General features: G+C 40.6%; 2 protein-coding genes and 1 pseudogene across 4 annotated transcripts in view; all 3 read right to left on the bottom strand.

The window, feature by feature from the left end:
- Positions 1–8,111, bottom strand: part of napbb (N-ethylmaleimide-sensitive factor attachment protein, beta b) — a 12,579-nt gene extending 4,468 nt beyond the window's left edge. Inside the window, exons 1-6 of the mRNA XM_033649395.2 lie at positions 7,880–8,111; positions 4,449–4,528; positions 4,094–4,210; positions 1,489–1,535; positions 1,022–1,099; positions 866–921 (exon numbers count right to left, since the gene is read on the bottom strand). Coding sequence (XP_033505286.1) covers positions 866–921; positions 1,022–1,099; positions 1,489–1,535; positions 4,094–4,210; positions 4,449–4,528; positions 7,880–7,980 — 479 coding nt within the window. The 5' untranslated portion in view covers positions 7,981–8,111. The remainder of the gene's footprint in view (positions 1–865; positions 922–1,021; positions 1,100–1,488; positions 1,536–4,093; positions 4,211–4,448; positions 4,529–7,879) is intronic.
- Positions 8,112–15,379: 7,268 nt separating this feature from the next.
- Positions 15,380–42,722, bottom strand: gpcpd1 (glycerophosphocholine phosphodiesterase 1). Of its 2 annotated transcripts, none has more exons than XM_033648363.2 (20): positions 42,653–42,722; positions 38,849–38,934; positions 38,337–38,427; positions 38,129–38,213; positions 35,797–35,872; positions 34,810–34,851; positions 32,451–32,574; positions 31,949–32,189; positions 31,676–31,838; positions 31,402–31,531; positions 30,167–30,221; positions 29,968–30,060; positions 29,693–29,770; positions 29,158–29,197; positions 28,404–28,462; positions 28,110–28,175; positions 27,810–27,946; positions 27,427–27,562; positions 25,094–25,254; positions 15,380–17,630 (listed from the first exon to the last, which is right to left on the bottom strand). In XM_033648363.2, exons 2-20 carry the CDS (start codon positions 38,925–38,927, stop codon positions 17,432–17,434), a joined length of 2,055 nt encoding a protein of 684 aa, XP_033504254.1. In that variant the 5' UTR covers positions 38,928–38,934; positions 42,653–42,722; the 3' UTR covers positions 15,380–17,431. The 2 variants fall into 2 exon arrangements, with proteins under 2 accessions (XP_033504254.1, XP_033504255.1); XM_033648364.2 differs by lacking the exon at positions 42,653–42,722 and adding an exon at positions 39,296–39,644.
- Positions 42,723–51,522: 8,800 nt separating this feature from the next.
- LOC117270577 (solute carrier family 23 member 1-like) lies at positions 51,523–64,310 on the bottom strand (annotated as a pseudogene). The gene is made up of 12 exons (XR_013493119.1): positions 64,145–64,310; positions 63,430–63,570; positions 61,555–61,712; positions 59,509–59,668; positions 59,118–59,299; positions 58,771–58,891; positions 58,507–58,663; positions 58,019–58,272; positions 55,956–56,120; positions 55,773–55,867; positions 55,520–55,615; positions 51,523–54,402 (listed from the first exon to the last, which is right to left on the bottom strand). The product of XR_013493119.1 is annotated as a solute carrier family 23 member 1-like (transcript).
- Positions 64,311–72,089: the final 7,779 nt, after the last annotated feature.

Genomic DNA, 72,089 nt, shown 5'->3' with positions numbered 1-72,089 from the left:
TCCGACATCAGTGTGAACGGATCGCTGCCCTGAAATGCCTCACATGCAACCAATAATGTCACACACACGCACGTTGGAACAACGACAAAAAACATCACATTTGTGAGACAATTAATTATATAGCGGTGCAAGCTTCTTTTCCCAAATTATTTGCAACAGAAGTAGGATGAAAATTCATCATATTTTGAGGAGGTGACAGCTCATTGTTCTAATAGGCATTCATCTTTGTGCATAATAATTAGCCATGTGCTTCTGCTGTTTTTTAAGCACTGGGCATTAGTTTTCAGGGCTGTTGTACAAATGGGTTTTTGGTCCAATGGGGGATTTTTCACACCATTAAGGCTTTGGGATTATGGGCTGTCTGAGCAACGACATGAGGGCAAGAAGATGTAGGAACGCAAAAGCCATAGCCAAAACTTTATTGGTAACTATTGCTGGTAGTTCTGTGGAGAGAGAGGTGTGAGTGTGAGGGGACTCAGGAGTGGTGGGGCCGCAATGTAAAGGTTTTATGGAGGAACAGTTCCTCCAAAACTTAAGGGCGACCGGGGCAACATACTGCAGCAATGTACGGCTATACAGGCCACTGTATTTTCAACAGACCACTCTGACACTACATGGTGAGTGATCTGCGCCTGCACTGAAGTATGATGTGGGAAAACTATCAATGTCACAGCAGTCGTACAGCCAGATATCGGATAAAGATCAGATTAAGGACCATGTATGAAAACAGCCCAGATCTCGAAATGATCTGATCTGTGTCACATGGGAGCAAATAAATCTTATTTGGGCCCCATTTCTTTGTAATGTGAATGTAACACAGATTTTAGAGCTGGAAAAAGACCCAACATGCAGTATTATACGTTACCTGTTGGACTCCTCCCCTTTGTAGTAGTCTGCTGCTTGTTCATAATGTGCAATAGCCTTTGTAAAAGAAAAACAACAAACACTGTTGTGTGTTCCTCAAAACAAAAATACCCTACAGTAATATCATTAACAGTTACATCTGATTATGTGATATTACCTTTTCGATATCCACCAGTTCAGACTCGTAGATCTCTGCGATACTGATGTGGTGTTTGGCTGCGATGGTGAATCTTCCCTGGAGGAGGAGGAGGAGGAGAGGAGGAATCATTACTAACTGGATCTATCCACAGACACCTCTTGAGTCAATGCAAGTGCTGCGTTACATTTTCAGTGCAGAGAGGCGAGGTCAGGCAGTAGCCTGTGGCTTCACGTCTACAAGGTTTTAGCTTTTGAAATTAATCCTCGCTGAAGGGAATTACAAGATGCAATTTGATCAAGGTATTAGTGTTAAATAAACAAACTTGTGTGTTATGGATATGCTGATACGGGCCCAAAAATTAAATCTGGGGATGGGAGGAAATGAAGGGAGATAGATGATGAGATATCAAAATAACCTCTCAGCTATGAAAAATAAAAAATGTTGTGGGTCAGAACACAGATGGACACTTTCTATGAGCATCTTACCATGTCTGTGTATATATCGATGGCAGCATTTAAACACTTGATTGCCTCTTTTGGCAGCATAAAGGCAAGAGGAGGAAACAGTTAGACATCATCACACACACCCTCACGCAGACAGCACCTCATTCTGCATCAGTCTACATGCTGCCTTATTTCAACAGGCTGAAATGAGGTGAATGAAACAATCAAAGTTTCTTACGAGTTGCATGCAGTCAGTTACGATAAAAACAAAATCACAAGCAGGACCCTCCTCTTTTTTTCTACAAAACAAATACATCAGCCAGCTACCATCTCAACTAACATATGGCTACATCTATATTTAGAATATTAAATGAGTACAAAGAGCATTTTAAATCATCTAATGGTAAGTGCCATTCCAAGGGCAATAACTCTAGCACATTATAACTGATCAATTGTTTAAAAGGATAGTTCCGATCTTTTGAAATGGGGTTTTGTGAGGTACTTATACACAGTCAGTGTTTTACCCGCAGTAGATGTTTGTCAGCATGCCCCCAGTTTGGAGAAGCAGGCTGGAGTGATGACATGGAAGCTAAGCAATGTAGTGCTGTGGACGGGGGCAGCAGCGAAACATACTTAAGCCACCTAAAACAAAAAAATCAGTATCTGAAAATATTCTGAGAATATTTTCGCTGCTTTATCGTACTGCAGACTGCCCTTTCATAGAGCTTCAGTTCCCTGTCTATGCTCTCATCAAAGTTGCCAGACTCCATTGAAAAAAAACAGTAGTTTTGGCCTCCTAAACACAGGAGCTGCTGGTCTACCACTGCCTCGATCAGTTAGTTTGTTTGTGTTATGGTGTGACTTCAGTGAATCCAACCAACTCGTTTCAATGCCAAAGTCACAAAATAACAGATAATAAATAGCTGATCAAGGCAGCGGTAGACCAGCAGCTCCTGTTGTTCAGTGATGATAAATTACTGTTTTTTCTCAATGGAGTCTGGCATTGAAGAGAGCAGCTTCAGTTCCCTGTTGAAAATGGCCGTCCGGTAAAGTGGTGAAAATATTCTAAATACAGCGTAGCCTTAAACTGATATTGATTGATTTTTTTTTTCTAGGTGCCTCCGTCCACAGCAGCAGCAGCAGCAGCAGCAGCTATACCTAGCAAATTGACATATGACAATGTCTGCAGCAAAAGATCGTGATGGATGACGTTATGGTTTTTGTTTGTCTTGTGTCCTGTCATATGTTCCGGTCTCTAGTTGAGCCTTTGTCTATTTAAAGAGGCTGTAACACACAGCATGTGTGTGTGCTCAAAAAGAAGGAAAAAGTGGATTATTGCACATAATGTTTTTGTAAGTTATTAATTACTAATGCTACTCTAGATGCAGTGGGGCAGTTTGCAGCCGAGTGTGAAGCGGTTGTGATGAGAGTCAGCACCTCCAAATCTGAGGCCATGGTTCAAGTATCTCGGGGTCTTGTTCATGAGTGAGGGTAGAATGGAGCGTGAGATGGATCAGCAGTTTAATGCAGCTTCTGCAGTGACGCGGGCACTATGCCGGACCGTCGTGGTGAAGAGGGAGCTGAGCCAGAAGGTGAAGCTTTTGATTTACTGGTCCATTTACGTGTCAACCCTCACCTATGGTCATGAGCTCTGGGTAGTGACCGAAAGAATGTGATCGCGGATACAAGCAGCTGAAATGATTTTCCTCCGTGGGGTGTCTGGGCTCAGCCTTAGAGATAGGGTGAGGAGCTCAGACATGTGGAGGGGGTAGAGCCGCAGCAGATATCTTTCAGCGACACTGACAAATATTCACAATGGCAGTGTCAAACTTAAGTGTGGATAGACAAATGAATGGGGCCGAGGGGGCTTTTTAATCACAATGTCGGGCTCGGTGGTGGATGACTGACTGGCCAACTGACTACAGATAAGTACCTCATACTACCCCACTTCAAAAGATCCAAACTATCCCATTAAAGTATTAAACGCAAAGCAGCTATTGTAGATTGTTAAAGTGAGATCTGCCTCATTATAAATTACAGGCTTTTAGCTAGACACTCAGTAGTAAACTGTCAGAAAGTTTAGCCTGGGGACACCAAATGTTTTGGCTTTCTAGATTAATACTTAACCTACTATGACTCATCTCTGGAGACATGACTGATTTTCTATGAGACAATTTTCTGTAAGCCATGTCCCACCTTGAGATGTGGGAATTCTCTAGGTCTGTGGTTCCCAATTAGTGGGTTGCGGTCCATTCTGAATGGACAGCAAGTGACTCACAAATGTGTCAAGTTTGTAAAAACAAAAAAACACACTTTATTTTGAAGTACAGTGAATTTCTAGCAAAGAGCATTCATCCTTAAGTGTTGTGTCCTGCTGTAGAGTGACTGACAAACGGACAGCTACTTCACAGAGACAGCAAACTAGCTTGACACTGAATAGATTAAACTTGAACTAATGACTAAGGAGAAATCTGGACCCCGTAGCACGACCAGTTGGGAACCACATGGACGTGACAAATCACAGCAACAACTGTCTACAGTAGACTCAACATTTCATTACTTGAAAGGAAATTAAAATTCGGGCACTAAAATGTAAGACATGGTTTAAAATGAGGTTTGAAGCTAATGAGTTACCACATAGTCTCACCATTAGGGTCGGACTTCTTGTAAGCATTTCCTGCATCGATGAAACTGGTGGCACAGTCGTGTTTGTTCTGCAGCTGCATGTGGAGACGTGCGGCCTTGCAAAATGCACCTCCAGCAGCTGAAGACGGAGACAGGAAGAGAGAAGGACACAAACTTTTCAGCACACATACTTTGCATTTAGCTTACACTCTAATTTATGCACATAATTCAACCTTGTTTTACTTGTGGCACCTTCACAAGTGCTGCGCTTTGCAGTTATGGTGCCAAAAAATCAGCACATAATCCTACAGCTTCTCGAGTGTGTGTTGAAATTGATAAGGTGGATATCTTTAGTGATGAAAAACAGCTTATCGCACCGCTCCAGTTCTTGGCCATCTTGAACATGTTGGCTGCTCTGCAGTACATCTCACATGCTTCTTCCACTTTGTGAGGTCCTCTAGACAAAGAAAGGAAACAGAAAAACACAAGTGAATATCATACAAACATTCATGCAGGATGCACATCATACTGCGAGTAAACTTAGTCTGACCTTTGTATAAAGTTATACCTAATAAACTCTGCCTAAATGGCACCACAAGGGGATGAAGTGTATAACGTGCAGAAAGATGCAATGTTCAAATTGGTGGCCAGGCTTACATAAATCCCTCGACACGAGCACTATAGATCTCCCTCCCTCCACGACAAGTAGTGGACCCCTGGGAGCTCCTGGGAGTTGTAATAATACTCTGACCATTCAATCATGCCGGGGGATTACATCACTGCTTGGTCAGCCACAGAATTACCACTATAAAGCCTGCCAAGAGTTATCGCACACGAGAACTGCCGACTAGTAACATCTGGGGGTCAGTTAGGACAGTGTTGGGAAAAAAGACAGAGTCACGCAGGGCAATAACTGCTGGCTCTTTGTATTTTGGGCCTATGGAAACAAATCTTTCCTCTCGTCTTTGTGTCTCTGTAAAATATTAATATATAAGATGACATGTATTTATTTAAATAACACCATATTAATGATCTCCACAAGGTCACTGGTAGATTATAAGTCACGGACAGGAGTCAGACAGAGTGTCTGTAACCTTTGTAATGGCAGCTGTTAGGGAAGCTAGAATAACATTGTTTTAAATGTGTAGGCAAAATGAACTCTAAGCAAAAAGTTCTTTCCAGCGTTTATCTATGTTTAAGTTAATTTTGTCATAACCAGTCAGATAAGTAAAATCTTGTAAAAGAGGTGTCTTCTTAAAGAATGATTAATCTCTGTTTTAAGTCTTTTTTGTTGCACTTTATTCCTGCCTGGTGCTAGAGCTGCACAGGAGCTGCAATTTTTGTGATAAATGTAAAACGTGTCACAACATACTGTTATAAATGAAGCACTGTGGCTCTTCAGGGATGCCTCGGTCTACAAATCATATTCCAGATGTCAGGGAACATGGTAGCTTGGCACAGATGCCAGCAAAAATCCCATCATCATTATTTTTATATTTTTCTTGGTGAAAATAAAAAGCAAAAATTACCATTAACACTAAAATCACAACTCGTATATCTGTCAAAATAATCTCAATATGACGTTTTATTTTTCGTAGTTTTTGCATATCATGCAGCCCTACCTGGTTGTCCTCTTGATATATATTTATTCAACATACAACGTACATGACTGTACACGTTTTTTTTGTTCTATTGATGTTTATATTGTAGTAACCATTATAGCTTAATATATATTTTATATATCTGAGTGTAACACTAGTCTATACAGTGTAATGTAGCACAATGCACATATTTGGATATTTTTTACACACTTACAGACTCAGCAAAGTGAAGATATATTTTTTATGTTAATATTTTAAGTACTGGTGTTAAATATTGTATATCTCATACTCTTATTCATACTTATTATAATTCTCTATTCTTAACCTAGGAGCGACTGTAACGAATCACAGTTTCCCCTCTGGGATCAATAAAGTATTTCTGATTAAAATCTGAAGGTTCAGTCTGAAACAAAATGAGTGGGACTGCTGAAACTTTCAGCATGAATCTAACACGCCATCTTCCTTCTGAACGATCGCAAATACACATGAATGCTTGTGTATTTCAACACCTAGCATTCCCATATTTAGCCTGACAAATGTCTTATTTTATAGGGAAAATCTTAACAATCACAAATCGTCTGTGATTCTTACTGTAGTTTTAATCAGAAAGTGTGTAGTGTAAGTGGAAAAACAGAAAGCCTAAGTAAACTGTTTTTATTAATGACATAATTGTCAAATGTTTGAAGCAACACAGAAGATCACCTTAAGTCAAACATGTAAGATGTCATTTCTAAGGATGTCCCTTGCTAAATGAAAAATGAATTAGTGTATGTATTTTCCATAATTTGCCTCATCCAAAAATCCCTTGTAATTTTGTTCTTTTAATTTTAACTTTACATAGTTCACTTACTGTTACGTTTCTCTATTAGATATGCTATATGCTGTGGTTACATGGTCAGCACTGTTAGTGTCCCATTCTTGATACGCAATACTAATGCTCTTGAAATGGGTTGCAACAGTATGAGATTGTTACAGTACAATAACTGTCTCAATGGATTAAAATGGAGGGGTTATTTTGGGTTTAATTAATTACTATAATTAAAACTTAAAATCATTTTGTTAATGCAAGTATGTTAAAAAAGAAGTCTCCCCTTTGAAAGTAACTAAAACAGGAGATGTAACAGTGTGGGTAAATACATTTTGAACTGTGATCCTGTAGGATGCAGACAAGGTTAAGCTGACATGTTGACCATGAGTACTACCAGCTGACTTTTATTTCATTTATATAGGTTTTTTTCATTTATTTCTTTACCTATTTATTTCAAATTAGTTGCACACCTACTTTAAGCCTATGCATGAAGGGACTGTTAGAAGGTAAAAGGATTAATTTTTCTGTTTAAAAAGAAAAACATGAAACTGTGTTATATGTCATCATATATGCAAATTGCTGTAGAAATTGTGGTTACCAAAAGAAAAAGAAAAAACTAAAATAAAGGGGAGAATTTCAGCATCATAGACAAGCACATGCACACAGTATGATAACCACCAAATTTTCAGTATGTTGCTGCAACCCTACTCTAGAATTTTAAATAATCAATAATAATCATAAACCTTTTATTTATGTGTTTTGGGGATTAACTCAGGTGTTAATGAGTGCACTGATAAAAGTAGTAATTAATATTGAACCATGTTGTTGCAGAGTCACTGCCTTGGAGCTTGTGACGTTAGTTCAGACAAAATATGTTTAGGTTTTCACTCTGAGGAGAATATGTTCCACAAAAAAATGCAGTTTTTGACTTAAATATGGGAATAAATCCCTGGGATCTGAATTAAATGTACAGACATAAACTGTCAGATAATATCACAATACATCTTTAACAGTCACCTTCCATAATGCAAATACTGAGTGAAACCACAGTAAGGGTTGTAAATAAAGTCAGAGTAGATGTCTTAGTCACTGAATTAGCTGTAAACAGTTTAATGCGTAGCTTCCCAAAGCTAGCTCCAGCAGAGAGTCGTGATCTGCTGGCTTGTTTACAGTGAATAATAAGCTAACTTAGCTAACTAACACACAGGGACGGTTACAGTGAACGTCACGTGCCGCCCTAACAGTTTAATATCTCACTAAACCTATTAAATATGTCGTAAATTATCGATAACTGTCTAAATGTATGTGTACGTATAGCTGGGCTGCGTGCCAACTTGTCTGCTGACAGTTAACACTTGCTAACGTTAGCTGTTTGTTCTTTGGTGCAGTGCTGTCTTACCCTCCGAACATCCCTCCCAAAAAGGAGCCAGAAGACTTGACTTTCTTGTCAGCGTCCGCCATTAGCTGAATGGCTTCCTTCTCTTTCCCGGAGTTGTCCATGTCTTTGCTTTTTGGGGAACAAACTTACAGTGAGGCAGAAAATACCCGCAGAGGATTCCGCTGTGTACAGTGAGGATTACAGTCGATGGGTTTATTTAGCGTAGGCGTGCACCAGCTAGTGGCTTAGCCGAGCGCCGAGGTATCGCGGGAGCTGTAGTGCGTTACGTAACTCAGACAGTTGGCCTCAAGGCGAAAGGAACTACAACTCCCAGCGACACATGAGGCTACTTATATACACCGTGTTACGTAATATCTGATGGTACTTTGCGATAATATTTTTAACGTTAATTTATCATTCTTTATTTATTACATTTTACAAATTATTAAATTACATTTTATTTTTGCTTCTCCGTAAAATACAAAATTTTAAAATTAAAAATATCATGAAGAAGCAACATAAGCGGTGTACGTTGTGTTTCTGTACAGCAGAGGGCGCTAAAATATTACAACTAACTGCACTTCAGGTTTAATCCAAGGGAAATGTAAAGGATAAAAAAAGTATCTAAAATAAATTAAAAATAATAACAATTAAAAATAAATAATTAATTCATTAAATAAAATTACAACTAATTAAAAAAATATTTTATTCAACACTTTGTCTGCCATTTTTAGTCACTTTATTCATCTTGATGTAGCAATTTTATTTTATCTTATCTTTTTATTTATCTATTATTATTATTATTTTTTTCTCTTTTATCTTATTCTATTTTATGTCTTTTTGTTTTTGTCTTGTGCTGCTGTGATATTTGAATTTCCTCTCTGGGGGATCAATAAAGTATATCTTATCTTATCTTAAATTCTTTTATAATTTCCTTGATTTAATATTTCAACCAGATCCATTTTCATGAAAGAAATGAAATTTGTAAAAACCCAAACAAGCCTGGCATATTTATAAAAATACCATATGCAAATACCAAATATCACTTTTTTCAGACTTCTGACCCTTTTATTCATTTTCTTCTTTAATTTTATTTTATTATTTTTTTGTTTCCATTTCCATTGGAGTTTTATGCTCACTTTGTACTTTGTACTGTTTGTACTGTATTGTCAGCTTGATATTGTAATGGCCAGAATTTGTTACTGAGCCTGTCTGTTTGTTTGATGTATTTTATTTTTATATTTTTATTCTGTTCTATTTTTATCATTTTGTGATTGATTTTTATCTTTGTTTGCTCGACCTGAGACAGAAGCTAATTGACGAATAAGACTTGAAAATGTGCCTTGTTTTTTTGTACGAATAAAGTTCTCAATAAAGAGGAAGAAGAAAAAATTGAGTCCAGACTTTCCCTTGTTTTTAAGTGTAGGTTGACAGAAAATTTAAGTAAATTGCACCTTGCTTGTCACGTCCTACTGTAGCTCATGAAGCTGACAAAGCTACATGGATTTAACTTCATCTTATATGCGACTGTTGTTTTGTTTTCTTAGCAAACATTTATTCTTGTCAGTGCAGGAAAAACACATGTCACCTGTAAGATTAAAGACAGCCAGTTTACACACGCTACATTATTATCAGGGCTAAATCACCTATTTAACATCGGCAGGATCATTTCAAATCAACACCATCTGTGACCTGGTCCTTCTGGAAGGTTTAAGGGGAGTAAAATAGAAACTTAACAGCTAAACAGACAATTTTGGAGCATTTTGAGACAAAAATCTTAGATCAGGTGTTCAAGTTTTGATGACTGAGTCCCATTTTAAGGAGCCAGAGTACGACTGAGAGCTACACAGGAGGGTGCACACACTATGACTTTTTTTAAATGAATTATTACACTATGACTTTTTTGTGATAAACTTTTTTTTAGAACATTTTTATGACATAATAACATTTAGAAAGAACGATAACAATCAACACTGACAAAGTCTACACAACACTCATATTACATTTTAATTTTTCACTTTTGACAGGGTTCCCACCGCTTCTTAAAAATCTTATAAGCCATTGAATTTATCATCTAAAAAATAAGGCCTTAATTTATGTTTCATGAATCGTAAAAATGCTAGGACATGGGAAGTAAGGTTTTACCAAGCTTTTTTCTTATATTGCGTTGAAAAAAAAAACAACTTTCAGAATCTACCACACACACAATAATGGTTTATCAAACAAGTTCACTTTGCATTTTGTTCTGTTCACCTCACAATGATAGCACCATCATACAGTTTGTAGAAGTGCATCAGGTCATGTGTTTCCATAAACAGACAGTAAACAAGAAAACAGATGGTTACCTAGCAACAAACATTTCCTGCTAAGCAGACATGCCCACAGCCAAAAAGTGTAAAGCTGCCAGCGAGGGCCAGGCTGCTTTCAGGAGCAATAGAAAGCTGAATACTTTTGCATTGGAAAACAAAACAGCTGTGTTTGTCACATTTGTATGCATCTGTATTTTTTTTTTTAAATAATCCAAAGGATGTGAGAAGTAGCCGGCCCCCATCTGGGCCCCATTCAACAAGTTTGGGCACCCCTGGCCCAGTAAAATAAGCTCCACCTGGACCTGCAACAGCATTAAAATACTCTTAAATGTTAATACATCAGCAATGATTATACAATAATGTGAAAATCAGCTCATTCTGAAAAGAGTGTTTTTTGCTTTAGGTGCTTTGAAGTGCAGTTTGTTGGCATTAAAAAGAAATTAACAAATGTACTGTGAGCCACACCTGTGAGTCAGTGTGCACCATACGGCCCACACCCTGTTACTGGCACTGGCACTGGCACTGGCACACCTGATTGTCCAGCAGCCAAAATCAATCTTGATAAAAATACCTTGGCTTTTCCTGCTCTAAGATGTAATGAAAAAAGGTTTATACTTGTTATCTTGAACCGGATATGGTCTATAAATGGGCGTAGCAACCTGAAACCTGTCAACTTAATCAACCTTTAATTTAAAATTCTCCACAGTGGTTCAGCATGAGGTACAAGATCTGTACTTCTGCAGGGTCAGTTATAGCCTACATACCTCACTGCACCATCTGCTCTAATGTATACTCACTAGTGTAAAGCACCTGTGTATCTGTTATCCTTCCCATCCTCTTCAACTCTGCACCTGCCAAGCGATGTGAACTTATTCACCCTGAGCACACAATAGTCCAGGCTGGTGCCAATGAAAAGGTCGATCAGTGATAAATCAGTTTCAAGGTTTTGCTGATAAAAACCGGCCAACACAATCGTCATAAGATAAGAAAGAACCCATGTCATCACTGATGCCTACTACTACTGAGTGTGCACGTGTTATCTTATTAACCATTAACTAACGGCTAAACTGCAGCGCCAGCAGCGTCACATGGCTGTAGGATATGTGGAGTGAGTCTATACCTGCAGGGAAAATGATTTTACTGCCTCTTACCTAACTTTACCGCCTGGTGTATGTAAGATGGACTCACGTGTGAGTGTAAACAAACATAATGTACACTCTAGACAAGAATCAACTGGTCCAGCTTAACGAAATTAGGGTAATAATTTGCAAACATCTTATAAATTGTTTAAACTCTGGAATTACAGAGCTAATCCGTTTGTCTTTTATAATCTGACGAACTCAGTTAGTTTAGTACATCTAACATAATTTGCTTTGACCTCAAAAAGCTTAATTAAGTTGAACCAACTTAATATTATCCAAACGTTGTGTATATATTTGGTGATAAAACTTTATTTAAGATATTCTTACTCAAAAATGTCAAAAATGTTTTTATGTTGGCCACCTTCTTACAACACAGTACTGTAACAAACGTAAACAATTTTTTAGAGCACTCTAAAAAAGAGTCCACTGGTTCAACTTAAAAAAATTAAGGTAATAATTTGAACACATCTTTTTAAGTGCTTCCAGCTTTAGCCTTGCACAGTAAATCCTACGAGTCTTATAATCTGACAAACTGATTTGCTTTAAACTCAAAAATCTTAAATAAGTTGAACCAACTTAATCTTAGCCAAAAGTTGTGGGGATATTTAGTGATCAAACTATTTTATTTAAGATATTCTAACTTATTTATTTTAATTCAATCCCACTCAAAAATGTCAAAAAAATGTTTCTGATTTTGACCAACTTCTTAAAATATAAAGTTACCCACTGACATTAACACGTTCGTGACACAAATGTAGTTTTTTTATGCTTAAAAAAAACTTCTTTATCTTAAGCGTCATCCACTAATCTCATGAAAAAACAGACAATTTTGGAGCATTTTGAGACAAAAATCTTAGATCAGGTGTTCAAGTTTTGATGACTGAGTCCCATTTTAAGGAGCCAGAGTACGACTGAGAGCTACACAGGAGGGTGCACACACTATGACTTTTTTAAATGAATTATTACACTATGACTTTTTTGTAATAAACTTTTTTTTAGAACATTTTTATGACATAATAACATTTAGAAAGAACAATAACAATCAACACTGACAAAGTCTACACAACACTCATATTACATTTTAATTTTTCACTTTTAACAGGGTTCCCACCACTTCTTAAAAATCTTATAAGCCATTGAATTTATCATCTAAAAAATAAGGCCTTAATTTATGTAGAAGTTTTGTAGAAGTGCATCAGCTCATGTGTTTCCATAAACAGACAGTAAACAAGAAAACAGATGGTTACCTAGCAACAAACATTTCCTGCTAAGCAGACATGCCCACAGCCAACATTAAAACACTGCCATGGTCCAGCACATGCATAAAAGAGGCGGCATCAAGTCTCCTTTTGGAAAAGCAAGACATGTTTGTATGAGTCTTGCTTTTGTGTTTGATTATGCAGGATGGCTGTGGCACCTTTGTTAGTTTAATAGTGCTTAACTAGATTATTGGATCAACCAGTCTGACGATAGCAGCTCCTCGGTTTGTCCCCGGGCTGGGAACCATTTTGTAGTTGCTTTGTATGTTAGTTAGATCTGTGATACTATAAAGCCCTGTGGTTAGCCATAAGCACAAAACAACTGTGGATTTTGTCTGCAGTCAAGCACTTTGGATACAGATCATTTCATAGCCAGTAACAACATGAGGAATGCTAACAGCAGGCAAAACTTGTTTAAATGTTCATACAGGCACCATTTGAAGCCTTTGAAGGTCCAGTTTGTAGGATTTAGGGGGATATATTGACAGACATGGAAAATATACATATAAGTCATAACTATGTTTTACGAAATGTTGTGTTTTCATTACAAGCTGTTTATATGTACATGCAGGCACGTGCACATGTGGACCCCAGGTGGTGTTCAAGCACCTGCCCTTTTGGTGTCTGACTAGATAAGTGCCCTTTTGCAAGATGTTTTCTCCATTTCTTTAACCCTTTTAAACCTGGATTGACATCCGTTTTCTTGTGCTGCGTTCAGGTTCCTTTTGCAAGCATTTAAACATCAAATTTATTTATTAGAAAATTATCAAAAAACTTGGGAAATGTCAAGCTCTAAATTTATATTTATATATATTTAAAATTATGTTCAAATGATGTTACAGAAAATTTAATTAATTTTTAGCGATCTTTGTCAGTAGTTTATATTTTTATGGATTTTTGTGACTTTTTACTTATCTTTTTTGATTATTTTTAGGTAATTTTCTTTTCTTTGTTTAACTTTTCTTGTTTTTGCTTATTTTGTTGAGTAATTTCTTGGTTACTAAATTTACTTCTTAAAACCTTGTAATATCTTGCCAATGTTTTCATTTCATGAATTTCTCATTGCCTTATTTCCATGTTTCTGAAAAATAAAATCAAGCCAATTTGCTTAGGTTTCAAAGGGTTAAAAAAAGTGTATTTTAGTTTTTAAATTTGGCCCATGCAGCCTCCACATTTAAGGCACGCAGATCAAGCGCTGTGTGGAACAGCGTCCATGTCTCCCTGACCTGCCTTCATGAACAGCCAGGCACCAACAGTGTTTGTACGCCTCAATTAAACCACTATTAAAACATCGCAATGCAACCACACAAACTGAGCAATAACCTGCCATTGAGCTTAAAAACAACTAAGCTGGTCTGGTGTAAAATCACAGTCTCCCTCCAACTCGGACGCCGAATTGCTTTCTTACTTCCACACGGCTTTATAATCCAAAATTCAACAAGAAATACTGTCCATGTGTGCAGCGTCTACAGTGTGTATGTAAAACATCTTTATGGAAAGGGTGCCCTTTTTTAACCTGAGCACCTGCCCCAAAAAATGTCTGTACATGGCACTGTGTACACCAAGCTCCAGGATTTGAAGCCAATTTTACATAGTGGCCAAATGTGGAATTACAACGTCCGAGTTTGTCAGGTGAGGCCATTTGACCCAGAAAGAGTTTTTCCCATTTACTTACAAAGTAAAGGGCTTACGGACCCCTGCAAAATGACTTGAGGATGGGATTGGGATTTGATGCAATCATTCTGATAACATTTGGAAAGTGTAGCAGAGCTGCATGATTAAATCATCTTATCCCCTTTCAGGTTAGCGGAGTGTTAAACTGGAAGTTAGCTGCTTGACCACCTTAAAGTCTTTATGTAAAGGAGCAAAAGGCAAATCATTTCACATCAAGGGATCAGCTACAACCTCCTAGTTTAAAAAAAAAAAAACAATCCTCAATTTACTGGATGAGAGACAAAAAATCAAAGACAAGATAAACAAACATAGGTTTTGATTTTATTTACATCACCCTTACACTCTTCTGTCCTGAAGTGGCATTTTAATATTACACACTAGATTTATACAGATATACAAGACCATGCACGACTCAATCATTCCAGTCTGTAGCTCAGAAATTGTGCGATGAGACAGATATACAGGTAGAATATGACGTATGTACAAAGAGTTTACTATAATGGATTTGTTTGCTGTGTTTAAAAAGCTGCATTACTATTATTGTAATATACTAACACATCATATCAATATGCAAATGATTTCATGTGTAAATGGTGCAAAAAAAAAAAAGAAAGCCATGCAATAAAAAGTATGTGTGCTGTGATGTTAGATGGTATTTATAAGAAGGGAGTTCATTCTGTACACAAGTCTCAGCTCAGGTCTATTCTAATAGATGATGAGTGAGGTATTGGAGGTTTTTAAAAACGCAAATAGACCTGATTTTTTCCCCCCTTAAGGCTGTGGTGCGTGTGTGCGCACTGTGACAAATAAAACATTCTTCTGCTTTTCAATCAGGTAGATAAAAAGAATAAAGGACATGGTAACAGTACATTTATCAAGCTGTATGTGGTTTACAATAACAGCTGAGTGGGAGGTGTGAGAAGCAGGAGTAAGTGCTTGTCAATAGTCCGTCCAAAAGGAAATAAATCCATCTTCTTACTGCTGAAGAGGGTGAGTATTTATTAATGGCAACCTGCATCTCCCATACTGTCTGCGCTCAAGCTAAATTAGCGTCCAGTCGCTATTACTCATTGCTATCTGAGAAAATAACACTGAAGGTAATGGCATCATGCACAGAAAAGACCCAACAGCATAATCCCGCATTATCATGAACTTTATGACAATAAATCTGCAGTTGTTCTCTTATAATATGCAAATATAATATGCATTACATTTGAGCACTTAGACTATAAAGCAAAGCAACATGTGAGCTAAATAAATATCCACTATCGAGTGTAGTTCCTAAATACGACCTTGTTCCACTATCACGATGACCTCTACAGGTTCTTCTGAAAAACCTAAAATCACTGCTTCCTCAATGCTTTGGCAAAACGCCCACCTGCTTCAATAGAAAGCATAAATAACATAAAACATCTGTGAAGAGTGCAAAACAAATACAAAAACCTGGAAGTGAGCGGAGGTGGTTGGACTGGTTTAACTCCTGTGATTAGGTGTGACGAAGTAGAGAAATTGTTTTGGAAAATATGCCCAAACTTAATCTGTCATCTTTCAGGGCGCTCCCGAAGAAAGTGGTATTTCACCCAGGGGGACGGTGCCTAACATCCTGTGTCGTGTGTTGTGTACATGATGTGTGTTCTTGTTGCACTGGGTTGTCAGATTGTGGACAAACTAGTAAAACTGTGACCTAAAAATTTATTTATTACTTAATCTTTGCTTTAACACTGAGATTAAACCCACAGATGACCTCACACCTGATTCACTTTTGGCTCCTTGTACTGCTGACACTAACCGTGACTAGACTCCGCTGCAGATATTCAAATGACTTTTACTGCTGATAAATTCTCAAAATATCCATCTTAATGTTTGACTATATAGTGCTAATGTAAATCTAATCTAATGTAAAAGATATTGACATTTAGATTAACTTAATTATTTCCAATGACGAAAATCTACTCAGAGAGAGTCTGTATTCTGACATCAGTATACCATTTTGCATCAATCAGTCCCTCCAGATTTCAGGAGCTGTTCTTGGGATTGTTGTAGCCTGAAAACGCCTCATTTCACAGCAGCGTTTCTAAAAAATCGAATGCATGTTGCTGTGTTTATGGGTGTTTCCTTGCACTGAAATTGTTGCAGCAAGTGAAAAATGCACAATGCAAAAAAGCCCTTTATGATGAGCATTCAGTTTCCTACATGATTTATATTTATTTGTGATGGTTGGGGGAAGGTGGAGGCATTACAAGCTGATCACAGCCAATCAGCTGTTGCTGCGGCTTCAGGATGGTGAGCCGCTTCCCTCCTGCTCTCGCTGCCCGGTTAGCACGAGCTAACACAGAGCAACGTGATCTCACTATTCATCATATTTTGCCGCTTGAGCTGAAGCCTTGAGGAAGCAGTTAATCTTACACTGACACCAAAATGTCTCATCTTGGTTGTTAGAGCTGTTAATAATTGTTGGGCAATGTTAGCTATGTGATGCAGCCCTTCCTGGGTGTGTCAGAGACTTTGCCCCAGACACAGAGCTCCAGTTCTGCAGCAGGAGTCTCATTATAAAAGAATGTAAAAATTCAAGATGCTGCGTGCTAAAATGAAATAATATTTAACACATTTTTAAATGGTAAAAGTTGCGGTAAAGTTGTGGTGCTCGGAAAAGACTCCCCAGCATCTCCACCAGATGACGGGAGTGGAACTTTTTTTAACTTGTGCTAAATAAATAAATCTAAAATCTAAATCTAGATTGCACAGAATTCACAGGCATTGGCTGAATTTGTGTTTACTGTTGCAAACATCATGGAGGGACTGATTAATAGAGGCCCAAACAGGCTTACAAGGCAGACTATCAATTTCCATGTGCGCAAAAGTGAGACCAAATATACAACTTATCAGAAAACATGAATAGTAAAGTCTGTCTGCCTTCATACTCGTGTATTATCCAGACTAATCTGCCTACTTTTCCAAGCTTTAGAAATAAAACTAGCCTACACTCTGACGCTCAGTCCAACTTCTCATTTTCAAGTATTAAGTATGAATGTGCCCTGATGGTCACAGAGCCATGTGGGTGAAATACCACGTTTCAGGGAGTCCCCATTTTTCAGCAAGTATATGCTTGTGTTTGATCATTCATTCACGGCTTGGCGCTCTCGGTGTATATGTGCAGTGAAGTCAACTGAAGCTTAAAGGGAGGAGGGGTTATGAGGAGCTGAGGCCCGAGTCGGACTCGGCGCTGCCAGCACGGGACTTGGTGGTGGCGCAGGGAGCCATGGAGCAGGGGATGGAGTAGCAGGAGCAGGTGCAGCTCTTCATGGTCTCCTCTGTGATCACCTCCCGCAGGGAGTGTTGCTCCTCTATCTTGAAGATGTTTGACTGCTCTCCTTGGTCCTCGCAAATACTGAAGGAAAAGGAGCAGACATGTTTCAGTTAGATCAGTGACAGGCGTTAGCGACCTTGTGAGATTCTTTAAATGTTATCCGTCACTCATAAACCAAAGCGGAGTTTACCTGATGCAAAAACATGTATACATTCACATTGATGAATAACAGAGCTCGCAGAAGGGTTGAAATATACAAATATATATCACAACATCAGTAAGAACATTTACCCACTATCTACTGTATATACTGCACATCATTTGAGCTTTTATTCATCATTTTATCTGATACAAGTAACATAAAAAACAGTCAAATATCCAACAAGCAAGATGCAAAAAAATAAATGTGCTCTAAACTGACTAGCAAAGGGTTAATATTATCATACAGTAGCTCCATTCTCATCTTTTCATGCATTTGTGTTAATAAAAAAATCAGCACTGTTGGCTGCATTCATTTTGGCTCAGAGGGTGATTGCACTGGTTGCCATTTTCGGCAGTAAGAAGGCGCATGCCTACATGCCTCAAGTTTCTGCGCTCTAGGCGCTTGGCTTTTCATCTCTTCTTTCATCTTTTTTCCATTGTCCAATCGGATGATTTGAGAGGCAGACCTTCTGCAGTGGTCACAACAACAGGTTTACAGTTGGTAAACTGGTGGTAGCGGTTGCTGGAAAGCCAGAGCTATATGTCCCTGCCCTGACTCATCCTAAAATATGCCTGTAAACGTCCTGGACCAACTGGTGGTACTCCCCATGATCCAGCCTCTTTTTTAGGGTCTCATGTACCCACACAGATCTGTTTATCTGCTGACAGCATCTCACCCTCAACCAGCGCTACAGACAGTACCCTCTGCCTCAACGTTTTAGAAAGGGTTAGTAGGTTATGATGACAGTGGCAACGTTCAAGGAGCCAGAGTTTGATGCCAGTTCTGTTGAAGTAAATGGGGCAGGCACAGCATGCTAGTGTTGCAGTGATATACTGGTTTGAGAGTATAACGTGATACAAAAGTTGACAATTATCACACCATGTACATTTGCTAATCTATGATATTGAAAAAAAAAAAACAACCTGCAACTGGATGGAGAATCTCACCTTTATTTCATTCATTTTCAAAGAGGAGACTTTTTACACAAACTCCCATTAACCAAATGGTTTCAAATTTTAATTATAGCAATAAAACGTCCGTTCAACCAACAATAACCCTTCCATTTTCTTTAAGGGTCACTCTGACTGATAATAACATAAATTCTGAGATACCATGATACCGTGAAACTCTACAGCATACCACACTAAACCCATCATATATTTGTTGTCTCAACCTAGACTGCAAAAGCCTTCCACGTAATTAGAAAACACACTTTACGTGATGCTTACCAACATTTTTAATGGAAATATTCATGTTTATTTACCTTGTCATTGGTCTTCAAACAGATCATGACTCGCAGAGGCTGAGCTGCAGCTGCTGGACAGAGTCATGATCTGTTTGAAGACCAATGACAAGGTAAATGAACATGAATATTCAGATAAAGAATGTCAATAATCATCTTTTTTTTTTAAAGCCGGTGGATAGATTTTTTTAACTCAAAGTTGAAACAACAAAGATACCGTGGGTTAAAGTGTTATTTGCAGTTCCCACCCCATTGACTCCAACGGAACTGACACCAAACTCTGGCTCTGAACACTCACTGTCGTCAGGAGTGTTCCTTATTTTATATTTTTTTCTTGGTTTACAGGCACAGTTTCTTAATATCAACTGTGTGCATTTCTCTGTGGACTTTTTCAATATGGGACCTTTAAAGCTTTGGGGCACCTCACTTTTACCTGCTAAGCATATGCCACCTTTTGTGAAGCAATGCCAGAGTGCACTAAATAGAAATTTAGGTAGCTGAAGTTCATGGGCTCACTTTTACAACCTGCTCCAGGGCAGATTAAGATCATGCTACCAAGTCAAGTCACGTACGGCCAACATCCTGACCACTCCACTATGGAAAACAGAGGCATTGTTCCGTCCCAATAAGAACAATGTTAGACATTGTTCTAGTAAGCTAAAACCTACATTTAGCGCAGCTATGCAAGCTTGTATGTAGGACAAAGGTCATTCATGTGTTATATGAAATTGGATAAGGGCTACAGAAATGTTGGACCCCCAGTATGCTGCTCATCCCACACTGTAGATCCTCAGCAAAGAGCTCTGTCAATCAGCTCTCTACAGCTGGTTACAGGTGGTTAAGGTTTAAGCCATGGATGGGATTAGGGTCATGATTAACCACTGTGGAGCTTTCAGTCATGGAGAGCTTTTTCACAGAAGACATTTTGACTTGTCACAGTAGGAAAAGTAGAGGTGTAAATTATAACTTACTATTATTTTTGTAGTTATCATTTTGTATCCGCACAGAAAAATAAACACTGTTTTAAGAGGGAAGTCCTTTTCACTGTGTATCCTTCTTACTAATGGTTAACTTTATGACATTACAATTAATAACCTCAGACTTACTGCCCAACAGGGCAAAACACCACAGTGCACAACAATGTGTGACACAATCAATCTGTAACACCAATAGCTGTACATTTACAAAACGGCACTGCTGAACAGCAGGCTGGATACAGCTCACTGGCTGGCCTGTTAGCATACAGTCTGTTAACAGTTCCATCACTTCAGCACACAGAAAAGACAGATGGAGGATGAAGAAAGAGATCAAGAGACCAGAGAGGCACCAGAAGAGCCAAAGAGAGGAGCTGTGTCTGCTTTTTGGAAGCTGTTTTGGTTTTAAAAAATTAGCACAGGGAAAAAAATGTTTAAATCAATTCAATTGCGATTTTAGAAGTGTAATCGAATTGTGGATTTAGAGAACCATGGCCATTCTTGTAGGATTACATTAAAATGTTTTTATGTTCTACGAACCCCTGACAGTAGAATAAGCCACAATAAATCTATATAAAGGGGGAAAAAATACTTGTATATACCGTGAAACTGAAAGAATCCTAAAAAATAGTCACTGTTAAGTGCAACACACACCGCCGCCGGCGCGGCGCTGTGGCCGTCAAGGGCCGCCCCCCAACACACACTGGCAGTGGCGCGCAGCGGCACCATGAACATGTATTTCCCACCCCAGCCCGCTAGGTGGCTGTACCTACACTAGTTGCCAACGGTTGCCAACTGCTAATAACAGAAGAAGAAGAGGAAAAACTTTGAGGCAACAACAACTTGAATTTCACGGGTGAGTTTCTTATCAGTTTCTTATCAAAGTCGTCTTATTAAAAATTTGAAACAACCAGAGTTGATCCTACGAGACGAGACGTACATAAAAGGCTTTTCTCGCAGCGCCGCCATGAGCGCCGGCCGCGCTGGAAATAGAGCAGTGGGCTGAAGCAGAGCAGCGCGGCGCGTCGGCCGGCGCCAGTGTGGGTTGGTTCATAGAATATAATGGAGGCGGGCGTTTTGACGCACGGCGTACGGCGGCGGTGTGTGTTGCACTTTACACTCTGTGGAATGCTTTAATAGAACACAACCATCGTTAATTTTATTAATAACATCTGTGCTTTCCAGTGACAAATCAAAATGTCTTCTGTAAGAAATATCTGATGTGAGTACCATCTGTCAAACCCATCTCCTAACGGGAACACACTCATAGGAAGAAGGTCATATGAGGTCATAAGAGGTAGCTCATGTCAAACATTCTGAGACCAGTAATCCAGTAAGATATTTTCATAATGTTCAACCAGTGTCATGAGACATGCTCCTGAAGTCTTCACCAAATGAAAGCAGAGCAGTGCAGCTAATTTTCAATCCTACATAGTTTCCAGTGCCATCACCCCTGTTCAAAGAAACCAAACTGCGATACAAGCAGATCGTCTACAAACTTAATAGGTGCAAATAATAGAAAATATACTTGTGACGTATGAACAGTGACATCTGACAAAATAGCTGAGAGGTGAATAGCTGTAAGTATTGAAGATGAAATGCAGGTCTCTCTTGGATCAACATTATTTGCGATAGGGATGTCTCGACCAAGTTTTTCTCCTGATCAAAGTCATTTAATATTGAGTGTCTGCTGATATTAAGTTCCAATCCAACACTTCTGTATTTCTGGAAAATACAGCTGCACAGTGCACACTTCAAGTACTTTAAAGTTATTAAAATCAACCCAGTGAATGTGCTTGACAAAGAAAAAACAATCCCTGCATCCAAGCTGTTCATTAATGTTTTATTTTAATAAAATATCAAAACCTCTCTGTAATCTTTTTGGCCTTTGCCTGAGTTACCTGAATGAACTGTATTCTGTTGAGTGTTTATTTTCATCCTCTGTACATCTCTTGTGCGGATTACATTAACAAATTACTCTCATTGGCTTTTGCATGCAGGGCTTTTGTTGCACATGCAGTGGCGTGGTGAGTGTAGCTGTCGTCGCGTGGCTCTACACTGCTGTCTGTCTCTGCTCCACCCACGGTGAAACACTATGCTGAAGTACAAGAGACTCACACTGAGCAGAATGAAACGAGGGCTTATAACTTCGGCCAATAGCATAAGTCTCATGCTGTGTTTTGCTGCCATTTAGGGAGCGGGGTGTCTCGCAGCAAGCGTGGTGCTTAGGGGAGCTTGATGAATAAAACACCTGTATGACAGCCACAGACTGTAAGAAATAACGGACGTAGCAACAGGAAGTCACCCACTGGTTTGTGAACTCCAGTTTTGAAGTCTCTTGTTTGGCATTTTGGCCAACGCCATCTTGTTTTTTGAAGCCAGAAGTGACCATAATTCCGTGAGAGGGAAAAGCCTGTCACTCAAAGCAGCCCGCCCTGATTTATACTTAACTTTAAGCCCTAATAAAATCTAAACGGGTGAGTTATATAAAAATTCACACCCCTTCATTTGTCATGAATGGGAAAATTAGCTATAGAGAACAAAACAATTTTTTGTATCTGGCTGTAAATGTGTAAATTTGGGGATTTTAACATGGGAGTCTATGAGGACTGACTAGCTTCTGGAGCCAGCCTCAAGTGGCCATTAGAGGAACTGCAGTTTTTTTTGCCCTTCCACGTTTTTATGGAAGTTGCCACTTGGTGACAACTGATGTAAAACAAAAGTCGGATTGGGCTTAATAGGCCCGTTTCCACTAAAGAAGTTCCTGGTACTATTTGGGGGGCAGGAACTACTACAGGAACGTCCTCTCATTCGGCCCTCTCAACCGCTGTGTCTCCACTGAGAGAGCGGAGTACGAGGAAGGTTCCTGTAAAGTTACAGGCTGCCTCTGGATGTGACGTAATCGTTGCGCGACCATTTTGACCGGGGCGACGTAGGGACGCCGTTAGCTGATAGCGGTGTCTGTAATAACTCACTAAATGGCCTGTGAAAAAAATATTTTTTCCAGTGGATGTTTTAGTTACAACATGATTGAGCTAACTGGAGTAGTTTCATGTCGTATCCGACAACGGGAGGCTTTTAACAGATGACGTCCTGATGTTAGCTTTGCTGCTGCTGTTAGCTGTCCCTGTCAGCTGATGCTTTCTAGACATCGTGATTTCCCAAAACTGAATAAATACCACACATATCAACACAAAACTGTTTTGCTAGCTCAATCATGTTGTAACTAAGATATCCGCTGGAAAGAATATTTTTTTCACGGGCCATTTAGTTTTACATGGCGGAGAAAGCTATATGAACGAGCTAACTCTCGTCTGCTGAGTTTTAAAAATGCCGGCTATTTTGTTGCTTTCTGTTGACGTCACATCCTTCCTTGAGTATATCCAATCAGCACCAAGTAATCCCCAAGCCCCAGCCAGGAGTCTTTTGGGGCCGTTGTGAGTACCTAGAGGGACTTGCAGGGACTTGTTTAGCCCCCGTAAAAGTTCCGGAACTCTGTCCTTCAGGGGGGGTTCCTGCGGTGGAGACACGCACCAACAGCCCCGGCCCCGTAAAATTACCCCGAAGTTCCTGCGGTGGAAGCGGGCTTAATATAGCTCAATAAAGCTGACCCTAATCAGTTAAAAAGTGCCTTGATCGACCCCAATACTGATCTTTGAGATCGGATCAGGACATCCCTTAATTTAGATCATCCATTCCATTCACTTTCATGACATTTACAAGCAATTTAGGTTGCAACTAGCAGTTAAAAATGCAACATATTTTTTGATTCATACAGAAGCCAAAATGTCGAGTAACACTAAACAAGCCATTCACTCTTGGTGCCTCTTCTGTTTTCAAAATGAAGCAGAGATGAAGCAAGAAGTATTGTGCCAAGCATGAGTTGTAGAGGACTTTCAAAGCATATCCAAAACAATACACAGGCATTTAAAAAGGAAGTGACCTAGGTGTCAGTTTCGGAAACTTGCCTCAAAAATGATAAACATGGCAGTTGACCAATCAAACAACCGTGTTAAGAACAATCCAAAAAGATAAAGCAATCGTTGCCACTGAAATAACAAGCACTGTAGTATTACAATGTGGGACATATGAGAAGTCAACCGTCTTGTATCATTGTCAAGGAACCTTTTGTTCCTGCTGCGTATTAATAAATAAGAGGGGGGAGCCAAAAACCAGCCAGGGTGTGTAGAGTGAGTAAATGAACAAAACACAGCCAGGAACCAGAGAGACATTACGGGAATCTGGAGAACTTGAGTCAAAATACGGCACCAAGCTTTCACAAATTCTGTAAGAAAGAGGCACAGTTAAAACAACAACCTGGAGATGTCAAGTGTTGTGACTTGAAATGTTAATTATAGCTACATCTGGAAGGTGCAGGGACTGTTTTGTTGTAAAATAGGGTTCAAAGCCTATGGTCTTCCTTCTGCAGGCGTCTATGAATCTGGGTCAAAGTGCAAACATAAATGTAGAGCAAATGTCATCATATGGGGAACTGAAACGGCTGAACAAACAGGCCCTGCTGACTGTGCCGCTTTGCTGAGACCAGAGGAAGCTCTCTTTCAACCTGCTAGCAGCCCGAGCCTTATGTAACAGCACTGGCACATCTTCTGTAGCAGTTTCACACTGACAGACAAAATGTTCAATGAATAATCAACCCATTTTCATCAACAGCTACGGCAGATGCCAAGTGATTAGCATCCCTGCCAGTGCTTGTGATATAACCTTGAACCCTGAAGAAGTGCGCTGATAAGAAGGGCCTTGTATCACAGAGTGACGTAACGAGGAGCGGTGTTGGGAATGCAGTAATTAAATTTATAAAACTGAAAGCCCTGCTTTGTAACTGTGGCTTCAAGCTGAACAGAGATGCGACAGCACAGGGTGAACTGAATGGTTTGCAGTGCAGGGTGTTGGGTAACCAGCAGAGACTGTAGCTTGAAACATAAAGAATGTTTAACAGAACAGAAATGGCAGGAAAGCATTTTAACCAATTGTTTTCAAAGCAAAACATTTGTTTGTACAACACTATGCTGCTCTACGCCAAACTCTAACATGAAGAGAAATGTTGTGTTTGTGGTCTACACTATAAGAGTTGAGGTCTTAAAGGATCGACGTTGCAGTAACCTACCTGTCATAGATGAGGCCATCAATTCCCTGCTCTCTCAGCTTCCTTCTGATCTCGTGCTCGTTGTTGTCCTCTCCCCAGCTGAACACCACCAGGCCTTTAGACTGGGCATCCGCGATATAGGACAGGTTTTTTAGCAGCTCCTCCGTGTGGGCACTGATCCCCTAAAGAAGCAAAGTCCAGTGAGAAAAAGTGGTCCTGTTTAATGTTGTTCAACTCAAAATAAAGACAACTTCTTGCCCTCTTGCTCTCGTTTGTATTTTTCAACCTGGACCTTTTTGTCCCATGTTATCTTCCTTCCCATAATGTGTTCAGACACTAAGAATAACAATCTGAGCCTGTCTGTAGCAAAAACAAACACTGCTAGCAGATATAAACTGACAGTGCAGCAACATTGATGCCTGATTCACCCCTGCAGCAGTGAAACTGGCTGGACCAGTTTAAATATAATGTTGTTTCCTTTCATCATCTGTGCACAAATACACAGTAAAGTCTGTGTGTAGTAAACTATAGTAAAGTAAGCTAAATCAGCTCCATATGTGCCTTCAAGAAAACATGTGACGCTGTCAGATTATGCTGCATAAGCTGTCTGGAGTCAGTTTTTGCTCTACTTAGAGGGCCTTAAGACAGCTGACACAGGGCTCTGCTGGCTGACTTGTTTGCTGTGTGGACTGTTGTGACAGCGGTGGTCTACTTTTGTAAGTCTTTTGCTCAAGGGCAATGCAGTGATGCTAAAGAGGAGGGTGCAAAACTCTCTGAAGCCCAGTTCAGGCCAAAAATTTGCAACGAGAGGAAATTGTTTTACAACGCTGCAGAGAAAAGTTGCAGCGGTGTGAACTGGCTGGTCTGAGCTCGACTCAAGCCGGCTGATGGTGTCTCCTGCAACTCAGCTGGTCAAATTGCTGCCGGCTGGTTTTAGAACGTAAAGCACGTCATCTGGTCAGGTAAAAAATGACCACAGACAGTATGTTTAATTGCTGTCGCAGGTGTCAGTTTGTGGGGACGGAAACTGAGTTGGCCCTGGTGGCAAATCTATCATGAATTCAGTCCATCTGATGGTGGTTTTGTTTCAGTTTTTCACTGTTTCATCACTCCTACAAATGCAGCTGTAGCCAGTATCTCACTATCACTATCCTCATTCATATTTTAAGAAGCTGCAAATTATATTCAGCCACAAAATCAGCCTGAAAAGCTGCAAATCAGCAAGCACAGAAAGTTAGTGTATAGAGATGATACACTGGCTACGGTTACATGATGGCTTCTCATTCGGAATGAAATAAATCTGAATGAAATCATTCGGAATTAAAGTCTTTCCAGGTAGTTTACATGGGAAATATTCATTCCGAATGAGGGTTTACATGGGAGATCAGTTCAATCGCCTTTATTGAGGTCTGTGCAAGGTTTGGGGCAGGGAAGGTTTTTGATTGGATAGGGGGCGGGGCGGATGTTACGTGTTTACGTTTACCGGAAGAAAACACTGTAGTCCTCACTCCGGATAACAAGATGCTTGACGACGCCGTTCTTAGTGCAATTTTCGGGCTTGTTTTGCTTATATTCTTGAAGCAGCAGTACGACAACAACCTTGTTCTGCTAATGCTTCATCTGTTGAGGAGGAGAAGGGAGGTAGAAGGTCGAAGAAGGGAGGTAGAAGACCGTGCTGTGGCGAATGGAAACCGGTGAGTGCAACAAGTCCGACTGCTCTATCTCAGCCCGTTGCTATGCAGCCCGTTGCTATGCGTGCTATATACGTCATCGCGCCAGAAGGGCAAGGAAACAAGCATGCGCAGAAAGACCGGAATGAACTTAAAGAGGAATGAGTGTATACATGCACACAAAATTCTTTCATTTGGAATGACGAACGGAATAAACCACCCCCTTTAATCGGATTTAATTTTCAATCGGAATGACCGTTTTTCAATCGGAATGACCGTTTACATGACCACTTTTAATCGGAATGGCCTTTCATTCCGATTAAAAGTGGAATTAAACTGTGCATGTAAACGTACTGACTGTCTCTTCTATTTGCATTGGTGTGGACCAGCACGTTTTTATAATGTTGCAGAACGGAGTGTTGCAAGTAGTTGCCTGTTTCAACTTGTCTCATCACAAATCTTTGATCTGAACTGGGCATAAGGTCCCAATCAGACAGAGCGTGTCTGCAAAGCAAACCTTAATGAATAAGTTGACGGTATATGGCGGGGATGAGTGAGGCGTAGGCACTGAGAAGTCAACCAACATTTATATTTATTCACACCATATACCATATTTAAATAGCACAAACTCTGGAAAATTAAGTGGATACATCGTGATAAAGACTTTCTGCAACAGCTGCTTACCAGAATGTTCTCACTCTGAGCAAAACTTATGGCGATCTGAGTGGTCTGGCAGCGGATATCCATCAGCTCAGGATACCTTTCTGAAATTCCCTGTGTCAGGAAGAGGATGGGGTACTTGTTCTGCTTTTGACGCACCCTGAGTGAAACACACAGAAAGATGTAAGAAGCAGTTGAACAGAACCTACTGTATTTAGAAAGATACCCTTTATACACAGCATCTTGACTGTCTTAATAGACGTTTTCATTAAAATCATTAAGAATAATTGCGCTTGGAATCTGTCATGAGATTCAGAGAAGATTTTCAATTGTCCTTTTTCATATGCAGTTTCTGTAGCCTCATCAAATCCGAGCATACTTTATCCTCAGATGCTAACTGTGCTTACATGGTGCAGACATCTGGGTCGAAGCAGGAGAAGACGATGCGTCTTTTTCCGCCTTTTTGCAGAACACAAGACAGGACGATGTCGAGGAAGGTATTCATGTTGAAGTAGGTTGACAGGTTGCCATCCCATGACCCGTCCTGTCAATAAAAAGCATAAATCGTAAATGTATTTTTGCATTATGCTGTATTAGGTGTTAGTGAGTCATAATAAAAAAGCTAAACCTTATTCTACTGGAGATCCCCAAGGATGCTTATTGAGGGAATGATTAGGCTATTGACCCTGTTGACACAGTGTACCCACCTTCATCTGGGAGATCCATTTGAGCTCGATGTTGAAGCCCACTTGCTCAGGAACAGCTTGGAAGATCTGTAGAAGATGTATGAAGGATGCTGTTCATTTTACTGTGACAAAAACTGTGCTAATGTAGTTACAATGACAAGAAGTAGGTAATAACTGATAAATAACCAAACCATGCATCATCAATACATGTTCCTAGTTTTTATCTATAGGTTTGTGAAGGTGAGGGTCGCACTGCTCATGAAGCTCACACACTGATTAGATAAGCTATTTAATAATGGTCATAAAGTCATTCACCTGTGAGAGGGAGGGGAATGGCTGATGCTCATCGATTTCTTCTTCATCGTCCAGCAGATCTGAGCAACAAGCCAAACAGATGACTGTTAATGCACATGACACAAATGATCTGCTGACTAATTTATGCGTTCAGCTTACATAACTGTGCTGTTATGTAATACATACAAAGTGGCCTCTGATCTAAACAAAGTCACGCCAGCCTTTTGATCTACAGTTTGTATCAGCGTTAACTGTACGCAACAACACCAGGGCTTGACAGTAATGATTGCCAGTTGCCATTGGGTTGCAAATAGGGACAGAAAACAGCAGAAACATGCACCCCACAGTAATATTTGTTGCATTAGTGATATTTAAATATTGCTGTTTTAGACAGAACCTGAACCAGACATTATAAAACTTTTGTATCATGTTCTGAAAAATGAGGCACCTTTTACATCCTTATCTCATCTACTGGTTCACAAACTACAAATCTGGTTACTGCAATAGACCTTTTATACTTTCTTCGATGTCACATGTCATTAATAATCTGACATATGAATGCATAATATCTCAATTACTCAAAATATAAGCTGATAAAAATGGCAACCATATTTTCAGTTTCAGCAACCAAAAGCCGAAGCCTGGTTATCAGACAGACAACTGCTTTTAAAAGTTATTGTTGGGCCTTGGACACAAATGCAAGCACACTGGTTTTCAACAGGTCAAGCCACTTTAAAAAAATCCTGGTGAAAGAAGACAAACAAAAGCTGCATACCTTTGTCATCGTGTTCTTTCATCGCAGTGGCATGGGCCAGCTGTGCAACAAAACAAAGCATAAACACATAATTACATTTCAACACATTTGTTTCAGTTACAGGTTGTAACAATAAATTGGTTGCAGTGCCACATATGTACAGTTTTAATATGTCATCATGATAACAGTCGAAACACTTAATGGCATTCTGTCCAGTTGTAATTTAAGGGAACTCCCCTAATGCGATAATGCTCTCCCCACTTAGAAGGCGCTAATCCCACAAATGTGCCATTGGCTGATGGAAGACACAGTTACGCAGCTGCTACTCTGCAGTTCCCGTGTGTGTCTGTGCAACTATAAATAATTTCTAGGAGAGGATTTGTTCAATGTGAATTAATTAATTTGGAACACGCAAACCTCCTGACTGTGGAGGAACAATGAAGCAACTGACACTATGACGACTCACAACAGGAGCTCAGGTCATTCATCTGAAGGATAAAAGTCGATCTCAACTTGGGTCTTATTTACAGTTTTGGCCATCACTCCATGTTTTTACCTTGAGAAGCTGCAGCTGATCAAATGTCAAGTCTTTAACTGGCACCTCAAAGAGCTCCAGAGAGGTCTTGTCATTTTTCTGTTGAGGGGACAGAAAGAATTTAATTACTTTTCTTAAGTAGTGACACACATTTGTGTATGCTCACCATTTTTCTAAATGTATATTAATCAAGTCATGATTAGTTAATGGAAAAAAAATACCAACAGAGAAATACACCATTTCAGATTAAACACTTACATAAGTCCATTATCAAGTACAACACGCCTTTCTTTTACCTTCTTGGTGGAGATGCAGCACGTCAGGTCGTGGTATACGATGGGAACACTGTCCTTGGAGAGGTGTACATCAAACTCTACATAGGCTGCACCCTGCAATAAGCAATGTACACGTAATTAAGGCAAAGGTAATGTTAAATATATAATCATGGTCAAAAGTAAATATTTATTTATTCTTTTTATGATATGCGTAACTTACATGTGTGGCAGCACTTTTAAACGAGGCTATTGTGTTCTCCCTGACTCTTTGGTGCCTGTAAAACACAAACCAAACACAATTTGTGGACAGATGCAAATGCAAATATGCAGACATAGTCAGTGGGGAAATCATAGAGTTGGCTCCGTTTTTACTTTTGCCAGTAGGTCCAGGTTTGATTTAATGAAAACCGGCTGAACTGGCATTTGCCAATACATAACATTATGGCAAACTGAAAAGTAGCAGATGCCTCACAGTGCTGAATCTAACTGAAAGTGCGTAAGTAACAAGCAATATGATAACGTGATTAATATCATACACCGACTATATTTCTAAATGGACTAAGCTGTGCGCAATTTACTGCCAAGCTGAGGTGGTGTCGGCAACATGACGATCAAATTTTAGAAGAGGTGGGAGAGCGGTGCACACTGTTTGTTTACTTGAACGTTCATGTGTTCTTTGGGGTGACGAGAAGAGACATGGCAGAATAGGTCTCTCTCAAAATAAAAAAAACTGCACCACCATGAAAACATTTTTGTTTTAAAGCCAACAAAAGAGGAGTCCTAACTGGCTGCAGGCTCCATTTTAAACTGAACTTAAGTTGGATGCCCTGTTGCTATTTATACCTGTGCTCACTGTGAAAGTGCTGCAATGGACTAGGAATGGCTGATTCATGAAGTTAAAATGAGGAATTATCTGCACTTCACTTCCTTCATTCACCACAAAAACCTAAACACAGTTGCAGCTGGCTAGAGGGAGATCGCTGGGGAGCTGTAAGTTTCTGCTCAGGTAAATGACCATCGCTAAAAACAAGCAAGGCCTACGTTACTTGCAGTTTCCATGTCATCACATAAGTGCATATTTAATGGATTCAGTGTGGACAGAGAGCTCCGATGTTACGCAACAGTCAGATGCTAGATTGTTGTTGGGACATGGTGTTATTATGTTCCACTAGTCAAGTGGGACACCTGATAAAATCGGTCCAGTCCGGTGTTTGGCTTCGTGTCAAACCAGTCTGAATTTTTTTTGGCCCAAACCAAACAAATCGCAATATATGTTACGAAAATACATAGCGTATCGCAAAACATAGAAAATCACAATATTGTTTGTGACGAATGTATCGTGATAATATTGCATCGTGGAGCTTCTGAGGAGGGCCCCACTATTAACTATTTATGTGTGTGTTCCATGCGAGGCACTCTATCCTGTCCAAGTCAGAGAAACTTGTTATGACTCACTTCGCTGCGTGTGTGCTGCCAGATCCTCTGTGGCCCACATCCAGAGTACTCCTTTTCTTCCAGTACTTGGTGAAAGAGGAGCTCATGTCACACTGCAGCCCCTTGATGGGCCGGATCACCAGGTAATCCACTAGAACAAAGAACAAAGGTGTTCAACAGGTATTTCCTTGTGCAGAGCATTGTGTGAACTATAAATGTGAGACAGTTCCTCCCTTCCTTTTGTTTTGTCTGCTAATTGTCAGCCAATGTGGATTTCATTTGTGCAATATCTCACCTCTGACTTTCCCGATAGTCTGTCTGGAATTTCGACCCATTATCGGAAGTGTGGCGACTCCGTTGTCCTTACCGCTCTCCAAGAAAGACGAGGAGAGGAGGCAAGCTGTGCCAACGAATCCGGGATGAGCGTCCCCCTGGACTACGTGCTCACCCAGATCCTCCTGTAAACGGACATATGAACGTTTTACAATTCTGACCAAAGGAAAACAAATCTAATCATGATGCCTGATGTTAGTCAAGAATACTACTTTTATTGCTTATCAAATATGACCTCAAAGAACTCAAAGGTGAGCTCCAGGTTGTCTGGGTCCATGGTGTGGATGATGTACTCAGTCCACTGCGAGGGCTCCAGTGCATACCCACACTCAGGCTGCGAGTGGCGTGACCTATAGCGGTTGGCACTGATCATACTGATCTCCAGAGTTGTGGTCATCTTATGCCAAGTTGAGGGACTGAGCTCTTCTTCCTCGTCATCTCCCTCCTCCTCATAGCCCTCTAATGTCAACTTAATTCTGTATAGGTGGGTTTAATACACAATTAGGTAAATACACAGAGATGGGAAAACTGAACGTCACATATATTATTAAAAAAAAGCATCAAACCATCAGTAAAAGGTCAAATTATGTTTTACTTTCAGCTTCTCCTATTATACCTCTGTGCACAGGATTTCTGTTACACTTATGTAACAGGTAGGGTAATAGATCTGTCTCATGTCACTTTCAAGAAGAACTTTCTCCGAGTGGTGTTAAATTCTGCCTCGGGGTCAAACCTACCTGAAGCGAGACTTCTTGAATTTCTTCTTAGTGATGGACACCGGAGGCGTCTTGGAAAAGTGTAGACGCAGGCGAATCTCTGTCTGGCACGTGAGCCACCCAGAGTCTACACAATTCACCCCATCTATAAAAAAGGAAGATGAAAGCAGTAAGCATGTGATGACAGTGAATATTCACTTTGTTTCCCATAACTGCTGACCAGAAAACTGGTTCCAGCAACAAAAGCAGGGAGGAGACAAATGACCTCAAATGCTCTGCTGCACAAAGCAGAGGAAGTGACTGCAGTGTGGTCTGTAGGGAATTTCTATTCCCCAGAAGGGTTAAGCACATTAGCAAGCATTTCAGTTTTATAGCATTTCTATCTCATGAATATTTTAAATGCTGTAAACCTACATAAAGTAATTAAGGAGAGTTTAGATCTTTTGAAGTGGGGTTATGTGAGGTACTTATTCATAGTCACTAGGCCCGTTTCCACTGAAGAAGTTCCTGGTACTATTTGGGGGGCAGGAACTACTACAGGAACGTCCTCTCGTTCGGCCCTCTCAACCGCTGTGTCTCCACTGAGAGAGCGGAGTACGAGGAAGGTTCCTGTAAAGTTACAGGCTGCCTCTGGATGTGACGTAATCGTTGCACGACCATTTTGACCGGGGCGACGTAGGGACACCGTTAGCTGATAGCGGTGTCTGTAATAACTCACTAAATGGCCTGTGAAAAAAATATTTTTTCCAGCGGATGTCTTAGTTACAACATGATTGAGCTAACTGGAGTAGTTTCATGTCGTATCCGACAACGGGAGGCTTTTAACAGATGACGTCCTGATGTTAGCTTTGTTGCTGCTGTTAGCTGATGCTTTCTAGACATCGTGATTTCCCAAAACTGAATAAATACCACACATATCAACACAAAACTGCTTTGCTAGCTCAATCATGTTGTAACTAAGATATCCGCTGGAAAGAATATTTTTTTCACGCGCCATTTAGTGAGTTTTTTTACATGACGGCGGAAGCTATATGAACGAGCTAACCCTCGTCTGCTGAGTTTTAAAAATGCCGGCTATTTTGTTGCTTTCTGTTGATGTCACATCCTGCCTTGAATATATCCAATCAGCACCAAGTAAACCCCAAGCCCCAGCCAGGAGTCTCTCGGGGCCGTTCTGAGTACCTAACCCGAGGCAGGGACTTGTTTAGCCCCTGTAAAAGTTCCGGAACTCTGTCCTGGGGTGGTTCCTGCGGTGGAGACATGCACCAACGGCCCCGGCCCTGTAAAATTACCCCGAAGTTCCTACGGTGGAAACGGGCCTACTGTGTTGCATACAGTAGCTGCTGGTGAGTACGACCCCAGTTTGGAGAAGCAGGCAGGAGTACTGACAAGAAAACTACGCAATGTAAGTATTTAGCTATGCAAAAAAAGTGCTGCAGACAACCCATTTAGACAGGGTAGCCATTTACAATTTCAGTTCCCCATCTATGCTCTCGTCAAAGCCACCAGACTCCACTGACAAAAACAGTCAGTATGTTTACATGACATTAGAGAAAATCAATTTGTATTAGTCCAACTTAAGCTGGACTTTTATAATACATGTAATCACGTCAGTCTGACTGACATGGTAATTAATCAAACGGATGAAATGCAGAGCCATGAAGTTGTCCTGCATGGTACCAGTTAGCTGCTAGCTGACCGTAGCTAACTTGTTTGTCTGTGACGTAATAAGTCACCCGGAAAAAGGTCCAATACTAACAAGCTGAAAGGGGGCAGCGTAGTGAAGTTGGACATACTTTGGTTAATTAATCAATCCCCCTCCCGTGCTTATACGCTAGGACAAGGACAGAAGTCTGATTAAACAGCCTAGTCGAGCTATAACCGCACTGACTGATTTTAAATTGCTGAACACGGGAGGTGCTGGTCTACCACTGCCTCAATCAGTTACTTAGTTTGTGTTATTGTGTGACTTTTGAGAGTCCGAACGCTTTAAAGATGCTGAAGTTACACGATAACACAAACAAACTGATGGAGGCAGCGGTACACCAGCTGCTCCTGTGTTCAGTTTGGCAAAATTATGACAGCAAGGTAAAGTGGTGAAAATATTCTTAACAAGTGTACAATTAAACTGATATTGTTTTTTTTAAGGTGGCTAAAATACGCTTTGCTGCTTAGCATTGCTTAGCTTCTGTGTCAGTACTCCTGCCTGCTTCTCCAAACTGGAAGTGTGCCAACCGACATCTACTGTAAGTAGGACATGGACTCTGGAAAGTACGTCATACAACCCCACTTCAAAAGATCTAAGAGCGTGCCTTACTTATAAGTTTTTGTGTTAGTAGTTAGTGGTGGCTTCGTAGTATTTGTTTTTCATCCAACTTACTGTGAATTCCAAACTGTCCGTCGTCAATATTCTGGTGTGACGCTGCAACAAAGGTAGAGCACATTAGGAACAGGATGGAGGAACATCAACAGTACAAAGGTTGAGGTCAGATCAAACCAGAGCACTTCCTGTGTACAAAGAGTTCAAACCTCTATTTGAACTCTCAAAAACAAGATGCTGCTCTGATTTGATTTGCCTCAACCTCAAGAGTCACCTGAGCAACAAAATATATTTGATACAAAAAAACAAAAAAAAAACAACTTAAACTACGACACTGAGCATGACTGTGTCATTGATGCTACTTTAGCAGGATGTTTATGAAAGTGCTCAAACAAAACACATCTGCATTGCATATAAAAACAAACAGCATGTTTGTAACAAATTTTTATTCTACGGGGAAAAAATGAGAAGGAAGAAAAAAAACTAGGATGGGGTGACAGGCTGGGGTCAAAGAGGACATCAGGTTGCAAATATGGTTGCGACTATTCTTCCCATCAAGCTCATTTTGAATGTGCTTTGTCGGTGTTAGGTTGACACAATGGGGATTTAACTGGAGAGGTCTACAGTATCAGGCCATGACATCTACTGCTGCACTGCAGTGTTTCCTCTATGGCTATAGATTATTCCAGTAAGAGCTGCCCCTGATCACTGCCAAATAATACACACAGCCAAATAAGCAAGAGGCTACCAGTAAATTACAGACAATGTTTGAGGAGGAAACACTGCAGTCAGGTATTGTTATGTTAATTCTGACATGTACACGTTGCCCAAAAGAACATACCAAAAGTCATATTTGACTAACCCTGAAATACTAACCTTCTTCATCAGTGTGATAAGCAAGAACTGACCTATATTAGTGTTGATGGGCAACTGTTAACATATAGTGCGAGGGCAGGGAATGGGAAGTCTAAAGGGGGGTTTGAGTATGACACACTTTACCAAACCCAACCACACCAGGCACCGTTTGTTTTTTTTGTGGTTCTATACCTGTGGGGCTCATCGTGCGGGGTTGGTGATGGGTCTCCCACATTTTGACTATCACTTGACAGGGACCACCTGCACTCTGCAATTCCAATGTTTGGTACAATGTTAGGGTTTCAGATCAGATACATTGAACTACTTTTCAGTCTGGTCTCAAAAGCTGCCGTTGGACCAGAATGTGAGAAAGGAATTAGAGCTGGTATAGTCACCAATCCCCAGCTGGGGCAGTCAGCCACCATGGGTTGAAATCTGTAAAGTGGATTTGTTAGTGAAGAAAAAAAAAAAACATTTCTTAAGTGACACATAAAGCTGCTCTCTTTATCTGTAATAAAGCCATCATTAGCTATAGTAACAACATGTTTGTAGCATCACATTTCCACCTTCGTAATTTATAACCCCAATCCCAAAAAAGTAGGACTCTGTGTTAAATCAAAACAGAATGCAATGATTTGACTTTTAGACTTGAATATAGTGCAAAGACAAGATATTTAATGTTTAAACTGCTAAACCTAAACGTTTTTGCAAATATACACTCATTCTGAATTTGACGCCTGCAACACGTTCCAAAAAAGTTGGGACACGAGTAACAAAAGACTGAGAGAGTTGTGGAATGGTCAAAAAACAGCTTGAACATTCCAGAGGCAAACAGGTTAGCTGATAACACGTGATAGTATCATGATTGGGTATGATTGGGCACACAAGCAAGGATGGTGGGTGGTTCTCCACTTTGTGACAAACTATGTGGGCAAATAGTCCAATGGTTTCCAAATGTTTCACAACGCACAGCTGCAAGGAATTTAGGGATTTCGCCATCTAAAATTTATAAAAGATTCAGAAAATCTAGAGAAATCGTTGCATGTCAGGGGCAAGGGTGAAAACCAACACTGAATGGCCGTGACCTTTGATCACTCAGGTGGCACTGCGTTAAAAACGAATATGACAAACAATGTTAATATATGCGCTTGGGAAAACCTTGAAAAACCATTGTCAGTAAACACAGTTTGTTGGTGCGTCTACAAATGCACGTTGAGACTCGTCCATGCAAAGTAATCAACAACATCCAGAAACACCGCTGCCTTCTCCAGGCGGAGCTCGTCTGAGATGGACTAACACAAAGTGGAAAAGTGTGCTGTGTTCTCGCGAGTTCACATCATATGGCGACAGAGAACCCAGACTGTTGAGCTAGTAGGGTCATATATCAAACAACAATGGAGGATTTCACTTTCAAAACTTTAACAATTACTGTCCTCATTTCTTAAACGCTCTTATGAGTGTTGTTGAAAGAAAAGGTGATGTAACACAGTGAATACAATGATTTTTTTGGAGCATGTTGCAGGCATTTAAGTCAGACTAAGAGTATATTTACAAAACCGATAAACTTAATCAATTCTGAATATCAAATATTGTGGTTTTGTACTGTATTCAACTGAATATAGGTCAAAAAGGATTTGCAAATCATTGCACTCTGTTTTTACATACATGATTACACAGGATCCCAGCTATTTTTGACTTGTTGATGTACTTATATATTCATTATGGAGCTAAAGACAATATCAGAGTGCAGAAAACACACCCAGCAGCACTAAAGCTTTTCCACAGCCGTGGCAGTAACTCAGATTCCAAGCATGACTTAAGCTGCATGAACAGATAGCCAAGTTTCACCACACAGGAGCTTTAAGCCAATGAAATGCACAATCTAAGTTTTTCATAAACAAAAAAAAAAAAAGTGCAAACACAAGGTTAGACAAGTCAGAGCAGGTCGTTAATCTCACGAAATGTGAGCCCCACCCTTGACATAGAAAATAATACGACACCCGTACTAGGAGAGAATAAACACAGAGAGCTAGATAACACAACCTTTCCAGATAAATGGTTGGCACATTCTCTTTCTCTTTGCTTCTAGGAAATTTGTATTCTTGTTATGTTGTGTACAGCTTCTGTATAAACAGGCGGCTTAGCAGAGGTCAGAAGTAATAACTTAATATTTTTTATTTATTTATTTTCTTCAGTGTAGTTAAGTTGTTTAATCAATGAAAGAAACTACACTTAAACTAAATAAAATGTTCACATGCTTAGATAAGAATAACCCTTTCAAAGTCAGTTAAAAAAACAAACCAGGAGAACTCTTATTCCCTGTCCTGCTGATGAGCTGCAGCAGGAGAGGTGTGACTTAACATAGAACCTGAAATCATCACAAATCATTCAAAATAGACTTTAGCTTTGAATTTAACAATGCGCATCTTTAGCCAATGTTGCTTTCAAAAGACTATCTGTGACAGCAACGAGCAATTTAATTTGTAATTTTAATACCTCTATAAAGACAGGAGACTCTACTCACCTTTGACTCCAGAAAGAAGCCTTTGAGATAGCGGTACTTGGACACAACTCCTTTAGGCACAGCAACAGTTGTAGTCCACGTATTTCTGTCAAGGAGTCAACTTATACATTAATATTTCACACAGACAAAAAAACAAGAAAAGCATTTCACCTTCTGTCTGACAGAGAAAGCCAAATACGTTTGACATTACACATTAAGTTTAACCTACCCATCGTTACCGACAGGATGCAAGGTCACAGCTTTTTGATGGCTCCAGCATCCCAGGGCATCGCAGCTACCAACAACTGCAATCACCTCCCCTGGAAATGTTTAAATGGACATGTTACCTGATGTAACTTCGGCAGAAACAAATATGACTAACAGTGACGGCTGCTTTGTGAAGTTTTCTTAGACAATGAAATGTTGACACGGCCTGTAAAAACATCCTTCATGTTAATTCATGTGAAGCGTGCAAACTTGTGTTTTTTTCTAGGAGCTTCACACATCACAACTCAAACAGTGATTTAAATATCTAAGGAAAGCCTGTGTAATCTTTTAGCAGTGCTGCACCTCACAAACAGATAGCCTGTGTAAAAGAAAAGCAAAAATGAATAAATAAGTATTGCAACACATCCTACTACATGGCAACCTCTAAATGTAGGTTAAAGATTATGTAGCTCCACGTGCCTAGTCTGACCCTTTATCTTTAGCTGTGTCTACAGTCAAGTTTATCAGCCATACCTGGGTTTGTTTCTCCTCTGACAACCAACGTCACCTGAGTGGTCTCCATTGTTGACACAGGCACAAAGACTGGCGGCATAAACAAGCTGAAAGACATCAACGGATGTTAAATACAGGGTTTTACATCATTACTTCACATCCAGTAACAATTGCAGCGATACTCAGGATTTGCCTATGGTCCTGTGCCAAGACTGACTCATGGCTGTTTTGATAAATATTTAAATCTTTGGTATCAAGATCATGTCAGCTGAGAGGTAACGTTATGCTAGCTAACCTGTCTTACTGGCTGCTGTCCAAAGCATAACATAAAGAAGCACCGTTAAGTATATAACGTTATCCGTTAGTTGTGCTTCTACTGAACTAGCTAACGTTCAGTGAATAGCAACATAGGTACACTTCAAACACAGCTAAAGCGACAAAAGCTAACGTTACAACCACGACAGCTACCTTCTTTTTGATTTTGGCAGCTACCAGTTTGAGTCGACCCTTGGCAGCCTTCAAGGAGATGGTTCACAGTGAGCCGGGGTCGCCTATCCAGCTGAGACGCTCCGGTCTAAAAGCGAAAGCATATTTGACCCGCCCGATTCACCGCTACCGCTACCGACACAAAGCTAGACATTATGTTAGCTAAAGAAAATATTACGAGTACAAAAACAACGCCTGGCGTTACGCAGTCCTGGCGACGATGTAACTATGCTACTATCAAAGATATTTAACGCTAGATAACGTGGCCATGTCCGGCGAGGTTAGACAATAGTCCACCGCTTCAGGGCTAGCAAACAACACAACAAGTATCAAGCTAGTTAAACTGGAGGACAGGACTTCCGGTGTGTACTTTCAAAGTAAAACATGTATAGCTCAACACGCAGAGTTGAAATGGTAACTCGTCTAAAGAATCATTTTGAGGCAAGTGTGGATTGAAATCATTCTTAATAAGTATTAGATAATTTATAATGTTTAAAAATACATTAATATAACCTACACTACACAGAAAAATGAGACCTGGTATCACTGCGGTGCATTCATATACGATAAAAATATTCAATATGAAATTCACAGTAAACATTTGGTTGACTTTTGCAGTCTGTCATATTTGGCACAGCAAGTGCTGAGGCAATAAAGCTCCATTGCCATAGCTGACAATTGGTATACCCTCCTGAGACCCAAACTTTTGTTTGGTACGCATTTTTAATTTCTCCTCGCTATATGGGATTGGTGGGACCTGGTTAGTAAAAACTAAACTTTCACAGCGATAATAAAATCCCAGTGTCCTCAAACAAGACAATAACCAATTCTCAATGTCCTTAAACGAGTACTTTCTAATTACAGCGTCTTAGATTGTTACTGTTGCAAAAATTGGTAAAAATTTGTCGGGCATATCAAACTACAAACGTTATCAATCATAAATAAGTTTCAACCATAAATTTTAATCAGGTTTTGGACCTTGTCCATTTTCGTTTCGGGATCGGCCTCAGACTGGCCCAGCAGAGATGGCTGCCAATCTTGTTTTAACATGGATTGGTGTATTCTGGGTTTACTACCACTAGATGGTACAAAAAAGTGTCCACAAACGAGGACAACAGGCCAAAGTTTAGCAAAATGAAGAACAAGGTCCAGTAAACCCAAAATGTGATGTCCTCATATGGGGTTTAAAGACTGATTCTGCTAGTCTTTAAACTACATATCTTCAAATTTGATAATTTTACAAAACATAATCTTCTGAGCTGGGAAAACCTATAACATGTAAACATATGTCTCATCTTTAAAATTATTCATGGCATGGCTCTTCTTCTGCTCAGCTGCTTTGTTGGTCAAACGAGAAAATACCAGTCAGGTTACAAACAGAAAGAGAGAAAGCTGAATCTGAGAAAATCTGCTTTGAATCAATCTGCCCCTTGCAGCACATGAATGGAAAACTGTACCAGCCCACATCAGAGAACTCTCGACTAACAGGTCCTTCTATTGAACACGGCTTGTAACAACAAAACTGTCACCACTGGTCTGGATGCCTTATCCTTAGGCAAATGTCTGGAAAAACTTGTATACTGCTAGGTTTCTCTATAACCTCAGTGCTGCTGTTGTCTTGTTACTCATATTTGCCTTTGCTTATGTCTATTGCCACGAAGCTGAAATGTAATTTAAAATGTTCTGTATTGTTTGTTTATGCTTTGTTGAACTGTACTTTATTCTGTGATTCTTTTTTAAGATTTACAGTTTTTATGGAGGTAAATAAAAAATCATTAAGTAGGATGACGACAGTATTGTTCAAATCTTCAATGTCTTTCAGATACTACATGTATTCCACATACTTGTTTACCTTTACTGGTGTAGTGCATTATTACATATATTTACAGAAGATATTTCTCCAATATGTTCTTCCTGTAAAAGAGAAATTGAATCCACCATCAGTGCACATATTCTCAAGAATTCTGGGTTGAAGCTTCTCTGTTAATTTATCTACATTTTAAGAGATTGAAACCAACGTTAGAGGACACGGACTTGTTCCTAAATTATAATACAGGCTCACAATCTACTGACAGTGTACTTAAGCTTATATGCCTGGTTGGCAAGTATCACATCCATAAAGCTAGAGCACTTCAGATCACGCCAAATATCTGTCTGTTTCATGTTGAACTACAACATCTCTTTGACTCTATTTCTACGATAACACAGAATAAAAAAAGCTATTATGACCTGTCAAATAATTAGTAAAATTATATCTAATAAAAAACAAAGGTGTATTATATTGAAGTTTTCATCGCCCTCTATCATTTAATGTATGCATTAATTCATGTTTTATGTTCTATTCTTTCGTTATGTTTGAGTTTGTTGTTTGACAATGTTGAAATGAGAATTTTTCAGTGTTTTAAAAGTAGTAAAAAAGTATAGTTTGAAAGAGTATTTAGACGTTACAAGTATTTAGGTGTTGCAAAAAACAATATGCAGATATCATTAATGAAGAAACATAATGAGATTCTTTATTTTATTTTTATTATTATTATTATTATTAATATATGTTTAATACGATATACAGTTTCTTTTTGGCGGCAAATATAAAATATTACATGGTTTAAACTGAACTGAACATCTTTAAAATACAGTACTTCAATATATATTTTAAATACTTCGTTTTCCTTTACTACTATTTAACGCTTTTATTTTGAATGTGTCATTTCCATGTATTCTGGCTTCCGCCTGCCACTTGACGCAGCTGGCTGGCTCATACCGCCTTGTTCTGGTTCTGATCCGCCGCGTGCACTGACTGTATATTTACAGTCTGTGGCGTGTCACTATGCTGCATTAACGTACCCTCGGAAGCACCGTGATTACGAGCTGAATGCCAATACTCGAAGTGGTTAAAAAACACCAAAGTCGAACCTTATTTTAAAATATTATGCTACCAAGATTTTGGTCTGATAAGTGGGACAAATTACGATAAAAGCGACGCAATTAAAAACTTTTGGCGAAATTGTTTGCAACAAACATCATAGTTTGTGTGTCTATTACCGCACTACACTGTAATTGTGTGTAAACTGTTGGAGTAAAACAACAGTCGACCAAAATGAGTTGAAAATTATTGATTAAAAATATCAAAATAATTCGCTTTAAGCTAACATACAACGCTGGAGTTTACGAGGTGTTTACAACGCTGCATCAGCCAGCTTGTGTATGTTTACTGTACATTGGAAAACTGTAAACGGACCAAATAAAGTGGAGAAAAATACACGGTAGAGAAAATGAGTTCGCTTGGCATTGATAAAAAAGGGAACCCGAGAAATATGAAAACAAAACCAGTGTACATACCGTCAGAAGAAATCGATACACGTCCTAATTTCCGGTAAAAAAAAATATGAGTATGAAAAGAGGAGGCTGCAGCGGTGCTTTAAGTAGGAGGGAATGTTATCGAAGCCACGTCTATCACAGTGTCCCTGAATGGGTCCCTATATGTGCAATAACAGAGGCCTACTTCAGGAAAGACCTTTTTATGAGTGTCCACTTGCACAGCTGAAATGTAAATACTTTTAATCAGCTATAAGACGCTGGTGGACAAAAAACAAATTATTATTTTGAATTATTCGTCTGACTGGGACAGACAGGGATGAGCTGACGTCTGTACAGTAACTCACGTGTCTACAGGCTTATCTGACATCACCACCTTCACTTTCACTCATGACTTCACATTCACATACACACTACTCTAAGATAAATATACTTATTATTATTATTATTATTATTATTATTACACACTGCTATGTAAAAAATAACTAAATAATAATAATAATAATAATTCCATAAACTAATTAAATAAAATTCACAAAACAGAGGAAAATGAAAAAATACAATAAAAATATTATTGTCATCATTATTATCTATTAAATGTATTGTATTTATTTCTAACAAGAACAGGCACATATGAGAAATCAACACAAACAACTTAGCTAACAACCAATAATAATAATAAACAATAAGGCAAAGCGGTTTGTGCAAATATGCAAATTTCTCCTTTGTCTTGTTTTCGTACTGCACCCTTGATGACCTTTGGCTTTTCATTTCCTTTTTCTCCTCTCTGCCCTTACCTTATTTTATTGCCTCTGGGTGGAGACATGGTGGTGATGCCTTGGTAGAGCTGCCACTGCCAGTAGAGCTGTGGGGATTAAAATATTACTCCATCGTTTTCACAGACAAAAAAAATCATTTAAATAATGTTTAAAGCAAAAAGGGCAAATATTTGCTGGTCTCGTGCTTTCTGAATGTGAGAATTTGATGCTTTTCTTTGTCATACATGATAAAAAATTTAATACTTTTGGATTTTTTTTGGACTGTTGGTCCATAATGTGGAGGCTTATCTTTTAGGCTTATCTGACATGACTAATGCTTCTGTTTATTGTAATGAGGTCAGTGATTTCTTTTAAAGCCTTTCTTAAAACATACCTTTATTGGAGAGCGTTTCCTGATTTTACTTGAGTTTAAAGTGTCTTTTATTTCCTCCTTTTTATATATTAAAGTGTTTTTATCAGTTCTTCTGAAAGTTGTTTTTATGCCTCGTCTGTTTTAATTATTGACATGTAAAGCACTCTGTAACTCTGTTTTAAAAGGGCTCTAAAAATAAAGATTATTGTTATTATTATAATGTTTTTTTTTCAGTTGCCAAGGTGTTGAAGTCCCGCAGGTCTGTGCACTTTATCAGATTATATTTATTTGTCTTTAATGTTTTCTCTATGTTCATGTGTTGTTTTTTTGTTTTGTCCCATTTCTCCCCATTTTTTCCCAAGAAACATTTTTCTATTATATTATTCCTATTACATTTAATCTTTTTGCTGTGATTGCCTGTTAACCATTTGGAGCTGTGTATGTGGCATGTCCAGAAATAGATGTTGTTGTTATGGTTTTGCCCTGAGATTTACCACAAGCTTGACTTTAATGACGACATGTTTGACCTGTTTTTGTTAAGACTCTTTGAATTATATTATTCAGTGTATATATTGCTGTTGTTATTTGTCTCATAATTATTATCTTTGATGGAGGGAGGTTTCTTCTGTGGGACTGATTGCGATGATAGTCTCTGATTGACCTCACCTGAGGAGGGGTTATCTATATATGTTTTAAATGTTCTTTTGTCCTTTAATATACTTGATGAAGATCTGAGGAGGGAAACATCATGTGCTTAACAGAGTTTTTTCCAAGTATAGGACAGTGTGTTTGTGTGTGAATTCTCTTCTGTTGTCTTTTGCACACATACTATTTAAAGATGACCCCTTGGTGTCTGTAAAATCACACAGTGCTTGTTCCACTATTATCTGACATTTTATTTACAAACTGATTCATTGATAAAACAATAAGCAGATCAACCAGTAATGAAAACAATGGTTAGTTGCAGCCAGTACCTCCTACACCACATTCTCTGGGCATGGTGTTGATCCGGCACATATGTATTAATTATAGGCTATTATGTGTCAGAGTGATGTCAGCTTCCTTTACTTATTCATCTAAGAGTTACATTGCCCAGCAAGCCCGAACCACAGATGCAACAGCAGAACACTGAACTGCTCCACTGGAACAACTGGGGATGAAATGCCTTGCTCAGGGGAACTTTCTGCATACTTTGATCAGCTTACTATCACTGCCTCAACCACTGGCACATTATAAATACCCCAGAGGCTCTTTAGACAAAGTGATGACACTGTGCAATAGTTCTGTTGTGTTAGATGTCGTCCAACCATGTTTAAAACCATGTTTAAATGATGCTGCAGAAGGAAGAGCTGATGATTCTGAGCGTCTTACATCTCTGCACACAGTCTATGGATCAGACTGGAAACCAACGTTTAGCCTGTAGCTCCCTCCAGTGTTCAAATGAACATATTACACCATGCCATGAAGAAGCAAGGAGAAAAAAGAACATTGCAGTATTAATGTAAATCGCAGTCTTCCAGAAAATAATCCCTCACAGCACAGTTTCTCATCTCCGACATGCAACAAGCCTTTTACAAGAATCCTAAATGACTGAAAACAAAGCAATGTTGATGAATCTGGGATTACTGAGTCTCTTGTTTCGGAGACACCGAAGAGCACTAATGAGTGCAATGAGAGTGATGAGAGTTTTCATAAAGGCTTCACTTTATATCTGGCTTTGTTAATTAACACCAACGGGACCTCGCTGTGATGAGGCAGGGGCAGGTCTCAGGGTGGGAGAGAATCATCCATCTGATCTGACCTGGGAAAATGCTGACAGTCTCTGCACAGGATGTTTCAAGCATGAAAAGTTTAGTGGTGTACGGGCTGTTATCAGCGCTGAAAAAGCGGTTTGATATGGTAAGAAAGGGAGGGAGGGAGGGAGGCATGCGAGGGCTTGATGAAAGAGTAAAGGAAACAGAGAGAAATCATGATGAGTGAAGAGAGACTGCAGCATTATGAATATTTCAGGCCATTTCTCAGCACCCAGCAGTACTCTCATCACAGAGCCACAACCTGCTAAGCTCATCCATTTACACGTGGGGTTTTCCTGTATACATATCCCTGTCATTGTTGTGGGTTAATTATGGAGTAACAGTCCTTGGAGGCTGTGTTGCTACATCGGTGGCAAAACAGAACAAAATGATGCCACGTGAATAATTCATAATTGTGCTATTACTGTCAGTGCTACTGATCAAATATAAATCATCATACGTTGGTTTGTGACCTTTCGGTGTTTGATAAACTACACAGATTAGACTTAATTGCAATTGGTATAGTCTATTAACAAGATGAACTTTAGCCAAAAGCTATAACATTGGTCCCATGGATGGAGTCATAGATGCAGCATCTCGTCAACTTTGTCTGGGATGTTACAAGGAAATATCTGATCAACCCATCTAGAATGTCATCCATACATTTAGCATCATCCATATAATGTAGTTTGCCTCTTACATCTTTTTCTCTGCTCCTTTCTACATACAGGAACCAGTGGGGGCTCTATCCGAAGCCGAGCTCACAAAGAGACAACTCCCCCACTCAGTCTCACTCCCGGGATCCCTCCTGCGTTCCTGCCTTCAGCCCAACACATTCATCATCGCGCTCGCCTGCTACCCAGAAATCCAGCCTTCATCCCTCAACCCCCATCCCTTCATTCCTCACTCTACATCCCTTGATCCTTACCCTGTCATCCCTAACCCTTCATCCATCTGGCCCTTGACCCTCATCCCCTCAACCCTTCATCCCTCTTCCATTCGACCCTCGACCCTCATCTATTCATCCCTCAACCCTTCATCCCTCATCCCTCATCCATTTGACCCTCGACCCTCATCCCTCATCCCTCAACCCCTCATCCCCCAACCCTTCATCCCTCATCCCTCATCCATTTGACCCTCGACCCTCATCCCTTCATCCCTCAACCCCTCATCCCCCAACCCTTCATCCCTCATCCATTCGACCCTCGATCCTCATCTCTTCATCCCTCAACCCTTCATCCCTCATCCATTCAACCCTCGACCCTCATCTCTTTATCCCTCAACCCTCATCCCTTCATCCCTCATCTATTTGTCCCTCGCCCCTCATCCCTTCATCCCTCAACCCCTCATCCCTTCATCCCTTCATCCCTCAACCCTTCCTCCCTCAACCCTCCATCCCTCATCCATTCAACCCTTGACCCTCATCTGTTCATCCCTCAACCCTCCATCCCTCAAACCTTCCTCCCTCAACCCTGCATCCCTCATCCATTCGACCCTCAACCCTCATCTGTTCATCTCTCAACCCTTCATCCCTCAAACCTTCCTCCCTCAACCCTTCATCCCTCATCCATTCAACCCTTGACCCTCATCTGTTCATCCCTCATCCCTTCATCCCTCAACCCTTCCTCCCTCAACCCTCCATCCCTCATCCATTCAACCCTTGACCCTCATCTGTTCATCCCTCAACCCTTCAGACTTCTCTCAGCCTGGGAAGTCATCGTCACATATTCCCGCTCAGATTGAGCTTAATCGTGAGAGCCAGTTTGACCTCAGCGTGCTGCTGATTCATCCAGAACTTCCCAGCACTGAAATGTCAGATAAACCTGACACTGAGCTCAGCAAATGAACAGACCTGATTCTTATGGCTGACTGAAAGAGCCCGAGGCATAATAATAATGATTTATACTATATTAATCCCCCACTGTTATTGTCACACATTGGTTTTGTGAGCGCATAAGTTTCCGACAGCATATTGCCATAACTATTTTGTTTTTGGTGATAACTTTTTGATCTTTCAACACTGGAGCTGAGAACAACAAATCATCAGCCTGTACATACATCTGTAATACTGGACATGTGACATTCATCAGCTGCCCAACAAAGGGCTCTCATTTGTCCCTCCTCCCTTCTCTCACCCTGGATGGCATATGTGTAAATCTGCCCAAAAAGACACACAAAGAACAAACAAACAAAACAATAAAAAACAATTGAAAAATGGGAAAATTATATTGATGAAAAATTGAGTCATTATATATACCGGTATGTAGAGTGAAAAAAAATGAAATAAAATAAAATAAAATATGAATAAAACTAATGAAATATCACTTAATGTAACAACACTGAAAAATGGGAAAATAAATCAATGAAAAAAATCAAAATATATTCTGCTATGTAAAGTACACATACATCAATAAAGAATATTTCAATATAATACCTAGATGAAATTCAAAAAACATTACTTCATGTAAAAATAAAACAACTACAAAAAAAAAACATGATATTGAAAAATGAAAAATAAATAAATAAATAAATTCTTAGAAATGTTATATAACCGGTATATAAAGTAAAAATAAAATGAAATTAAAATCAAAATTAAATTAAAATTAAAATTATTTAAATAAAACAAATAAAATAAAATAAGTTAAAATAAAATTGTCAGATAAAAGAAATAAATAAAATGAGCAAAATATTAGTTTGTGAAAAAAACAAGATCATAAAAAATGGAAAAATAAATAAATGGGAAAAAATTACATATACCAGTATATAAAGCAAAAGTAAATAAACACCAATTAAATACTACTACTACCACCACTACTACTACTACTAATCATAATAATAAATAAATAATAGTAATGGTATAAGCATGTCATCACAGACATTATTTCACAGTCTGGGTTATATACCTTAAACTTCTCCAGCGCCTTGGACAAGATGTCTGTTGGTTTGAGCCATAGAGTTCCAGAGAGATGATGTATCATGATGAGAGAATCCACTCAGAAATCTGAAGTTCATGCGGAGGCTTCCACCTTAATACCATAACGTATTGGTGGCTGTTGGACCTAAAAGTAGAAGTCTTCTCTCACATCTCGTGACATCAATTAAAACATTAGGTTAACTTGGATAATGTCAGAACTCTTGTACTGAATAGGATCATATATCCCCAGAACATTTTAGAAATGTAAAGGTGATTTCTTATGGAAACATCTGTCTCATTGATGTATTTGCACTCAGCTCTACATCATATTCTGTTTCCTGTGATGCTTGAATTGTTTTTTTAAGAAAAGAGATGAAGCACTTTATATTAAAAATCAAGCCCACATGGCAGGAAAGTAATATAAAGCCCCACCAGTGCACAGTTTTCACATAAATATCAGTCATATGAATGAGTGTGGGTATCGTAAATGGGATCAGCTGAAATATATTTATGTGTACATTCATAGGACTGTTTTTTTGCCTGCAGTGTGATCCCCATCTACTGGTCATGAATACACAATCTCTGTCTCTCTTCCTCCTCCTCATTTTTCTGTTTGTCTCTCGCCCTGTTCTCCTAACTCCATTTGAGATAATATTTATGTCCAGAAGATAAACTTGAAAGCTTTCAAGAACTTACAATACATCTCATAAAGTGCCTGAAAGCTGAGGAGGACTGATGATATAATGTAGATTTTCAGAAAGAGAAAATAAAACCAATTTCTCACGGCTGAAGTTTCAGACAGAAAAAAAATACAGTGCTGGTAAATTTGAAGCCTTCCCCTGATGAGTGGATAATTGCTGAGTTATCATTATCACATTGAAATGCAGATCGCTGCCACAGCGTTACATAAAACCCTATTGTGAACCACTGCGCAAACCCCCCCCTCCTCCAGAACACCAACATACAAAATGTAATATTCTGTAATGTGTTTCCAGTGAGGTGCCCTCCAAAAAAAAGACATGTGAAGAAAAGGTGAGATTTTTAAAGTGCAAATTACACCTGTGCTATTGAGCCAGGCTGAAATAACATTAGGAGTGTGCAGCCAGCCATTGACCGCTAGTCCAAAATGGGCCTCGGGGAAAACTGATGGCTCCACTGATCAAAGCATTACACCATATCCCACCTGCCTGTCAGAGCAGAGAAGGAAGAGGAAATGAATACAGAGAGAAAGAGACGAAGGCATTGAGGGACGAAAGGAAGATTGAGAAGATGCGTTATCTGTGTTTGCTTTTGCAGAAGGAAACACAATAACAGCTAGAGGGGCTGCTGCTGCTGCTGCTGTGGGGTTTTTAAGCAGCTGCCTCCATCAGTGTATAGATAGGACTGTGTGATAATACATTTATCCACAGGCTAAATTTAATTTCCTTTGAAAGAGGAGAATGACAAACACATTATTCTACTTTTCTGTCTCTGTGTGTTGACCGGCTGTGAGTTATCTGCAGAGTAGGAGTTACAGTGCCATGCACTAACACTTTGATCATTTAGTGCTTTTCTTTTAATCGGTGTTGACAGGATGTGAGAGCTGCAGTTCACACAGATATTTTTATTTCTCTCTGTCAAACTCAGTGAAACAAGGTTTACACATCAGCATTAAACAGTTTTCTACAAGCAGTGGTGAATCCTTTTAATATAATTAAAGGACGAATACCAAACTGTGAATCGGGGATATATTGTCAGAAACAGAATATGATATAATAAGTATGTTGTCTTGACCTGAAAATAAGAATTATTGTGTTCTCCTTCCCTTAGAATGAGCCATTTATATCTACATAGGGAGCGGGTCTTGTTTATGGAGATCACCATGTTGCGCCGCTGTGTTTCTACAGTAGCCCGGAGCGGACAAACAACCCGGTCTCACTCTGAAATCATCGAAATCCAGCACATGGGTAGTGACTTGTGGCGCCAGACACCAAAGACAAAAGCTGTCCTGATATGCGGTCAGTCCTAACTAGAACCTTCCTATCCAGTCACAAGCGTGTTCATGTGAGAGAGGCGGGGGTGTTAATTACAAGTGGCATCATCAGAGCCATGAATGAAGTGGGCTGCTTCACACCATATGAGATGAAATGGTACCGAGAGTGTTTGCGACTTCGAGACAGTAAAATGTCACTGACGCGGGATGTAAATAATACTCTGTAATCTTATAATGGAAAATGTAGAAAACATCAAAAGCATCAAGACAAGGGGTCCATGTCATTGGTTCGACAGCCCATTGGTTCCACATCCCATTAGTCCGACTGTCCGCAGTGCTGAACGGCTCGCGGCGGGCGTATGGTGCGCCGCGACCGGCTTGAGGCGGAGCAGGCTCACGGCTTGTGTGTTTGTCACTTTCTTTTTCATTTTAACCCACACCATGATCTTTTCCTGACCCTAACCAAGTGGTTTTTGTGCCTAAACCTAACCAGACCTTAACCACAGGGCATCATGATGATTTCGGAACCGACTTCGGAACAATGAGTTTAATATGGTCGGAACAATGGGATGTCGAACCAATGGGCAGTTCCCCAAGACAAGACGCAAGTAATAAAAATTACAGTGCAGTGTAAAAAATAAATAAATATATTGATGGTAGATGGATGTAATATTTGGATACCGGACCCTATGAGATGGTGCCTATCCAGTCAGATGGAATTGACCCTTCGCTAAGTCCCACCCCTCGCCAGGGTCCGACAACACAGCTGTGCTCCATTGACTCTAATGCAATTGTTTTCAGGCTGGTTTTGTGGATTTGAAGCTAAATGTTGAGCCTGGGGCATGTCGTGTATTAATGATACTCGTTACCTGGAGAGGTTGGAAAAAGATATACGTTTCTTCCCTGTTCCAAAACCAAAATCAGTCCCTGAAAAGTGTAGGGTTAGCTAGCTAGCTACTGAAGATATAGCCTACTGAATGTATACACATGCTGCTTTTGCTTTGTAATGATTATAACAGTGAAACAAAGACCGACCCTGCTGTACAGAAACCTATGGAAGCGTATTGCATTCACTTGACAAATAAAAAGGCCCTGTTTTTCGGAGTAATTTATTTATTTTTCTGTTTTTCGTGGTAATTTTTTCTGTTTTTCGTGGTAATTTTTTTTTCTTGAACCAGGAAACGAGATACCTCAAAATCTCGTGAGAAGCTCCCACCTGGCACCTGCAAGTGACCCCTGCATCCATGGTGACTCCTGCTCATGGATGTATTTTGCATCCGTGCTCCTGCTCCTAGACAATTTCAACTACGGGATCAATAAGGGTAAGGCACGTAATTAGTTACACACAGGGTATGATAATCTAGCTGTGTTTTCCACTGCATCCTTCTAGTGTAGGCCTATCGCTCAGTGTAACAGGTTAGGTTAGTAACAGGTTGTAACAACATTAGCTACGTTGTTACAACCTGTTACTAATCTGTTTTAGGAGCGAAAAAAAATTACCACGAAAAACAGAAAAAAATTACCACGAAAAACAGAAAAAAAATTACCGTGAAAAATGGAAAAAAAATACTCAGAAAAACAGAAAAAATTACACCAAAAAAAACAGAACAATAAATAACTAATTCCGAAACACAGGGCCTTTTTTATTTGTCAAGTGAATGCAATATACTTCCGTAGGAACCAGTGAAGGGAAACAGGGAAACTTTGCTGATATTCAACCAGCTGTGTGTCATCACAGTGTGCACAGATGAACGTTGTTTGACCTCCCACGGAGATCCCTGCCCAAACACCATTCATCTGCACAGTGATGTGATGGTTCACTTTTACACTGTGATCTGTAGCCTATAGTTCGGCTTTAGCTTCTAACTATCTTTGTCTTTTTAACCTGTTGTTGCTGCTGAGTCAGTTTGACATCCTGGATATATCACATATTTATAACACACACTGTAGACCCCTCTGTCTGCTTCTCTCTGACATCACTATTTCATTTTCAGGGTTTACAGCTGGTTACCTGGTGCTTTTAGAGTTTATTTTATTGATTACTTACAAAGCCCTGAGAGGCCCAGCTCCAAGTTATATAACCGATCTTTGACTGACCTGTGATCTGTCTCGCACCCTGAGAGCCTCAGATGCATCTTTACTTGTTGTTCCTATAAGTCAGATTTATTCACCAAGATGATTTGCAGTTAGAGCGCCATAAATCTGGAATGACCTGCCCGAGGAGATCAGGGCCCCAAACTCAGTCTCATCTTTTAAATCACTTTTGGAAACCCACGTTTTCAGAAGTGCTTTTCAGTGATTTTTCTCTGCTTTATTAAGTCGTGTTTTACTCTCTTATGTGTATTCTGTTTTTATCGCCTTTCCCTCAATTTATTCGCTTTGTGTTTTATTTGGTTTTTTGAAGCATTTTGTACCTGTGATTTGAAAGATGCTATAAAAATAAAGTTTATAACTATTATTATAGTTATAATTATCACTATTGTGGTCTATGTTCTTGGGGGTCTGATGTAGATATTAACAGCTAATTCTAAAGTAACAAGGGTGATTTTAAACTAGTGACACACAGCATTGCATCACATCCTGTACAATCATTATGTCAGGCTCTTCTCATGCACTGTTCTTACGTCTTCCTATGAAAAGTAATGCACCCAATTTGTATATATCCTTCATAATCCTGAGCCTGTAATTTGTGTATAACCCATCTATTTGGGAAGGTAGCGATCACATGACGAACACACTGCCGACAGCAAAGAAGGAAGCGGTCTCCGTTGGGTGGCAGGTTGGCGTGGTGGATGGGACACCGAAGTTCAGAACCGTGTGAACTTGGAGTCATTTTAAGGTACGTCGTCACCGTGTTTCTTTTCCCTAAACCTAAGCTAACTTTACGTCAAGTACGTAACGCCACTTGTGGGGCACTAATTTGTAGGATAACATCAGGCCCTCATACTCAGGAATGCTGCTCAGTCTTGCTGCCAATGTTTCTCGTGGTCAGTCGCATTATTGCAGCAAAAAATCCCCTACGGCCCAAAAAACAATTTCCCCATAGACCACCATTATAAAAGACGTCTGTGACACTGTTGACAGGACCATGAAGGTTTTATATTTTGAAGACTTAAGAATTCCATGACATTATCGTGGTGTGAAGCCTATGAGAAACACCACTGTGCATATTCAGTGGGCTGCACACCACATAAGTATACCCAGAAGCTAGGAACCTTTTCTTTTAAGTGTGCGCCAGGTGAGCAACTCCATTGGACTGAATAGATGCCATCTGGGGGTTCAGTATCTGAGTATTATTCTACATCTATGTATATTATACAAACTGTTGCATAAGGATATATGAGGAGACGCTGTTGCTTTAGACGTAAGAGAATTTACCAGCACATAAAGGAACACTTCATCCTGCAGTTTATAACAAACATTCAACATCAGCACATCAGGAGATACATGGTTTCCACTGGACAGGAAGAGGATAAATAAAAGTCTGAAAAGTAACTAAAGCTGTCAGACAAATGTAGAAAATATTTGCCTCTGAGATGTAGTGGAGTAGAGGTATAAAGTTGAATAAAATGGGAATACTCAAGTAAATTACAAATACGTCAAATTTGTACTCAAGACAATATTCATGTGACACTTCTTTGATAGAAACAGCAGACATTCTTTTTATTTAATTACCTCTAGTTCGGCAAACTAAAGAGCTAGAAAGCAGATTCTTTAATGACCCCAATGCCGTTAGGTAGTTGATTGCTCTCCTGGCTCTGTGGCATATTGTTCTCTTCCGACCTGTACTCAGACCTGTAGCCTTTCCACGGGCAAAAAGGGACGTAACGAACCCAAGACTGGGACGAGAGGCAAGAGGTTATGCCAAAGGGGAGGTCATACACCTCTTCAGTTTCCAAGCTGCAGCTAGAGTCCTCAAGATGTTCTTCGTCCCTGGGTAAAAGGCCCCGCTCACGTTTGGTCCCTGAGACAGTGGGATTAGAAAGAGAATTTGACTGCACATAACATGCATATGCACTCACCAGCCACTCTATTAGGTACACCTGTTCAACTGACCTGCTGAAGTTCAAACTGAGCATGAGAATGAGAAAGAAAGGTGATTTAAGTGACTTTGAACGTGGCATGGTTGTTGGTGCCAGACGGGTTGGTCTGAGTATTTACTGGGATTTTCAGCACAACCATCTCTAGGGTTTACAGAGGATGGTCCCAAAAAGAGAAAATATCCAGTGAGCCAAAATGCCTTGTTGATGCCAGAGGTCAGAGGAGAATGGCCAGACTGGTTCAAGATGATAGAAAGGCAACAGGAAGTCAAATAAGCACTGGTTCCAACCAAGGTGTGCAGAAGAGCATCTCTGAAGCAACAACACCTTGTCCAACCTTGAAGCAGATGGGCTACAGCAGCAGAAGACCACACCAGGTGCCACTCCTGTCAGCTAACAACAGGAAACTGAGGCTACAATTCACACGGGTTTTCTCACCAAAACTGGACAATAGAAGATTGGAAAAACCACATTCAGATGGAAGCATGGATCCATCCTGCCTTGTATCAACGCTTCAGGCTGCTGCTGCTGGTGTAATGGTGTGGGGGAGATTTTCTTAGTACCAACTGAGCATGGTTTAAACACCACAGCCTACCTGAGTATTGTTGCTGACCGTGTCCATCCCTTTATGACCACAGTGTACCCATCTTCTGATGGCTACTTCCAGCAGGATAACGCACCATGTCACAAAGCTCACATCGTCTCAAACATGACAATGAGTTCACTGTACTCCAATGGCCTCCACAGTCACCAGATCTCAGTCCAATAGAGCACCTTTGGGATGTGCTGGAACGGGAGATTCTCATCATGGATGTGCAGCCGACAAATCTGCAGCAATTGTGTGATGTCATCATGTCAATATGGACCAAAGTCTCTGAGGAATGTTTCCAGCACCTTGTTGAATCTATGACACCAAGAATTAAAAAGGGGGTCCAACCTGGTACTAGCAAGGTGTACCTAATAAAGTGGCCAGTGAGTGTAGTTACAGTTACATGTATTGAATACTATTTAATTCATTAACAACCTTCCACTTCATCTTACCAGGGATTGTGTTATCTAGGAAGAAGCCAAGAAACCCCCCCACAAACATGTGGGTGGTCAGCAATATGTGTAACACTTGGTCGACCTCTCTAACCCCTGAGTTACACAACAAGAACATGAGGGAGAGAAAATATTAGTGCAATATAGTTCAAATACTTTCATGTATAGATGTATAGATATGCATCACTTGCTTTTCTAATCAGGACTGAATGACAGCTGTTAAAAAGCAATGAAGCGTTGTGGTCAACTGTACCTGTATCTAAGAAATCAGGATTCTTCATTAACGAGTGCAGAAAACATGGAGAAACCAAAAATAAATATATTCCTGGAGGAATTCATGTCTGTGGTCTGTAAAATAAGATGCATCAGCAAAACTTATCCAAATACTAGCAGAGCATTTGGAAACAATGTGGCTGAATATCAAATCATATATCACCTGCAGGTTGGAAATTCCTGCTGCACTTATGACTCCAAACATGATCAGAAACATCCCTCCCACCACAGGGGTCGGGATGGTGGTGAAGACGGCTCCAATTTTACCCACCATTCCTACCAAAATCATGAAAACTCCACACAGAAAAATCACCGTTCGGCTGCCCACCTGTTGTCACACAAAAAGGTAGTTTGAAATATGAGAGTTTTGCTTGTGCTGTTCTTCCACTATTCTTCCATCATAAGGTTAAAGGAATACTTCACCCCTCCAAATGACCACTTATGTATCAGCTCCTCACCCTGTGTTAAGTTGAATTACCGAAGAAAACTTTTCTCACATACCTCTGGTGAACCAAAACATAGATAATTCTTGATGATTTGAAGTCATACGGCCTGTTTTCAACAAACACTTTCGGTATAGTTCCTTTTGAACCAAAAGTAACCCTTCAGATATGGTACCTAGACCCTAGGTCCATTTAATGCTCCCACTGCAAACAGTCCTCTTAATTGTGGGCGGGGTTGTTGTCACTCACTGCTCTGTCCAGCACTCGCTGTATTTCCTCCTTTATCAGTCTGCACCTTGCTTAGAACGAGGCTGCACGCCAAAATTTTCAGAACACAGAAAACAGGCTGCAGTGAGAGTCTCTCTCCATGGGATATTTAAAAATAGTGGGTTTGTGCATTTAGTCCTTCTCAGGCAAGCTCAGGGGTTTAGTGTTGCTGTAGCCCACAGGAACGACGCTCCGCGATACTTTTTTTTTTCTCCAAGTGAGGATTAGAATATATGCAGTTCACATTATCTGGTCAAAATTAATATATATTTTTAAACACTTAAAGATCTACTCATTACTGAAAGTGTACGTCATCCAAAGAGACAATAAAAAACTAAAATAATGGTCAAAGTTGTCATAGTGACATTGATGGATACACGTTCCACCTTAAAAGTTGTCGGCAGTTGGCCCAGTGAATGAAGTTATTTTTTCTCAGACTCCAGCTGCTGTGAGAGGCAGCAAAACATCCTTTCATTTTATAGTTACAGTTTACTAATAAAACTCTCCACAGTATGAACAGTGGTTACATGAGCCTCAAAACCAGACACAACTCAGCCCTGAGCAGAGTGACCGTCCTCTACTGACCAATCAGACTGCAGTGTTCACAGCTCCACCTTTTAGCACCAGATCTGTGTGCTAGGTACCCCAACAGAGGGGGGACCAAACATGGGGACTGATCCATTGGTACCATCCACAACATTTCACAGTGGAAATGGAAAAAAAAAGCGTACCGAAATGATTTGTAACATACTGCTGGGTGGAAAGGGGGCTTTAGAGGTCCACGTTTAACAACAGCAAAAGTATATCAAGACATCTGTTTACAAACCCTCACACAACGCTCAATACTTTCTAAACAGACAGCTCTTTATGACAGGGAACTGAACTGAATGTAAAAGTCATCAATGCTCTCTTCAAAGCAAGACAAAAACAGTAATTTTACCTCGCTGAGCACAGGAGCTGCTGGTCTACTGCTGCCTCAATCAGTTAGTTTGTTTGTGTTATTGTTTGACATTGGTTGATCCAAACTTACCCTTTAAATCACCAAAATTACACAATAACACAAACTAACTACTGATTGAGGCAGGGGTAGACCAGCAGCTCCTGTGCTCAGTGAGGTAAAATGTTGTTTTTTGTCAATGGAGTCTGGCTTTGAAGAGAGCATTGATAAGTTTCACTTTACTTCAGTTCCCTGTCTGAAAGCACTGTCTGATGGCAATGTAATGTAATGTTTGGGAAGTGCTGAGCATAGGACTGGATAGATGAGATACATGTGATCTGGATTATACTGCACGAGTTGCGTGAGAGTTTGTAAATGGATGTTTTTGATATAGTTTGCTGTTTTTAAATGTGGCCCTCCTATAAATTTAATTCATAAAGAACTTTGGCAGTGTTTGGATTCTTTGTTCTCTGCAGGCATGCATGAAAAACATATTTTTCTTCACAAATTCAACATAACTCAGGGTGAGTAACTGATATATTGAAATATTCCTTTAACCTGTAGGATTAATCATTTTACCTTGGTGATACCCAGGGCAGCCACGTTCTCACTAAAGGAGGTAGTGCCGTTGCCTGTGCCAAAGGCCCCCGCCAACAAACAGCCGAGCCCTTCAACACCAATACCCCGGTTGATGGCGTGCTTGGGGGGAGGAGGGGCCCCTGACAGCCTGGCACATGAGTGGTAGTCGCCCACAGACTCTGCCATGGAGCATATTATTCCAGCCATCATGCCAAACACACCTGCCAGGCTCACAGCTGGCATGCCCCACTGACCTGAACAAGGAGTCACAATGGTGATTATTAAATAGTCTATAAAGCATCTTTATTTTTTAAGGAGTGTTGTGAATATGTGCATGTTGCAACTTTGTGGACAACTATCAAAAGATGGCTTTTTTTTTAAACAATAATGCTCAGTGAATTAAGAAATGGTTGTCCTAGCATTTTAAATACTATTATATAATTTAGAAAAAGATTTATTTTTGACAGACAGTTTTCTTGTGAGCTTACCTGGATAAGGAAATGTGAACCAGGAGGCTTCATTCACTACATCTCCCTTCACATCAGTGCGAGCCATGTGGCCATATTGAGCTGGATCAGGCGGTAGGACGTCATAGATGGTGAGGAGGTAGCAGACTAACCATGAGACCATGATGCCCAGCAGAATCTAATCAACATCTAATATTAGTATCAGTGTCAGTATTTCCAAGCCGCCATAAAATACAGCAAAGAATTGTTTAAAATATATATATGATGACTTTCCAGAGAACATACAGGCATTGTCTGGAAGATATAGAATTTTGAAGTGTGCAGTTTCTTGGCTTTGCTATATGTAGGAACAGGAACTGGTATGAGACGGAGGTACTGGGAGAACAGGATGATCAGCGCTGTGGTCCTGTGTGTATGAGGAGAACGGTCATTAGCATGATGATGCAAATATCAACAGACGAGTGATGAGTGATCATCTTCACTGAAGGAACATCTGGATTTTCTGATCCAAATTTCAAAAGAGATGACGGGCAGTGCCAAATCTGCAGCCCAAACACAGCTGGTTCACACAGTAATAACAACCTTCCAGCTGAGCGAAGTGTTATTCACCGATCCAGCGAGCTGTTACATACATAGCAGAGATGCCCCAGTGGCTGCCAACCTTGGCTCCGGCTGAGTCGTACAGTGACAGGCCTATGAGGGAGACCGTGGGGGCGATGGTTAAAGGCCCAATGAAGCGCATGAGAAGACCGATGAGGCCAGAGAAACCAACCAGGATCTGAAGGAGAGAGGCCACCATGATAGAGCCCTGCAGCTGTGGACAGGAACACAATAACCGAGATAATTAGCATCACATCACCACTTATTCTTTGGCCGTGTGACAGACCATAACACCAGCATGACTGGCTACGTCCTGGAGCGTAAACTATGGGAGCTCCCTGAATTAACCATGAGCTCCACAGAAGTGTTGTGTTATGTCTTTGTTATCAGTTCTGTGAATGCACAGTGTTTGTGTTGGCTCACTGTTCTCATGCGGGTCTGCCACACTTCTATGAAGACAGGTGAGGAGGTGTTGACCAGACTGGCGTTCTGGGTCCAAGCTGGGCACTTCCACTCTGGCATGGACAACATGGCCATGGCAGGGGTCACCAAAGCAAATGTGCCCCCCTGTAGAATAGGAAGCCTACAAGTGTGGAATAGACAGAATATATTCTGTTTCATTCAGTAGCAATGATCTATTAATCATCAAGAACATTCTTGGATTTTTTGCTCACAGGGGGCATGTGAGAAAAACACAAGTTCAATGTAACAATTAAACAATTAAAATTAACACCCACCAAGCGCCAATGGTGGGTAAAAAATGAGTTTGGCGTGTAAAACAAAAACACACACCCGCCAGTGGCCGATGGAAAATTTTGAATTGCATGTGGGTTTTTTATGTGCTTCGACCATTTCTGCCAGCTGTGTCAGACTATTTTGACCCTCGCGGCTTATTGTACGTGTGCCGGGAATGCATGACGTCAGCTACCGGAACCCTGGGCATTCTATGGTAACTTCTGACACATTTCTGCCGTGAAGCCACCGCCAGAAAAGAGGAAAAACGAAGATGAACATGTTGGACTTGGACAAGAAGAACAGACAGTTAAACGGAGTACAAATGTCGCACGGCATTTTATTGAAAAATGGAAACTAGACGAGGCTGGCCAGCCACAGTCATGGCTGACCCACAACCCGCACACCAACAGCCTCTGCCGCAAGCACGCCAAAGAAACACAGAGGACAGGGTTGGATTTTCCTAAAGTTGGAAGGTAAGGTACGGTAATTATTTTTAGTCAAACAATGGAGATTGGCTAACAACAAGGGTGTGGAGGGGAACAATAGGGTGGAGCAAACAAGACTAATCCAGAACAGGTGTGAAGGGAAGGACTCATGAGACAGGTGTGACAGAAAACAGGTGGGAAGACACACAAAGACAGGAAGCAAAACCAGACATGACACATGAGGAGTGAAATCTACAAAATAAAACAGGAAGCAGATTAAACATGTTCAAATAAACAAGTTTGTGCTCTAGAGAAAGGATCAGCACTCAGTGAATAACCTCCTTAGCCCTATGATAAGCTATTATGGCAAGGCTTAACTCTACAGACCAGTGAGCAGTGATAACTAACACGTCCTTGGGTTCATCAGGTGGGAACCTCCTTTCACCAGTGTTTCATCTAGTTGGTCCCACAACACCTCCAGGAGGCTAGACAGTGATCTCTGGCGTCCCAGAGACACTCCCCTAATGCCAGGTCTCACTGCTCCCCGCACCAGCCCAACAATTTCCTTTACCTTACATTACACATGGCTTTCTCAGCCCAAACAGCACTGCCACCTTCAACCAAAGCCAGGCTCCGTACATGCGAGCTCCAGGTAGAAGCAGTGCTGATACTACCTTTCCTAGCACATTCACAGACAAACTGAATTGCTAAACTCCTGTTCTTAAAACCCTCTGAATTTGTCTGTCTTCGTTTCCCTTCGATGCCTGCAGCTAAACTTTTCAACTCCTGGTTATGTTGCCATGTATACCGGCCTTGTGACAATGAATAACATGGAATAACGAACACAAACATCCATCCATCCATGCATTTTCATAACTGCTTATCCTCCTGAGGGTCTTGGGGGGGCTGGAGCCTATCCCAGCTGACAGCAGGCGAGAGGTGGGGTACACCCAGGTCACCAGACTATCGCAGGGCTGACGCATAGAGACAGACAACCATTCACACTCACATTCACACCTACAGACAATTTAGAGTCACCAATTAACCGAATGTCTTTGGACTGTGGGAGGAAGCTGGAGCACCTGGAGAAAACCCACGCTGACACACATGCAGACTCTGCACAGAAGGGCTCCCCACCCTGGGTTCGAACCAGGAACCCTCTTGCTTTAGGACTGTTCCCATAAAATTATGTAATTACTTTGTAAAAGTAAGAATGTAAAGGTAAAAAGTTAAACTTTTCAAGGGTCTCAAGTTCATCTCAACTATCTTGCCAATCATTTTTTTTGACCTGCTGGACGGTTTGCCTGACCTGACACTGAATGTGACCTGCAGCAGGGTGATCAGGCCGCAGGAGAAGAAAATGGTGTTGATGAGGCGACTCTGGGTCAAACTGTCGTGCTGCAGACACAGCCCCTCCGAGAGAACGAGGGGGATGGAGATCATTCCACCGAACGATGTCAGGTAATGCTGCACAGGAGACGAACGGTGATTAAAATGATGAATTGATGGCATGACCATTAAGAACGCAGGTCTGTACCACACACAGTAGGTCAAGGGACAAAAACAATAAACAGCCTGCTTTTAGAGTTACTGACAGCTACAATATTTGCATGATACGATGGTGATGTTAGTTCATCACATACTGTAAGAAATAAAACTTTTATCATGTTATTGCCCCAATTACAAGTTTTATAACTAAGCTCAGGAACAAAGACCATGTGGCAATCTCATCCATTTCCGTTCTAAAAGTAGTTAAGCACATCTTATCCATTTCCCTTGCCTTTGACTCCGTTCTCACGTCCCTCCCCACCCAACCCTTCTTCTTGTTTTTCTTTTTGCTGTCATCTCTCCCATTTGTTTCTCTCTACAGAATACATGCATCACCAGTGGCCTGTATCCATAGGTGAAGAGATGTCTCCCCCACTCTGTCTCAGCTTCCCTGGTTACGTTGCGCCCTCCTCCTTTCAGTAGTCACCAGAGCGCCATCAGATTCCACCCTCCACCTGTCTGCGACCCTAATTTCTCCCATCATTCCCCACATTCCTTCCTTCCCTGTCCCTACACCCCCCATATCCCTTCACGTAATTAACTAATTGCAGTCTATAAGTCTATTGGTATGGTCTTTGTCAGTGAATGTGCGTTTTAAGGTGCAGACACACCAAACCGACATCAAAGAACTAGCGGCGACGAAAACCAACTGTTGCGTCGTCTACGTCGCCTCATGTCACCCTGTGTCAGTTGCATTTGAGCACACTACAAAGATTACATCCAACGACCAAGTAGCACGTACGTTCTGCGCCTGCGTGAGAGGAAATAACGCAAAAAGGGAAACCGCTAGTCCGAGGAATGCATGAGATAAACAAAGTAGCGGAGTGAGAGAGTGGTACATCCTGTCAGCCGAGGGGTTTCCTATCTGTGCAGCCAAGCACCACAGCACCTTCACGGACTATTACATCCAGACAGTCTCGGTGTTTCCTCCGCAGGCTCCACTTCACTCAGCTGCCCCATAAACCCGCTGCTTCTTCCCACTTTAACCTCCAAACGGAGAGCTGGGACTAGCTGGGAGACTAGCGGAGGCTAACTGGCTGTGCTTCCCTCCGGTCATGCTGCGGCTAACGCTCCGCTAGCCTCACAGCTAGCCCCGGTTTGTTATTCAGGTTAAAGTGGGAAGAAGCAGCGGGTCTGTCGGGCAGCTGAGTGAAGTGGAGCCTGAGGAGGAAGCACCCGGTTTCACTACAGGCAGATTCACTCGCTACAGGGGCGAGGAAATAAAACCTGAACAGCCAATCAGAGTGATCTCTGTCACCGACAAGCTCTACCGCCGATTCAACATGCTCAATCAGCTGAAAAGCCGCCGACGCCAAAGTGCCAACGGTGCGGGACACACCGCAAAAACTAGGGCAACAGATGCTCACCGACGGCCCGACTGTCAGGACCTTAACAGCAACAACAATCAAGAACTTCACAAGAAATTCAGAGAAATCTTGTTACAACTTTGAAATCTTTACTCTCTTAGTTAACTCTTATATATTTTCTATTTCCTACACATTTCTTTTTTATATTGTTTATTTCTATTGTCTTCTAATTTCTTTATAATTGTACACAGTAGAGCAACTGTCTCCCAGTTTCTCCCCGGGGATCAATAACGTATTCTCAATCTGAATCTGAATCTTGTCACACCCACCTGGATGGCCAGGAAAATGCACAGGTACCATGGGGGAACATCAGTCACACAGTAGGTTGGTTTATTTCTGTCTTCCTCTGTCGCACAGCTGCTCCGACGTGTCTTTCCCTCATTTTCTCTTTGTTGATCATTGACATCTATCTGCAGCACCAAAAACAAAAAACAGGCATGAACCAAGACATGACAAAAACTCAAGCTTGTTCTCAGGTGATTGAATAGTACACATTTAGTTAATGTAGATACTGTATAATTCAAGTGATACTACAGAAACATATGGACCTTTCAGGTAGACAGACATCATAGACGAAAGATGTTTCTGTCACTGTGTTTCTGTTTTGGTTACAAATGTGGAAAGTTACACAGCAAGTACATTTAAGAACATGAAGCTTTATCGAAACTAGATATTATTTCGTGCTGTGTGGGCCCAGTGCAAGGGCTGTGTGAGCTTCAAGAGAATTTCAGCAGAAGTTACACAACTTGGAGAATCTTTCCAACCTAAATTACTCCCACTTGTCTGAACCTTTGCCCACAGTGTAGCAGGATTAATAAGAACCCAGTGCAGTGAAATTCTTACTATCCAACAAGATATGCTCACTGTTTAACAAGATATTGAAGATACGGTTTCCTCTGAATGCTGACAAGCGCCTGGTGATGCTGACTGTGTTTGGAAGGAATATTGAAAAATGAATGAGAATGAATATGTCATTGTACTCACATCAAATGCAAGACTGTCAGTCCAACTGTTTTGCTTCTCTGAAGCCATCGCCACTCCAGTATGAAATCAAAACCGTTCTTGGATTCTTGAGGCAGAGTTCTTCTAACAAGATGCAAGTAGAAAAATAACGACAACCACTTGCAATTAACCAGGCAGACTAAATGCTGTGTCGTCAAGGAGGAGGAGCCGGAGTGTTCGGTTATCTGGAAAATTACTCAATTATGGTCTTACGTAGTGAGTTGTAAAGATATTCTAGTAGCAATGCAAACAGAAATGATCTTTGCTTGACCTCATTCTTTGTTATCGCATTTACAGCAACTTTCATCTCTGGACAAAGTTCACCCAAGGACAAAGTTGAGCTCACTAATTGTTGAATTACAATGTTAAATATAAGTGGCCATCCTGGCTTTGAGCACTTTCTTGGCCAAGAGAAGGACGTAGCTCAAAATTAAAGCAGCAAGCAGCAATGAGCTGGTTTTAAGTTTTCACAAAGCTGAGCAAAATCACTTCAGCTGGCCTAGATGTCACAGCATTCACGTCCCCTCTATCTCTCAGTGACAAAACTCAGCATATTTATTACATCACATTAGAAATGTTAATATGATATGTATGAAAGGTGCATATGTAATGTCAGGGCTGGAAATTAGAACCAGCCAATATGCAAGTGGCTGCTAGATTTGCTTCACTCACCAGCCCATTAAACAGATAGATTTTAAAATCCACCATCCACAGTGGCAGGGAGGCAAAAAAGTTCATTTCCAACCCTAGTAACGTATTAATGGCTTGCAAAAACATGATGCTCTGATGAGTGGGCTCCAACAAAACCTGGTGTGTTTGTCCAGGACTTTGTGGCAAATGTCTCCATAGGACTGCTCAAACACAGCTTGAGTTACGGCCAGTTTCCTGCTCAGCCCTGCACAGGTTGAGGCCATGTTGTTTTTGACAGATCCTGCTCAGTTTTCAAGGAAAGGCTGTACTGTATACCAAATTCGGTGTTGATCAGTGGTGCCACCATGGATTATTTATCGGGGTGGCCAGGTGGGGCCACTGAAAAATTTGGGGTGGCACACCAAAACCAAAAGTGAAGTTTATAGGCTGGTTAAAATGATTATCAATAATTATTAGATAAAGTGATGTGCATGGACTAATACTGGTACATTTTAAAAGTTCTGCAACAGTCCTCTTTTAATGTGTTGTGTATCTACACGTGTTAGGTGATTCATTATTCTTAAGACAAGCTGTTTGTCCTTTTCCTTAAAAAGACAAATATACAGCTTTAATTTGAAAGAGGGCAGCGCGGTGGTCGCCTCACAGCAAGAGGGTTTCCAGTTCGAACTCGGGATGGGGGAGCCCTTCTGTGCGGAGTTTGCATGTCCTCCCGTGTCTTCTCCAGGTACTGGGTTTCCTCCAGGTGCTCCAGCTTCCTCCCACAGTCCAAAGACATGCAGGTTAACTGGTGACTCTAAATTGTCCGTAGGTGTGAATGTGAGTGTGAATGGTTGTCTGTCTCTATGTGTCAGCCCTGTGATAGTCTGGTGACCTGTCCAGGGTGAACCCTGCCTCTTGCTCAGTCAGTATGTTTACATGCACAGCTTAATCGAGCTATGCCCAAAATTCGATTTTGGCGTCTAATCGGACTTCTGTCCTTGTCCCAGTTTACATGCAACTGAGAAAATCGAATTACTGACGGGAACGTGTCCTCCTCCTCAACACTAGGTGGCGATATGCGTCGTTTCAGCGGGTTAATACGGTCCCCTTTCCGGTTGACCTATTACATCACTTAATAATAAACAACTGGAGTCAGGCGGCACACCGGCATTTTCGAACAACAGCAAGATGGATAATCGTACAGCTTTGTTCATCTTGTACGTAATGTACGTGTTACTGATTGTACAGATAAGGTGCACGCTATCCCTCGTGGTCATGGTGATTTCGAGAGGCAGACAAGAACGCCGTATGCTGTTGGAGGGCTACAACAATAGCATGTCTTGTCTGTTCCGGGGTCATATGCCAGCACGGGGGGTGTGGAGCATGCGCACATGCATTGTCTAGTTTAACTCCGATTACGGCGTATACATGCCGGAGAAAATCGAATTCCAATCGCATTATCTGGGTGTCTTAATCGGAGCTGGAGAGCTCCGATATTAGTCGGAGTAACGCGTTTACATGCACTTCAGTTGTCCAGTTATAGTCAGATTAAGGCAATAATTCGTTTTTTTCAAGTGTCATGTAAACGTACTAGCTGGGACACCCACGACCCCCAACAAGATAAGCAGCTACGGAAAATTAATGAATCATTTGAAGGAGTACATTGATTGGAAGGAACAAAACATGTACTGGGAGCAAGCCCTCTCAGGTGTAGGGGACACTCGTAGGTACCCACAGAACTCATTTTCATTCCAATGTTGAGGTGCAAGATAAAGGGACCCCTTTGAAAATGGCCATGCTAGTTCCATCACCAAAGTTTAGCCTAAATTTGGAGCTTCATCAACTCCCTTTCCTGACAAGCTATGCCAACATGGTTGGTACTAATAGATGCCTTAGGTTGTCTAGTTTCAGAAGATAGTGTGCCACAGCCTCTTCAACACAGTAATGTTGTCCCCCAATGATTTTTGCCTGGGGCAAGACATTCTCACTCGGACCTCGTCACATATCAACATTTGGTCATGGACCTTCCACATCCAGATACGACTTGAAAGGTGCCCTGGGTGCATTGGTTGTTGATGCTCTGAGATGCCGTGACAAGTTCTGCCTTACATGCATTGTCTTCTTTCAAAATACAGTCACATTACAGTACGACAATGCCAATTGATGCTTTTTTCCTCCAACAACTAACGAACACGGTTGGGTTCAGGCAACAAAAACACATGGTTAAGTTTTGGACAAAAAGAACAGGGTTTGGTTGTATAATCTTACAGGACACGAACACCACTCTCCCAGGTGAAAGTTCATGTGCGATTACCTATCCATAACCTCTCCTGCCCGCTCTATTTGGACTTTCGTTGCCTTAAGTTTCATTCTTGTCTCGCCCCCTGATGCCGCTGAGCACTGTTAAACTAAACGGCCGCGTATCATGCCGACGTTAAAGGACAGCTTTTTTGTCAGTGTCTGACGCCACAAGTCACTGCCCATGCTCTGGATTTCGATGACTTAGGAGTGAGACCAGGTTGCCTGGGGGGGGCAGTGGTGGAGCCAGCCATTGTATTACGGGGTCCATGCCCCCACACACCCAAGAATTGGAAAAGTTACGTCATGTCTTACACAAGAGCAGGCTGCTAACTTTTTTAATTAAATCAATTCATGCTGAGAAAAACAAAAACAAAAGAAAACTTCTTAACCAAGAGCTCAGACAGAACTCAGTCAGTTTCAGCTCGACGGTTTGTTTGATCACGGTTTGCATTTAGCGCTTACCTCAAACCGTCACAATCAGTTGACAGGACAAAATTGGGAAGATGGTTAGATAAAGAGATTTAGGCCTTCAAAGAGAGGATGTTTCCCTCCCTCTGAGGGGGAAGAGAATGAGGAGAATTGATATGATCTCTCTGCGCAGTGCTGATAAATGTGTCAAAGCAGGTGCAGTGACGAATCTCCGGAAATTATCATGTGAAAACACACCCTCCAGTTTTATAACAGAAAAGATGCGAAGAATTATAGGACAGCGACAGGTTCAAGTGTAGTGCCTCCCACTTGTCACTTGTCTTTGGGTGCCGGAGTGATGTTCGATGTCAGGTCATCATCACCCAGACTCACTCCCTTCCCCTCAGGCTCATGTCCCGCTGTTCTCACCGAGCTGAATTAAATACACGGGTAGAAACAGTTTCAAAGGTTTAAACCAGGTCAAAGTGACATGCTGCTTATCTGCCAGAAAGTAAGGAGGAACGAAATGAAATAAAGCCTGCAGGGCCAATCAACAGGAACACGGGCGAGTGCTTTGAAATATTCTTTGCTTTTATAATCATGCCACAGTTTTATTTGTGCACTTAGGGAGTCGTTTATATTCTACAAGACACTTTTTGCAGAACACCAAACTTTAATGTCATTTGCTGCAATGTATCACATCATTAACTCCCTGCAACATTTTCACAGATAATGCTGCTTTATCATTTTCTGACTTGTATCCGTGCAGGTTCATTTTTCATGTTTTGTGTTTATAGAAGCAGCATTTATGGGGAGATTGTGTATTCTGGTTTGAGCTCTTACTCAGCTCTCTGCTCATTAAAACTAAGAACTCCCTAATGGGTTATTCTGTATGCATTAAATGTGGGGATTGTCTGCTCCCCCTAAGGCAAACAAAAAAAATACTACCACAAGTGAAACAGTGCATATAAAACATACAGAGTCATTTTTGCACAGTATTATAGACTAAATGTGACACTCTCTGACAGGGATAAGGTAGGAGGCAGAAATGTAAACACGGGGGTTTGAAAGCAGCAAAGAACATTAACTCAGCAGACGTCACAGCACATAAAGTATTTGTTCATCCAGCAACGAGCCACTGTGTCTCAGTGGAGCCTGAGGGAACAAGTAGTAAAAGACAACAGATCTTCTCTGGAGCTCTTTGTGCTTTCAGCAAGTTATTAAACATTCCACACTAAATATGCACAAACTACCTCCAGTAAAGATTTAGTTCAAACATTTAAATGCATATGAGTAAGTTATTAAATGCTGGTCTTGCACCGGTGAAACAGCTTTTAAAAAATAGGTTTTCAAAGAGTGTATCCCAGGCCAGTCACCAGAGGAAAATGTTGGCATTGTACATTTCTGCAAACCATGAAATACGTTACATCTGCACGTTTTAAAAGAATCATATCAACAAAGTGACGTAATATATGAGCTAAATTTGTGACTGCAGACCACTGTTGGATACAGAAACAGCAACACCAGTTAAGACATAGCGAGTCATTGCTGTGTTTTCAGCAGCTGTTTAGGCACCAAACTTGGGTGTTTCGTGGCGACCTGCCACTGTCTCTCCGGCAGCTATTTAGGCATGAAAAGCAATTGTTTTTTGCCGAGACATCACTGCTTTCCAGCTGAAATACTGGCACAGATTTGGTTTTTACTGAGACGTTACGACTTCTCCCACCAGGATATTGGCACAAAAACCAAGACATTGCTGTGTTTCTTGTCAGGATAGTGGTATGAAAAACGACTGTTTTTTCCAGGGACATCACTGCTTTTCCTGCCAAGATAGGGCCACAAAAAGCGGGCATTTTTCAACGAGACAGCGCTGCTTTTCCTGCTGGGATAGTGGCACCAAAAGGCTTTGGTTTTAATCGACACCTCACAGCTTTTCGTGCTGGGATATTGGCACGAAAAATTGCTGCTTTTCCTGCTAAAAGTAGTGAAGCAAAAAGGTGTTTGTTTTTACTAAGACCTCACTGCTTTTCCTGTTGGGATATTGGCATGAAAAACAAACGGTTTTTACAGAGACATTGCTGTGTTTCTTGTCGGATAGTGGTATGAAAAGTGTTTGTTTTCTCCAGGGAAATCGTTGCTTTTCCTGCCGGTATTGTGGCCAGAAAAGTAGTTGTTTTTCACAGAGACATTGCTGCTTTTGCTGCAGAGATAGTGGCACCAAAAGCAGTTGTGTTTTTTTCCCGAGACATCACTGCTTTTCCTGCCCGGATATTGACACGAAAAATGATTGGTTTTTCTGAGACATTGCTGCTTTCTGTGCTAGGATTTTGGCTCAAAGACATTGCTGCATTTCTTGTTGGGATGACGGTGTGAAAGCGATTGTTTTTTTAACAAGACATTGCTGCCATTCCTCCCGGGATATTGGCATGAAAAACAATTGTTTTTTACTAAGACATTGCTGCTTTCTCTGCTGGAATTTTGGCCCAAAAAGTGGTTGTTTGATCCCAGAGACATTGCTGCATTTCTTGATGGGATAGTGGTAAGAAAAGTGATTCGTTTTCCAGGAGCATCCTGGCAGGATTGCAGCCCAAAAAGCGGTTGTTTTTCCCCAGACACTTCTGCATTTCCTGCCGGGATACTGACATGAAAAGCAGTTGTTTTTTACAGAGTCATTGCTGCTTGTCCAACTGGGATCGTGCCCCCAAAACCAGGTATTTTAGGCCAAATCATGATCTTTTCCTCAGCATAACCAAGAGGGTTTTGTGCCAAGAACTAACAGGGCGTTAGCAGAGTTGTTGAAATGTTAAGTTAAAACGTATCTGCTACATAATAACATGCCAGTATAAAGTATCTGTGGTTGACAGAAATGTGCAATGCTAACATTAATTCTGGCGATAAGGCTGCACTTTCCATATTGTTTGTGGTACTCAGCAGGAATATCACAGTATAGTAATCTTATTAAAGACTTCACGGCATTTTAAAGGCTTGCTATCACTTCTCATGCATCTCTGCAGGAATGATAGCAAGCAGCGAGACGTTCATGCCCTCAGACAAGCTGGTGGAGGCTGACTCAGCCTGAGGAGGATTAGCGAGTTTTACATCAAACATGTACATGTTTCTTGGTCAAACTCCCCCAGCTAAGTGAAATTAGATTAATGGCTGAATGGTGAATACTTGTATCCAGCAAAGAGCCCGGGTCTTTTCAAAGCAAACAAGTGTCGACACCAGTCCATTCAGATGTAAAGTCAGGGTGTGAAAACTCAACTTTGTTCCCTAAGTACATTTGATCTTGACACCAGTGTGAGTGTCCCTACAGAGAGGCAGGCACAGTGCTCCTGATTTAAACAAGAAACTTGAAAAACAAGATTTTCATTACAAAGAGCATCAAACCTAATTTAAATAAATTTTTTTCGGCCTGCTTTTTTATTCTAATACTTGTCCTGATTTGAGTAATCTCTTTCCTTCTTCCTATGTTTTTGCATCTCTCCCTTTGTATCCAAATGGGAAGCAATTTGTGTGAAACCCGAAATACACACAGTGTCTGAATTCATTTGTGTATTACACGCATTTGGATGTTTCTGTGAGGGAACACAAATGGAAATTCAGCAGCAGCTAAACGGGATTACAAATTGAGACAGCGTCACACATGTGCCTTGAATATTTAGTGATCAATTTGCACAACAAACGTAAGAAGCATGTTTGCTTCCCTGTTGAATAAGCAGATGTCCACTTAGAGGTGATCTGGGTTCTGTGGTCACACTCAAAGCAAATAAAGTCCTCAAGGGATGAAAAAAATGAATGGAACATTTTGATATCTGGTGAAATGTGCATGTGTTATATGTATTTTTAAAAAAGAGGCTTTATAAAAAAAATCAAATAAAATGTGATTAGTGTCTGACTGTGAGCTACAGTTGACATAAGATCTGCTATTTACATCCTGGACAAAGGTTACCTTTCAAACCAGAGGGTCTCATGAGTGTCACTGAGAAGAGGCCCCCGAGGCTCCCTTTAAGGTCAGTCCAAACTTCTGAACCCGGGGAGGAATTTAAACAAAGTAATCTAGTTTCTCTGTACCTGCTGTCTCAATCCTGACTCTTTAACACTTGATGTTATCGCCCCTGTAGACAATGTTTAACATCAGTGTCAATTTAACCAAAGAGCTGAAGGTCATGGCAGGCAAGCCGCTCCAAGGCAGCATCTCTTATCTTTAAATATCATGTCAATATAAGGGACTGGTGCATCCCCCTGTAGGGGAGACCAGGGATGGTTGTAACACTTCAACATATCCTCATACAACATGTGATGGTCGTGCCCACAGCCACACAAAAGGTTGAATGGTTCCCACACTGTTACCACATGTTCAGTTACCTTTAATTTGCAGTCACTTAAAATACACACAACAGCTTAGTTTAAAATCTATTCGCATTTTGACACACACACATTTAGTTTTGATTGTTGTGTCATGTTGCTCTTTGTTTTTGTAAGTTCTTAATGTCTTTCTCTTTGTCTTTGGGTTACCTGAATTCACTTCCTGGTTGGAGTTGGGCAAAAGATGGGGCTGAGGGCGGAGCCTGCTCTTCTACAGAAG

This window comes from Epinephelus lanceolatus, chromosome 13 (genome assembly GCF_041903045.1).
Source record: "Epinephelus lanceolatus isolate andai-2023 chromosome 13, ASM4190304v1, whole genome shotgun sequence".
Classification (NCBI taxonomy): Eukaryota; Metazoa; Chordata; class Actinopteri; order Perciformes; family Serranidae; genus Epinephelus; species Epinephelus lanceolatus.
This window is presented reverse-complemented; position numbering and strand designations above follow the sequence as displayed.

Bases quoted from the DNA above. Each gene is read 5' to 3' on its own strand.
- gpcpd1 (XM_033648363.2), bottom strand. From the start codon at position 38,927: ATGCCGCCAGTCTTTGTGCCTGTGTCAACAATGGAGACCACTCAGGTG. The intron at 35,873-38,128 runs GTGAGTAGAGTC...TTGGAATTGCAG, and splicing joins GCTTCTTTCTGGAGTCAAAG to AGTGCAGGTGGTCCCTGTCA. The intron at 32,575-34,809 runs GTAAGTTGGATG...CCTTTTTTATAG, and splicing joins CGGACAGTTTGGAATTCACA to ATGGGGTGAATTGTGTAGAC.